We start from the raw sequence: 69,457 nt of genomic DNA on the forward strand, positions 1-69,457 counted from the left end.
CCACAGCAGCATTAAAAAATCTTGAAACGCTTCTGCCCATTCACTTTGAATGGGGTGACGTCACTTTCCCTCACTTTTCGCCGAAATGCTTTGTGGGCAGGCGAGCGGAGATTCTCAGGATTTTCAAGATTCAAAGTTGAACAATGTTCAACTTTTGAAGCTGAGGTGGAAGCGGCAGCCAATCAAATCCCGTGTACGCAAATCTGGCAGTTCAAGCTCTAGCCAATCAAACGGCGTGTATGCTGGGAGAAACATACCGCAGGTCATTTCCTCATATTCCAAAAAATGGAGGAGAAATTAGCGGTAGCGAATCAATCACCCGGTGCTTTATGACCAGACCTACCGGGATATAAACCGGAGGAGCCAGGCATGGAGGGAGGTGGCAGAGACAGTGGTATGTTATCGCCTGTTTTGGGGAGTTTATATCCAGTTTACTTCGGGCTTTTTGGCTTCGTATGTCGCGGGCGGGAGATTCATGTGATTGGTTGATCGCAAAAAAATCCCCAAGCCTCAGATACGCCCACCTCCAAGATTTTTTTAATGCTGCTGTGGAGACGGCCCGTTACGGTACGTCTACACAGCAGCGTTAAAACCTGTTTCACACCTTCCCCCCGGTACCGGGCGGATAAACGCGTCATTTGCAGGAAACAACGTCTAAGGAATCTTAATATTGAATAAAACTATGAATGTGTTATATCCATGTAACGGGAAGAAACTCAGCTAACTGATCTTTTAATTTTTTTTTTTCAAAAAAACCCCACATTGCTAGCACTCAGCCTCTGAATTAGCCTCAAGCGAAAAAAACGTAACATACTAAGGCAACTAAACTCACTCTAACTCCCTTATTACTTATCCTAGATGCACAACCAACCACTCTTTTTTGGTGTCCTGGAGACACTGAATCTACCGGTGCCCTCCTCAACACTCAGTGATAAACATTCGCGATGCTCTAAACGAAAGCGTACATCATCACATGTGGAGCTAAGAAGCTAAACACGTAAATATGGCTTACCTTGGTCAAAAGTGGTCTTCAATGGCATTAAAACGATAAAAAAACGATGCTGCAGTTAATCCATAGGTTCATCCTATGTGTCTGTGCCTTCTTTGAAATTATTTCTGATAATCCATAAGCAATACAACTGCGTTTTAGTTTCCAAACTCCAGAAGGAGACATTCCTCCAGTTTGGTTTCGTTTTCCACACGCGAAGCAACCACATTTTTTCTTTACAACGTGTCTGGGTGGGAGCCTCCCCCTTCGATTCTATTGGCTCTAACGGTCACAAGGGTATGTCAACCAACCAAATCGAGCAAGGGGGGCCAGAGATAGGTCAAATCCACCCAAATGACCCCAGATGGCCCAGTTTTTGGCTAAATCTCTCTAAAAAGGTCAAATTTCACTTGTTTTGCATCAATCTTGATACAGGGTACTTATTATATGTTGTACTTTGGATTCCTAAAGCTTTTAGTCTACTAACCCATCATCCAAGGGTAGTTTTCACTATCTGTAAAAAATAATTTTTGGACGGACACTATAATTTACAGTTTTTTACTATGTAAAATCTGAATTTTCTTTAAAATAAAAAACATTTATATTGATTCTGACACTTCTACATCCAACTCACAGGTTTATCATTACTTTGAGAGCAAAGATTATTAATTTAACCCTTTTAGAAGGGAAGATATGGTCATTTGTTCTGGGAATGTCATTTTCGAGCCTGAGACCTGAAAAACAGGCTCAGAGTGGAACAGGTTAAAACATACCACTGTCTCTGCCACCTCCCTCCATGCCTGGCTTCTCCGGTTTATATCCCGGTAGGTCTGGTCATAAAGCACCGGGTGATTGATTCGCTACCGCTAATTTCTCCTCCATTTTTTGGAATATGAGGAAATGACCTGCGGTATGTCTCTCCCAGCATACACGCCGTTTGATTGGCTAGAGCTTGAACTGTCAGATTTGCGTACACGGGATTTGATTGGCTGACGCTTCCACCTCAGCCTCAAAAGTTGAACATTGTTCAACTTTGAATCCTCAAAATCCTCAAAATCTCCGCTCGCCTGCCCACAATCCATTTCGGCGAAAAGTGAGGGAAAGTGACGTCACCCCATTCAAAGTGAATGGGCAGAAGCGTTTCAAGATTTTTTTAACGCTGCTGTGTAGACGCACCGTTAGTGTCATAGGTCTAACCCTAACCCTAACCCAGGCACATTGGGCGTAGCAAAAATGGCTTGGCAGCTGTTTTTTTTGTACTCCAGCCAACCTGCCATTTGAGCCCTGAGTTTCACTCACATTTTTTAAATTGCGAAGCTTGTGCGCTTTTGTGGAATGCTGTGTGTTTGACCTACGTGCAAAATATTCACACAAAATGTGTAAAACAAGTAGACTTAAAAAAATATCTTGGGACTTTTGTCTTAAAACCCAAAAGAAGTTGGCCATTTTTAATTTAGTGTGTTTTGGCCCTTTTTAGGATTTGAAATCAATCTTAATTGGCTTCAGACAATTTTGGAAATAGGTTTACCAGCTTGCAACATAAGACTACATTTCTGCTCAAAATATGATCTTGTGCTATATTAAGGTGAGGAGTAACATTGTCTATTCTGCCAAGCTCGCCATTGTTTAATTATTTCTAGCCTAGATACCTGTCCTGCCCGGTTTTGACCCCTGCCTGCCTGTTATCGGACTTCGAGTTTCCTGCTTACCCCCTTTTGGATTTGTTTGCCTGTCTGACGGATCACCTGGTTCTGAGCCCTGTTCCGCCAACGCAAGACATCATGTTACAACGCCACGAGCAGCAGCTTACCTTCATGGCTGAAGCTATGCAGGCGATGGCCGCTCGTCACGAACGAACCATTGAGTCTCTCCGCGATCATCTTCAGAACCTTCCCACTGCGGTCCAAAGTCCGGATCCAACTCCAGCTTCCGCTGTTCGAGTCCAGACCCTTCCGGCGTCGGATGCAATATGCAATATGGGAGCCCACTTACCACATATTTGTATTGTTGTATTTATACTTACGGTGAAGGGTGAATGGGGGGTGGGGGTATCATAACTTTTGGGGGTATCATAACTTTTGATAGGAAGGCTCAGTTTTTACACTCCCATTTCCACTAGCCCACATCCAATGGTACAATTATTGTTACCAAATGTTGTGTGACGAAGCCAGCCTGAGCTACAGCCCAAAGTGTAGTGCAATGTTGGGACAGCAAAAGTGTGAACTTGCTCAGCGTGGTATTTTTCAAAGTGTTTTGTGCATTCCTGAGCTCGTACTTTGTAAATTAGTCCTGTTTAAAGGCTTGGTATAGAGAAGAGATCCCAAGCTTTCAGAATATGTGCAGCATGTGCAATTTGAAGCAGGTCAAGGCTTAGAAACCACGTGTTATGTTTGGGCAATAGGCGTTTAAAGCATAATTCACATCTATTTATTGGTCACTGTTTGTCTAAACAAGGTCTGACATTGATGTTCAGGGTGTTTATGGGAAGGTCTCAGTCTGAGCCTTGCAGTGATGTGAGAATCAAGTCTGAGAGACAAAGCCAGCCTGAGCTACACCCCCAAAACGGTGGACATTTCACGAAAAACGTGTTGTGTTGATATACAAACAGTTTACTTTTTGACTCAACAAGGTCTGACAATGACTTGCAGGGTCTCGTTGGATAGGTATTGGTCAAAGCTCTGCAGTGATGTGTGACTCAAGTCTGAGAGTCAAAGCCAGCCTGAGCTATAGCCCAAAGTGTAGTGCAATGTTGGGAAAGCAAAAGTGTGAAGTTGCTCAGAGTGGTATTTTTAGAGTGTTTTGTGCTTTCCTGAGCTCATACTTTGTAAATGAGTCCTGTTTAAAGGCTTCGTATAGAGAGGAGATCCCAAGCTTTCAGAATATGTGCAGCATGTGCAATTTGAAGCAGGTCAAGGCTTAGAAACCACGTGTTATGTTTGGGCAATAGGCGTTTAAAGCATAATTCACATCTCTTTATTGGTCACTGTATGTCTAAACAAGGTCTGAGCAGGTCAAGGCTTAGAAGCCACCTTAGAAGGTTGTAAAAAAAGTACAACCTTCTTACAGTGCAGACGCTTTTCTGCTTGCTCTTGCCTCTGCTTACTTTTTTATGCTGTTTTTCTATTTTTCTTTTCTGAAACTTTCGAGCAGCGGCTCATGGACATTAACTTATCACTGGGACAGTTATTCTTCGTAAATAGACGGAGAGTTTCAGCCATATTTCAATATTTTTACGACAACCTCAGTCTTACAGTAGCTTGGCCTAGCAACAGCTAAAGACTGGTATAGCATGCTATTTAGCTTAAGCTAGTTAGCAGCTAAATGCCTCCGTTCTCTACAGATGACTTCCACAAACTTCTACAGAAGATGTCATGGTTTCGGATTGTTGTTTTCATTTTCCACCTTTTATTTTGAAATGTTTTCCTCCTTGTGTCTGGTCCTACTGCCTGTGTTTGCCTTCCTGTCTTTAGTTTCCCTGGTGTGTCTGATTGTGTTCACCTGTTGCACTTGTTTTTCTGCCTCCCCTGCCCAGCTGTGTCTTGTCCTGTGATTACCCTTCTGTGTATTTAGTATGAGGCTTGTTTGAGACGAGCTGCAGCTCGCCTCGAAAGTAGACGAGAATAGCCGATCGCAGCCGGGGGAGGTCTCAAAAAGCTCGCCTGAAGTCGGCTTCTTCTTCTTCTTCTTCTTCTCTCGGTTTTTTGGCGGATTTCAAACAACTTTAAGGTGCATACCGCCACCTCCGGAGTCGGCTTGACTCGGTTTGCATTTATAAATGCACACGGCATCTATTGCACGTCTGTCCATCCTGGGAGAGGGATCCCTCCTCTGTTGCTCTCCCTGAGGTTTCTCCCATTTCCCCTTTAAACTGTGGGTTTTTCTCTGGAAGTTTTTCCTTGTATGATGTGAAACGTAAGGACAGAGGGTGTCGTATTGTCATACTGATATTCTGTACAAACTGTGAAGTCCACTGAGACAAATGTAACATTTGTGATATTGGGCTATATAAATAAACATTGATTGATTGATAAAGAATGGACAAATATGTTTAATCGTTAATGTCAGATATGTACTAAGTAAATACATTTGTTCCTGCTCAAGATTAGATTCAACTTTATTGTTATTGCACAGATTAGTACTGAGACAACGAAATGCAGTTTAGCTTCTAACTAGGAGTGCATAAAGCAGTAAAGTGAAAAGTAATGTACACAATCTACAGAATAAAATATAGAATGAATTGAATGATGAATAAACAGTGAGGGGTATGAATACACTATATACACAGTAGCCTAGCCTAGTATTAACAGTGTGTTGTATGAATATGCTAAGATATATAAAGTATGACAACGGTAAGCAGTGCAAGTATAGTATACAAACATATAGATATTAATTTAATGATGATAAACATTGTGGAACAATGATGAAAAATGTGAATGGAAGTGGCAACGTAAAAATGACACAAAACATTTTTGCCGAGCCAATGGAGAGTTTCATCACCAGCACGGGGTAAAACCCACCAATGAGCGCTCAGCTCGAGATACCAGCAAGTCGTTTCCCATCAAGCATTTCGCTTCTGCAGCCCGTGGAGAGAAACTGCGCCGCCTCGCCGCGCCTCGCTCTCAAGTCTGCGGGCGTCTTTGTCCCGCGAGATTTCAACGTCTCATGTAGGCGAGCCTCCAGAGCAAGTCAGACAAAATGACTAACCATCATGCAACGCACTAGCAAGACGTTGATCGCAATTGCGCAGGTCTGCGCAGGTCTCGCTTGTCTCAAACAAGCCTATTGTCTTCCTCTGTGCTCCATGTCTGTTCGTCGTCTTTCCATGTCCATGCTATCTTGTCTCTTCATGTCCTTGTTCCCTGCCTCACCTATGCTCGTCTTTGCTTGTCCATGTCTCCTGCCTGTTCCCGCCTGTAAGTTTGTTCCTGTCTGTCGTGCTCCCCAGTTTTGTTAATGTTAATTGGTTTCTTGTTTTCTTTTGTCATCGGCTTTTTTGGAATAAAGCTCGCTTTTTGTTACCTTACCTTTTTTAGTCCTTTTTCTGCATTTGGGTCCTATTTTCCCCAAACCTGACAGTACGAACAGACCAGTATGGACCCAGCAGTTTTTTCCCCTCAAGAGTTGGATCCACTGATGTACATGTCGGAGTGGCAGTGTTCTATTGGCCTGAAATCCCAAAATGTGCATGTTTTAATTATTTATTCAAGTTTGGTTTTAATGTTTTTTTTACTTGTGTTGTGTGGTTTTTAATGGAGTGATTATTGCATGATTTTACCTGTGAATCTTGTTTGTTTATTTCTTGGGATTGACATTTATTGGCATTATTGAAACCGGCTGCGTCTGACTGGACAAACCCCCCATGGCGCATGATTGGCCGATAGTGAACGGTATTTTGCTTTTAAGCAATCAGACACAGCTGAGCAGGAGGAGGAAAAAGACAGGAAGAGGTGCAAGGAGAAGGACGAACGAGAAAAGGGAGCAACGGAGAAACGAAGGAAGAGAAAGGAAAGCGGAAACCAGGAAGCAGAGCAGAGGAAAGACGGCAGAGACGCTGGGAGCAATCGGACCGGGGGAGACCACATACAACGCTTGAAAACAGCTAAGTAAAGGGAAGTCACCCGGCAAACCCAGCTGTTTGTCTGTGTGGTGTTATTGCTGTTGAGTGTCTGTGTCTGCGCCACTGAGGGCTTTTTCTCTCTCTCTCACCCCCGCCGCATCAGTGTTGCAGAGTGGAGGAGTGACGAGAGACGCCGAGGAGGACGAGGCAGCGAGTCCTGACGGATTGACTCGGTGACAAGCCCCTCCCCCCCGTGTGGAATATTATTGGACTCTGCCATTGACAGTATTCTTAAAGACAATAATTCTGCTTGGTCTCGGTTCCAACCAGTTTTACCTGGGAGTGTTATTTTAGCTATTTTAACTAGTATTGTCTACCTTTGTATTATTACCTTGTTGTTTTTAACCATTTTTATAGATAGATCTATTTTAGTATTTAAACTGTAATTTATTGAGTATAATAAATTACCTAAAGTCTGTCCTGTGGTCCTCTATTCTTTGACGGTGGAAATTAGTTGCTGGAATATAAAAAGGAACCTCACACTAGCGTGTGACATTTATTGGCGTTGTCGGCAGGATTCCAGCTCCACTGTTAAAGAATGGAGGAAGCCCAGGATAGACCTAGTGCTAGTCCATCTGTAACTGCTCAATTTGTGATGCCATGGTTTATGGGGGCTGCCTGGATTCCTACATTTGATGGAGAAAAAGCTACATTTGTTGAATGGAGGGCTCAGGTGGACGCCATGCTGAGGGCCCAAGGACTCAGTCAACAGCAACAGGCTGATTTTGTTTTGGGCGCATTGGAGGGAGAAGCCATGTGTGAACTACAGCTTGTTATTCCAAGGGACAAAGACATAGGACAGAAAGTATTGGATATTCTGCAAACACTGTATGCTAAACGACCTACAAAAGCACAGTTGAGATCTCATTTTTTCAATTGTAAACAGCGGACTGATAAAAAGGTCAGTGCTTTTATACTCCGGCTAAGAGAACAATTTTACAAGTGGCAAGAGCGTGATGAAGGTGGGACCGAAGAGGGGGATGACTTGTTGCTCGACCAGCTAATGGTCGTTCTAACACCAGGACCAATAAAACAAGAAATAAGCAGACAGTTCCGGCGGAACGAAAGAATGACCTTCACAGCTACCTGCAAAGAAGCCCGGGCCCTGGAGCAGGAATTGCATGATGGAGAAGACGCCATTTTGTCTCGAAGGGTAACTGCTCCCACCACACCAAACTCAAATCTGCAACAATTAAAGGGCCAGATACAAGCTGAGCTACAACAGGGCTGATGGGGGAAATGAGGAAAGAGATTGCAGAACAAATGAAAGCTCTTTCTGCAAACTTGATGGAGGAGATGAGGATGCAGTTCTCGACGAAGGACGTGCTTCTTACTCCTAAATCCCCAACCAGGAATCGGCATCATCACGCAGCCGAAACACGATTCCCCCAGGCGAGAAGAAGACAAACAGACACAGCAGCACCAGTTTACCAGTGGGATACACAGGGCAGACCCATCGGCAGGAGTTGTGGTGCAGCCGGCCATGTTCAGCGCCAATGCCCCCACGGATCATCAGGGACCCAGGATTTTTAGAAGCCCCTACAGCCGAGGGCCAAGCAGTAGGAGTAATTTCCCAGGAGGAGCCCACATCCCAGCCTAAGTCTGCCCTGATTGGTGAGTGTCCAAATGTTGTTGTAAACATGAATGGCTGTCCAATTCCCTTTGTGCTTGATACAGGATCACAGGTCACATTGCTGAGCCGGAGCCTGTTCAGGAAATGCTTAGAAGGGACCAATGTGACCAGTGCTGCTGAGGTCTCATGGCTGACCCTTCGGCTTGGAGATCCCATATGTTGGTTATGCCTTGGTTGACTGTATGGTAGGAAGCATTAAGGTGTCTGGAAAAGGAGTGATCATTGTTAATGATGATTGTTTGGGACCCGATAAGGGCTTACTGGGCATGAACATTATTCAACCTGTTTGGTCTGCTCTCACTCAGGGGAAGCACCCAGGACTGTCGGCTTTCAAAACCACCATGCCTCATGCCGCCGGACAGCTCTGGGCACAGGCATTTACAGAGTGTCAACGAGTCGCCACCAGAATGCCTCTCCCAGCTTATCAGGGCATAGCAAAATTGCCACGACAACAACCGGTCATCATCCCACCCCAATCAGAGATGATCCTGTGGACACAGGTATCTGAAGGTGCAGCTAACCAGGCATGCAATGTTGTTGTTGAGCCTCTTCCTGACAGTGACACGGAATGGCGTGTGGGACGAACCCTTGCCACATTGAAGGATGGACGGGTGCCTGTCAGGATCTGCAACCCCAACCCTTACTTGTTTTAGAGGCCTTGCGAATAATGGACGTCCACTCTCAGGAGATGTACATTAGTGGTGCGGTTACCCTAAGTGACAGACCTAAAGTATCCGAAAATAGTGCCTCATAATGCAGCTCACAGACCCCCAAAAGACGGCCTAGAGACCTCCAGCACGAGTCCCTGAAATGGGGACATGTCTCCATAACAGTGGCACCTCCATAACCTTGCACACCGTGAGTCCCCGGGCCCCCGCAGTTAAGCACTCCCCCACGGACTAAACCCAGGTATTCACACCCACCAGAACCTCGTGCCCCTGGTGACCCTAAAGGGGGGTGGATTTTGTGGTGCTTTTATGTCCGCCCATCAGCATCCATATTCGTCCTTCTTCACGGCACCACCACCCCTTCTGTGGAGGGTATTCTCATGCCGCTGGTAACCTTAATGCTGCCCGCCCCACAGCATCCAAATTCGGCCTTCTTATTGGCTGGTGATGGCAACATTGGGTCCGATGCATCAATTCATGGTGCCCCGACCATGAGAGGGTTTGGGGTGCCCCGGAACCAGGCACCACCCCAGCAGGAAACGGGTTGTATGGTCAAAGGAGACTGGAGGCGTACCTTCAGACGTACTGGGATCATTGTTTGGGTGGCGCTCCGACAGTAAAACAGAAAGACAATGTTCTGTCGAAGGTCAGCCGGATAAAGAACTTCATAGTATACATGGCCCATGGCGCCTGTCAGACTGGCTGTTCCTAAGAAACATGAAGATGATCCATGGCTGGAGCAAGTATATTGCAAAGTCGGGCCGGGCAGTCACAACATCAGAGTTCTTCCTGAAGAATGTGAACCACTTCATGGGGTACATGTCTGAGTCAGAGCCCCGGGGGTGCAGGCTCACCCAGTCTGATATGACCCACATAATGAGAGAGGTGAAAGCCAACATGAAACACTTGAATAAGGCAGTCACTCTCCACCAGTTTAAGGTGAAGAGGAACAAACTGGATCGTCTGCCGAGCCAGGCGGAGCTTCTCGCCGCCATGGCGGCCGCTGAGCAGCGCATCCCGGAGCTCCTCGACCTGATGGCTGGCAAGCCGACCTCAACCACCCAGAAGCTTCTCTATGGCTATCTCACCCTCCATTGGAGCCTCCTGTATGGCCACCGTCCGGGCGTGTACGCAAACATGAACACTGAGGTCTTAGAGGCGGCCAAAAGGGGAACTGCTGAGGGTTACATCATCCATGTGCAGGATCACAAGACGGCCAAGACATATGGCGAAGCACAGCTGGCGCTTACAGTAGAGGAGTTTAGCTGGGTGGATGGGGATTAAAGAGGCATTGCTGGGTCCTCAGAATGAATTCTTCCTTTTCACAAGGGGGATTTGGGCCTCCAAGAACCTGATCGCTCACTTGAAGAGGGCATGGGCTGATGCTGGGCTAGAAACAGCCGTCACCTTCACAATCCTGCGCACTGCCCTGGCTGACAATATCAAGCATCACCAAGATCCAGAAAGCCGGTCGATTCTCGCCAGGTTTATGTGTCACGACGTAACCACGGCGGACCGGTTCTACGCGAATGCGCCTGGAATAAAGGAGGCATTGAAAATCCGCTCCATGTTCAGGGCGTCATCGGTTGCGGCAGCAGCTGCATCAGCATCAGAAGGATGTCTACCGCTGTCAGATGGGGAGACCTCCGAAGAGGGCTCCGGGGCTGAGAGCAGCAGACAAGACCCCAACGATACCTCTTCTTCAGAGCACGAGCAACCTGATGGGTCATTGGAGCGGCAGCAGCAGCGGAAGCGGAAGCGGGAGGGAAAGAAGCCAATGAAGTCGGCACCAGGGCCGGTTGACACTCCTGATGATGGGGCAGGGGCCGTGGACTCAACCTGTTTGCCCTGGTGCACCGTACGAATTAGACCCCTAATATGGTCCCGGAACCCCGCTAAACATTGTGAATATGTATACCGTGTATATAGTTTTTGTTCAAATAAATTGTTATAATTATTATTATAATCCTGGGTATACATTTTGTAAACAGTACAATACCTCCAGGGCGCATAACTGCACTTTACAAGCCAGGGAAGGTGCCTGAATCCTGGGTATACATTTTGTAAATAGTACAATACCTCCAGGGTGCATAACTGCACTTTACAAGCCAGGGAAGGTGCCTGAATCCTGGGTGTACATTTTGTAAATAGTGCAATACCTCCAGGACGCATAACTGCACTTTACAAGCCAGGGAAGGTGCCTGAATCCTGGGTATACATTTTGTAAATAGTAGAATACCTCCAGGGCGCATAACTACACTTTACAAGCCAGGGAAGGTGCCTGAATCCTGGGTATACATTTTGTAAATAGTAGAATACCTCCAGGGTGCACAACTGCACTTTACAAGCCAGGGAAGGTGCCTGAATCCAGGGTAAACATTGTATTAGTAATAGTAATAGTGTACCGTGTAAATAGTTAATGTTATGTTGCTGTGTGTACTGTTTTTGCTCAACAGTACAACAGTGTTTTTGCCCAGGGGCAGATAAAGTGCCACTTTCCATCAACACCGGGGAGGCACTCTCCTTGGTGCTGAACCCTGTGATGAGCGCTCAAGTGTAGGCGGAGGAGGTGTAAGCCAGAGGAGGGTGAAAAAAAGTTAAAGTGTTTGAACCTCCAGCCCAGAAGGGGGGTGGTGGTGCCAATAAGAAGGCCGAATTTGGATGCTGATGGGCGCACATAAAAGCACCACAAAATCCACCCCCCTTTAGGGTCACCAGGGGCACGAGGTTCTGGTGGGTGTGAATACCTGGGTTTAGTCCGTGGGGGAGTGCTTAACTGCGGGGGCCCGGGGACTCTGTGCAAGGTTATGGAGGTGCCACTGTTATGGGGACATGCTGGGGGTCATTAGTCCGTCCTTTGGGGGTCTGTGAGCGGGCAAAGAGAGGTGATTTTCCCGGTCTCTGTCCTGGAGGTCTGAAATAAACAGAGTGCCACTGTTATGGAGACATGCTGGAGGTCTCTCTAGGCCGTCCTTTGGGGGCCTGTAGGCCGGCAAAGAGATGGGATTTTGCCGGACTCTCTCCTGGAAGTGTGAAATAAACAGAGTTCCCACTTCAGGGAGACCTCTTGGAGGTCTCTGGGCCGTCCTTTGGGGGTCTGTGAGCGGGCAAAGAGAGGTGATTTTCCCGTTGTCTCTCCTTTGAGTTTATCACATTTAGCAGTGATTCCATGTCAGCCACAGCTTGTCACAAAAAATCTTACTGATAGTGTATTTAACAAACTTAAACTAGCTTTATTAAATGTCAGGTCTTTGGCAGGAAAAACATTTTTAATCAATGATTTTATCACTGAGCACAATCTCGATTTTATGTTTTTATCGGAAACTTGGATCGAACAAAATAACAGTGCAGCTGTTCTTATCGAATCAACCCCTCCCAACTTTAGTTTTATGAGTCAGGAAATAATGCATAAGAAAGGAGGTGGAGTTGCTATTTTGTTCAATGATTCCATTCAATGCAGGAAGACATCTTATGGGAACTTTGCTTATTTTGAATATTTGGCCCTTCAGCTGAAATGCTCCTCTCGAGCTCTGTTCCTAAATATCTAGAGACCACCCAAATACTGTGCAAGCTTTTTTGATGACTTTACTGAACTGCTGTCTATAGTGTGTATTGACTTTGACTGTCTAGTCATTGTTGGTGATTTTAACATCCATGTTGACAACCCCCAGGACAGAGGGGCTAAAGAACTGTTTTGTGTTCTTGTTAACTATGGACTGACTCAGCATGTGACGGAGCCCACGCACAATAAGGGGCACACTCTGGACTTAATTATCTCAAAGGGTCTGAATATCTCTGAGGTTGTGGTGACTGATGTTGCACTCTCTGATCATTCCTGTGTTTTCTTTGAGAACTCTATTTCTGTTCACAATTTTTTCAAAAAGAGGTAACCACAAAGCGATATTTAACTGAAAACACTAGGGAAATGTTTACTCAGAATTTTTCTTCCACACTTGCCCCTGCTAACATCTCAGTAAATGAGCTAGTAGATCATTTTAATTAAAATGTTATAGATGCCATTGCTCCAACTAAGGTAAAGGAAGTGACTGGGAAGAAAATATCTCCATGGAGAAAGGCCATGACCGTGAGAACAGAGAAAAAAGAGTGTAGAAAAGCTGAACGTAGGTGGCGAAAAACTAATCTCCAGGTTCATTTTGAAATCTATAAAGAGAGACTTGGCCTTTATAATTTGGAATTGAAAAACGCACGACAGTCTTTCTTCTCTGACATCATTACCAAAACCAAAAACAACGCACGTGCCTTGTTTGCTACCGTTGACAGACTAACTAACCCCCCAGTGTCAGTATCCTCTGAACTTCTATCCACCAGGGCGTGCAATGGCTTTGCCTCCTTCTTCACTGACAAAATTCAGAAAATCAGACAAGCAGTCAGTGCCTCTGCATCAGGTACAGCAAATGTGTTGTCCCTATGTCCACCTAATATCAATTCAAACACCATGACACAATTCCATCAGATTAATGATAAAAAACCTAGAGGACATTATTCAACTTCTGAAATCCTCCTCCTGCTGCCTTGATATTATTCCAAAAGGATTTTTCAAAGATGTTTTTCATTGCATGGCCTCAGATCTACTTCATATAGTAAACAAATCTCTTCACTCAGGTATTTTTCCACAGGCCCTGAAAACTGCAGTCATTAAACCGCTCTTAAAAAATAATAATCTAGATGCTTCAGTAATGAACAATTACAGGCCCATATCAAACCTGCCATTTCGTAAAATCATTGAAAAAGTTGTTTTTCAACAGTTGAGTAATTACTTGCATTTAAATAACTGTTTCGATGTGTTCCAGTCAGGCTTTCGTCCAAACCACAGCACTGAGACTGCTCTTGTAAAGGTCTTCAATGACATCCACTTAAACACAGACAGTGGCAGAACTTCAGTGTTAGTATTATTAGATCTCAGTGCTGCGTTTGACACTGTTGACCACAACATATTGCTAGACCGACTAGAAAACTGGGTGGGACTTTCGGAAACAGTTCTAAATTGGTTTGAATCCTACTTCAGGGTTCTTACACCTTTTCCAAAGTCAAATTCAAGCACTTTTCAAGCATTTTCAAGGTGCATTTTCAAGCTTTTCAAGCATCTTACAGCTGTTGTAAATTACATATTTATATACACATACTTATACTCAAATGATTATTTCCCTACCTCACATTAAATCAGATGTTCTTTATGCTATAAACAACCAAATGTGTGTTTCATAATAGCATTCTACATGAGGATGAAAAATTAAAAATGTTAGAAAAGAAAACTAAGTTTAATATTTCAAAATGAGTGACCCATCTGTACGTAGACCTGGCTGAGCCAATATAAAACAATCAGCCAAATAACTTTTCAATATATTATTGATTACTATTTTTGAGGTACTTTTAGGTTGGCAGTAAACACAAGTCAGAGGTAAATGGTGTACTTTGACTCCACTACATGTATTTAATACCTTTAGTTACTTTACAGATGTGGATGAATGATGTGAAATATAATCAAGTGTTAAATCAGACTTTAGTTCCACCTGGAGTAAATTCACAAGCTACTCTGCAGTATACAAAGTCATTCAAACTAGCTGCAACTTTACCAGCTTTGATAACACTTTCATGATCAATCATTATAAAACATATCATATACAATTATTAGGGATGCTCCGATCGCCAATTTTGGAGCCGATCGCCGGAATCAGTATCGGCCGATACCGCTCTCTTTTCCTCTCTCCCCCTCTCCTGACAGCCCGTCAGTATCTCCTGCAGCTCACTGATCCAGTAATGAGTGACCCGACAGTGAATAATACATATATTTATAACTAGTTTAGCTTGTTCCAGAGGTAGATAAAATAGCTAAGTGTGTTAGGTCTAACTCTTAATGTGTGTTCTGCTCCGCTCACCGGTCCGTCACAGCGGGTGGAGCTGCAGGATTTCTGCTTCACACACACGTTGCATACCGCTATTTTATTGTCATTTTCGGACACTTAAAATACTGCCAGACTAGTGAAGCCATTTTGGCGAGCTTGTTTTGCCGCGCACAGAGAAAAGTGTCATGTATTTTACATGCAACGATCGCCTAATCTAAAATGCTCTACTACCGCATACCTTTCGTGTGGTGTGTGGCTCGTCAGCGCAGACTCTCGCATCGTTATTGTTGCACACTTTGCAGGAGGCTACTCTTGGGCTTCGCTTGACCCTCGTCTTAGCCATGGCTTGTATGTGTCTTCTGCTAGCCAACGCTCGTTGAAACGGCAACCTCCTGGCATACTGTCATCTATCACTCATCAGAATGCCCAGGTCACACACGTAACAAAAACACTTGCCGGTCACGCGCATTGCGCGGGAAGGCTGGGGCGGAGCTGTTTTATGTAAAAGCGAAGCAATTAAGCGCGCTCCGACTTCTTTATTTTCTTTTAATCTAAAAAGCGAAGTTAAGCATTTACAATTTCAAGCACTTTATCCCAAATTCAAGCACCATTCCCAAAATGCAAGCACTTTTCAAACCTTGAAAACACCTCGTACAATTTCAAGCATTTTCAAGGATTTCCAGCACCCGTACGCACCCTGCTACTTAAAGGACAGAAAAAACTTTGTTTCTATAGGTAAATACTAGGGCTGTCAGTCGATTAAAATATTTAATCGCATGATTGTCCATAGTTAATCGCGATTAATCGCACATTTTTTATCTGTTCTAAACGTACCTTAGAGGGATATTTTTCAAGTTTTTAATACTCTTATCAACATATGAGTGGACAAATATGCTTTATATGTTTGTTTATCATTTGAACAATGACAAATATTCTCATGAATATTAAACACAACAACCTCTGAACATTACAAATATTCAACACAGTCTCACGGCATTTCGTGTTATAGTCACGAAATTAATCTATTGATTCGTGTTCACCAACACGATTTCGCCATTTTTCTCGTGTCACACAGAACGATTTTAAAAGCAATGTAAAGAATAACAAATTAGAAGGAAAAACACATATTTAAGTATTCTGACACAGAACGATTTTAGAAGCAATGTATTTATATTGGTAGTATGTTTCGTGCCTGCACCAAATAACAAATTAGAAGGAAAAAAACATGACATAAAATACAGATTTCAGTATTCTGAGGCTCTGAGCCCCATTTCTTTTCCTCACTGACGGCAAAAAAACTCAGACATTATACAATTTAAAATAAAAGGGATAGGGTTAGGCTTAGGGTAAGATATTGAGTAAGAACATGTTTTTATGAACCACACAGCTTCTGGTCTTCCAAGACCCGACCGGACAAAAAGACGTGTTGCAGGCACGAAACATACTACCAATAGAAATACATTACATTTAAAATCGTTCTGTGTGACACGAAAAAAATGTGAAAATCGTGTTAGTGAACACGAATCAATAGATTAAATTAAATTCATGACTATAACACGAAATGCCGTGAGACTAGGTTGAAATATTCGCCTCAATTCAACCTGGAACCTCTCCAATACAAAGTGTGTGTGTGTGTGTGTGTGTGTGAATGTGGAGAGACTGTGATGGATCGTTGGAGCTATGTGCAGCTGAAGGCATATATGCTCGAACGGGAGCTGCCTGGACGCTGCAATCATGTTGCGCGCACTATCCGTGCTGACTTTTTGTACAATGTCCCACTGTCTGGCTACCTGCATTAAGTCAAGTGATCGGCGCAGTTGTCGGCGAAATGTCGCTCCTCTGTTTTCATTGAAACAGCTCCTTATATCCGTTAGCGCAGCTAGCTAGCACCAGATGCTAACAACAACACGTAAGGTGTGCCTCGCTCGCGCGAGTCGCGCCCATAGACTGTGTGATATATATATATATATATATATATATATATATATATATATATATATATATATATATATATATATATAGATATATATAGATATATATATATATAGAGGTCGCGCCACACATACACACACCCTCCCGATGGCCAGTCCGGGCCTGCCGGTGAGCGTGGAAGTGTGGTCTGCCACAAGCGGGCGGCAGGAGCGGGGCTGTCAGCATCAGCTTGTAGATGGTATTTTAAACTCGATCCGCTCTGAAACTACACAGATCACCTTCATATTTGGTCAGCTAAATGTTAACACCTTCACCTTGCCACCCTGCAAAGCTTCTGAGCGTTCATTGAACAGTGTACATCCAACAACGCTTAGGGATTCACACACACATGCTAAAACTAATTAATAATAAAGAAGCCCTCATTGTACATTATACCTAGATGAAAGATACTGTATTTGCACAACACATACTTACTTGTCGTACTCTTGCAGCCAGAGACACTCGCCATGTCACACAAAGTCGTTGTTACTTGAGTGGACAGTCTTAAAAATGCCACAAATGTCATGCTTGATTAGAATCCTGGCAGGAAGTGTCAGGGTGGGGAAAATAGGACCCAAGTGCAGTTAAAAAATACAAAAAGGTTTGTTAACAAAAAGCAAGCTTTATTATAAAAAAGCCAAAGACATGAAAAACAAGAAACTAATTAACAAAAAAAAAAACGGGGAGCACGACAGACAGGAACAAACTTACAGACGGCAACAGGCAGGAGACATGGACCAGCATAGATGAGCATAGGCGAGGCAGGGAGCATGGACACAAAGAGACGACAGGTAGCATGGACATGAAACGACAACGAGCAGACATGGAGCACAGGGGAAGACAAGACTAAATACACAGAAGGGTAATCACAGGACAAGACACAGCTGGGCAGGGGAGGCAGAAACACAAGGGCAACAGGTGAACACAATCAGACAATCAGACACACCAGGGAAACTAACGACAGGAAGGCAAACACAGGAAGTAGGATCAGACAAGACACAAGGAGGAAAACATTTCAAAATAAAAAGGTGGAAAATGAAAACATAAATCCAAAACCATGACTGAACCCCCCCCTCAAGGGACAGATTCCAGACATCCCAACAAAACAAAAAAGTCCAAAACCTCTAGAAGGGTGGGTGGAGGGGGTCTGGAGGACGGGTTTGGGCTCACGGCAGAGGACCAGGAAGGGGTCTCGGGCGGACGGCCTTGGGGCAAGGCAGAGTTCGAGGAGGGGGTCTCGGCAGACGGCCCGGGGGCAAGGCAGAGTTCAAGAAGGGGTGAAGGCCACAGCGGGCAAACTCAGGGGGCCGGGCATGAGGGCGAAGGCAGCGTCTGTTCGTACTGTCAGGGTGGGGAAAATAGGACCCAAGTGCAGTTAAAAAATACAAAAAGGTTTGTTAACAAAAAGCGACCTTTATTATAAAAAAGCCAAAGACATGAAAAAAATGAAACTAATTAACAAAAAGAAAACCGGGGAGCACGACAGACAGGAACAAACTTACAGACGGCAACAGGCAGGAGACATGGACAAGCATAGATGAGCATAGGCGAGGCAGGGAGCATGGACACAAAGAGACGACAGGTAGCATGGACATGAAACGACGACGAAAAGACATGGAGCACAGGGGAAGACAAAACTAAATACACAGAAGGGTAATCACAGGACAAGACACAGCTGGGCAGGGGAGGCAGAAACACAAGGGCAACAGGTGAACACAATCAGACACACCAGGGAAACTAAAGACAGGAGGGCAAACACAGGAAGTAGGATCAGACAAGACACAAGGAGGAAAACATTTCAAAATAAAAGGTGGAAAATGAAAACATAAATCCAAAACCATGACAGGAAGTTAATGTTGCTAGACTTTAGTTTACAGCTCTTGGCAGATAAACCAGATATCCTTCATATTTGGTCAACTCAATGTTAAGAAATACACCTTGGCAGACTGCAAAGCTTGTGCCCTTTTGTGGAACGCTTTGTTTGCCATTAACAGGAAATAGCGTTCACACACATTGGGCGTAGCAAAAATGGCTTGGTAGCTGTTTTTCTTGTACTCCAGCCAACCTGCCATGTGAGCCCTGAGTTTCACTCACATGTTTTAAATTGCGAAGCTTGTGCGCATTTGTGGAACGCTGTGTTTTCCACTAATAGGAAATACTTCTTTAAAGGCTTAAGAATGCTTGGCAAACGCATTAACAGTGTATAAATAAGTTTACTGATATGATCATTTTTGTTTGGTGCAAGATTGTTGTTTTGGGGGAGCCCCTACATAACTTTAAAGAAGCAGCCGTAACTGTACGTTTGACCGATGTGCACGATATTTGCACGGAACGTGCATAAAAAGTAGACTAAAAAAGGCTCTTGTCTGAAAACCAACAAGAACACATTTGGTGTGTTTTTGCCATTTTTAGGATTGGAAAACAATCTTAAGGTACCAGTGGTTGAAGACACTTCAGTGCTGGCTAAGGGAAGGAGGAGGTACATTTTGTATCATAACATTTTTCATGAAAAAGTTCCTTCTAGTCCAGTAACAGTACCTCAACAGTTATTAAACAGGTCAGCAAAAGCAGGGTTATGTGGACAGACTAATAAATGCTCAATGTCAATACCATATGTCAATAGGGTTGGATTGAAACAGTGAGTTGGTTTATGTACATTTTGACTAATTTAATCTAATAAAGAGGATCATCATCAACATGAATATTAAAGTCATCCACAATAATGACTTTATTTGTTTTGAGGACTAAACCTGTGAAAAGTTCAGAAATGTTAGAAAGGAATTATGAATAAGGACTTGGTGCGCGATAGACTGTAACAAACAAGATTGGCTGCAGTGTTTTCCAGGTTGGATGCATTAGTACTAGGCTTTCAAAGGAATTCAAATGTAATTATGGTTTTGTAACGATTAGTATGTTTGAGTTGAAGATGGCTGCGACTCCACCTCCTTGACCAGTGACAGGGGGGATGGCCTCATTAATGCTAACATATTCTTCATGTCTCAGCCAAGTTTCAGTGAGACAACAGAAATCAACCTGTTTTTCTGTTTGTAAATCATTGACGAGTGCGACCTTAGATGATAAATATCGGATGTTTAAAAGTCTGCATTTAATTGTCCTGTTTTGTTGCACTATTGTAGAGGTGTTATTCATTTTTATTAGGTTTTAATGTATTATTCCTCTTCTGTGTACTTGCCTCGAGCAGGATTGATAAAGTCTCTTGCAGCGAAGAAGTCGAGATGCGTTGAGTGACCGTTGTTGTGCCCAGGTCGCTGCAGAAACGTGCACTGAGATAGAGTGTCATTGGCGCGATGTAAACATTCAGTCTAGGCTAACCTTTACTCTGTTTCTTTACTTTACATAAACATGTTTCCCTCAAATATTGTAGCTGCTTGTTTTTAGAAAGGTAAGATCTGAAGTGGTTCTGGTTTATCCTTTTGTCTTTTTCGTAATATTAAGGGTCAACATGATTTTTTTTCTCATTATAAAACAGTTTATTCCAAATTTGAAGGCCTTGACAACTCCATTTAGACCATTTTCATTTTCTCTTATAGGTAATTGTGAAGAAAAATGAATATTCCTCTTATCAAATACAAATGGTTGTTATCATGACTTCTTGTATACTAATACTGGTAACCCTGTAGATGACACAGCGCCAATGCCAGGCACCTCAGAAGGGGACAATTCTTCTGTTTATATAAGTTTATTTTCTGCATTGCCTTTGGCAATGACCTTAAGACAGGAAGACAACACACAATCAATCAATACTTTCTTTGTTTCCCTAGTTCTTATCAATCAAAAATACTCCCATTACTTTTTGAAATAACTATTACTTGTCACAAAAGTTGTTAATCAACTTCTCATGGCCTCAAAAATGAACATTGAGAGATCTCGTCTAAAGACAAATAAACTCTGACTGCTTTCAGCAAGTCTGATGATTTTATATTTCTTAACTCAACCTTTACAATGCAAAACACATGTTTTAAATATTATTTATCCTTGTCAATTACTTTAGTAACAACAAATATATGTATTTATAATTTTTAAAGAATCAGAACAAACATCGCCATTCTCTAAATTGTCAATAACTAAAAATCACTTTGTTTGCTCACTGATATGGAAAATAAAAACTTTGTTAAGTGAAACTTAAAATAATAGGAAACTTAAAAATGACATTAGTAAAAGACTTGCAAAAAGATGGATGATTTAGGGTTGAGAGGAGCTAAAGAATAACAAATATAGCTGATGAGACTGAAAGAGAACAACACATATCCAACACAATCATTTTATTGTCACAACTCAATTACATAATATTAAAATAATTAAGTACGGTTTCCAGTAATACCAAACATATTGGTATTTTATTCGAAATTTTCAATGTAATTATTATCTTGTCCTTTTTGTAATTAAAACAGAAGAAAAAGGAATCAAAAAAAAACGAATACAGAATGCATCATGGATTAAGATTGCAGTTTGCTCAACATAACTATAGGGATAGTGGTGGTCTAATGGATAGTGAGGTGGGCTGAAGATCGGAAGGTTGTGAGTTCAAATCCCGCCAGAAACACCACCACTAGTGTTGCTTTGGATAAAAACGTCAGCTAAATTAAATGTAATGTAATAACTATCAAACACGACATGCAACAGAAGGAAGGTCCATGTTATTAAAAACTGAATCAAATGAAACAAGAAAACATTAATATATACAGAGCCATAGTCAGCTGGTATTCATTGCCATTCCATCGCATTCGGGAAAATTACCAAGTACATTTCAAAAGTTTGCAAAAAAAAATCTCCCTACCATAACGTATAATTAAACTTTGTCTTTGGGTATGTACAACTATGTTTGGCTTAATGATGGTTAAAATAGGATGATGGTTTTTTCGTTTTCACTTCATATTAAATTGGAAATTGCATGAAATTAAGAGCTGTTTGTTTGACTGTGTGTCTTTGGACCCCAGGAAGAATAGCCAATGATCATGCTAGTGCTATGGGATCCTATAAAGTATACAAATTGAATTAGGTGAAATAAACTGTTATTTTGTTATTGCATGTTTTTCAAGACAAAATAAACATAACTGCCAAGCCAAAAACCATTTCTATAAACGTCAATCTTAAGTATGTAATAAAGTATTAATACAAAACAGTGGTCAGTGATGTTTTTGGCCAATTAAAAAAAGTTTAATTAATTAATACATTTGGTGCTAATACTAAATGAAATAATTTAGCGACAGCTGGTCAAATTTTCTGGAAGTGTAAAAAATCTTGTTAATGCCAAAAAGTAAGATATCATTTTTTAATGATAACATGTAATGCTATCTTTAGCATGACAATTAGCAAAAATGTTAGCATGTTAGCGTCATAACAATACAATATGTGCACACTAAATGTAATGTACTAATTGTCATACTGCTCAACTGTACATATAAATTGTTATTGTCACTTTGGCCTTCAATCAGCATGTCAATGTAATCTGGAGTGGTCAGAGGGTTAGGCCTCAGGGCGATCTCTTGCAGACGAGTTAAAGAGTGAGTTGACTGATCCACGAGGGACACTATCATCTCTTGGAGGTAATAGTTCTCCTGCTCTCGACTCTCAATCAACTCCTGAACAGTCATCTTTTCTTTTGCAGCTTTATTGTTCTTGACTTTAAGCTCTTCCAGTGTATGCTTCTCTTTTTATACTTTTACATAGTCCCCTGTTGGATGTTTGGTTGGTATTGTATTAGTTTTCATCTTCATGCTCTTTCATCTTTTCTTTCGGTGGATTTGATGATCCAGCAACTTGCGGTTGCAAACCTTCGAAGGCCGGTTCAATATGCCTTCAGTCTTTTAGAACCTCTTGGGTCTTGGTTGTCAGTTTAGTCAAAGCAGTGAAGAACTTCTCCATATTTTTGATGCCCATGTTCCAAAACATTTCGTCAAATTTAACATCATCCTCATCAGAATTCTCATCACTGACCCGTTCCCTGCTGCTTCTGTTATCTGCAAACAATGCTGAGTTGTTGAATTTGAAGTGAACTGGAAGCCCTAGGTGTTTTGGACATGGAACCCCAGACTTCTTTATTGCCTCAAGAACAGGTGGCTGCTTGCCATCTGCAAAGGTGACCAGCATCTGAATATTCTCTGCCACATCTTTGCCAAAGATGGAGAGCACAGACTCAAACACATATCGTTGTGTGGCTGTTAGTCGGGCAAGAGAGGCCTGGGTGACAAAACACACAGCATCAATCTCACCGACTCCATTCGCAGAAGTTAAAAGCCCCCTGATTTTCTCTGTGATGTCCTCGTCTCTTTTTATGCCTCTTGTATCTCCAAAGCCTGGGGTGTCCACAACGGTCAGAGAGAAAGGGATTTTAAAGCCCTCTTGGTGGTTGATTTTGTACACAGTGACTTCAGGGGTCTGGCTTTCAGTTTGTGATCTCGACTGATCTTCAACAACTAATTTGAATCTGAAATCGTCCTTCCACTCAACACCAACTATGTAGTTGATGAGTCCATTGATCAGAGTGGACTTTCCAGATCCGGTTGCTCCGAGAAGCATTATTTTGCAATTTTGCTTCATGCTTTCTCTGCCAAAGTTATACATCTGGCATCCTTTGACGTGCATGTCTTCTTCTGTCAGAGGCAGTTTGTAAACTGAGAGAGATTTCGATTTGATACTTTTGCTTTTACTTTTGAGGGATTCTGCAAGACGTGCAAATTCACGTTTAGTTGTGCCGACATTAACAGTGATGCTTTCTTTGCTTGTTCCAGCTGCACCACAATCACACCTGACCCTGACAGCGTATTCTGTCTCTGGCTGAATTTCTGAAATGCTCGCCTTCTCAGCTCCCGCCATCATTTGCTCCCAGTGGAGATCTTCCTCTTTCACCTGTTGGTCTTGTTTGGCGTACTCCACGATGTAGCTCAAAACGTGGACATCTTGTCCGAGCTCAGCAGGTTTCTCCCAGCTGACTAATATCTCACGTGAGGTAGATTCAACGTTGGGTTTTCCAGGAGGGCTGCAGGGTAAGGTTTTAATGGGTCCACTGACTTCATTGGCTGGCCCGGCACCTACTGGTGTCTCTGCCCTGCATCTGAACATGTACTCTGTGTTAGGACTCAGGTCGCTCACTGTGACTTCTTCAGCTTTGGATGCTGTCTTTTGTTTCCAGCCGTCCTCTCCACTGACACAGTACTCAACAGAGTAGGAGGTGATGTCCTCTGCTCCACATTTGGGTGGAGAAATCTTCAGTGTCACACTGTTGTGGTTTATATCACTTCCTGTTACTATTGCAGGCTTTGAAGGCGGCTCAAAGTTCTCATTGACAGAAATGCCGTCTGTATAAAGGTAGATGCTGGCACCTTTCTGTGTCTCATTTGTTAAACCCACTGTCAGAAATGTGATGTTCTTGTTATCCTTGTTGGCCTCTGCAAAATCACTGAATAGCTTTGTTTTGTTTCTCAATGTTTCTGCTACTTTGTTTGTGAGGTACCACTGTCCCTTCTCTACATCTGGAGTGTGTGGATCTTGAGCATCGTCTGTTTTGGGTGTTTGTTGAAGGTAGTTTGATAAAGTTGAGAGGTATGGTTCATCACTTCCCAGCGAGGTGAAGACAAAACACACAGCCTGCTTTGCATTTAGAATTTCTTCATGAAGATCATTTTCGCGTGCAACGATCTTGGTGTTTTTCATCATGTTGGTGTATGACTTTAACGTGGAGATTTCTCTCTCCTTGCAGTCCATCCACTCGTTCAGGTCCTTGCTGTTGAAAGGAGAAGAACATGTCTTCCTCCGGATCTCTGCGAGCACAGCTTCTTCTTCTCCTCCTCCTTGGATTGATGGCAGTTTATTTGCCAGGTTTTGTTGGAATTCTTGTTTGAACTCAAAGCACTTCTGTTTGAAGGTTTCAAGTTTTTTTCCAATCTGCTGGAACTGCTGTGCAGTTTGGGTTCTCAGTGCATCGTTGCACCTCATTTCCAGGTCACTGAAGCCCTCCAGGACACTCTGACATTTTTTATCTAATCCTTTACTTATCTGGCGGACAAGTTTAGAGCCAGTAGAATCTAAACATGTCAGTGGCAACAGCCAGACCTTCACTGGTACTGCGTTTTCCCCACCCTCCAGCAGCTTTGGCAGACTTTGGTACACTTTTACTGCATCCTGAAAGGACAGAGGATTTGTTTCAAGAGCAAAGTCTCGATGGAATTTGCAGGAACATTTATCAACATTTGCTCTCTCCTTGTCTTCCATTTTCAGCAAGCCTTTGCCCTCTTTTGCTAGGGAGGGGATTTTGTTGATCATCACCTTCAAGTTGCTCTCAATATCTTCATAGTTCTCGTTGACAGACACATCACGGTCAAAGACAAAGAAGGCTTGAGCGCCATAAAGGATACGTGTGACTACATGTGTTGCTATTGCTTTCTTAAAGTCATATGGATGCTTAACATTGCCTCTCCCAAGATGATCCATGGACAGTTCGTGGACGTTTGTGGTAGCTTGGTACGTCAGTGTTACTCTAGCATGATTTTTGGAAGTCTTACTATCGTTCAGGTATTTGGCTGATCCTTCAACCTCTACCAGTCCACTCAAGAAACTTGCTTTCAGCGAGGCTTCAACATTTAGTGCTGAAGATTTATCCTCAATTGATTCAGATGCCACCATCTCTCTTTCTGGTACTTCTCTTGTATATTTTTCCAGGTCATCACAGTCCCACAGTTTCACATCTGTAAAAAAGAAAGGAAGAAATCCAACTACATTTTATTGCATGATAGTAAGGCTTCATTTTTTTTAACACAAAATAAAGTTTATATTAAGTTTCATTTTAAAAGGTTAGTAATTCAAAATGATAGTTATTCACATGTCATGAGGTGTCTATCTGATAGTGCTGTAGCAAAATTGTGCTTGATTCATTTCATAGGCATTTAATTCAATGCCATGTCTTTATTTTGAGTCCCTACTAAATGTATAAATGTGTTGATACTGTTGCAGGCTTACTCTAATTTTCATTTGACTCTATTTCCTCTCTAAAAATCAGACAATAACACAAAGGCGAGGCTCTCTGTATTGCCAGAGCAGCGTTTAACTCATATTTTCTCAAAAAAATAGGAACACCTAGGATTGTTTTTAGAACTCGAGAGTCACAGCTTTATTGAGCCATATATACCTATCTAGTCTAGTTGCCAACATAGTGAACCCAGAAATGTTGAGTACACCAAAGTTTTATGTTAGAAATGTATAAAACAGGTCCCCAGCACATTAACTGCACAATTGGCATACATTCTGTTCATTAAAATGAATGGCATTATAGCCTATGTTTATTTATTTTATTTATTTAATCGTTTATTTGGTAGGGACATTGCACATTAATGAACACTTGAAACAATAAATGTACCAAGCATAAATATGCCGGATTTAGCTTTGAGCTACTTTCCATCCGCAGTCCCTCTTATAAAACATTAAGAAAATGACATTTACAGACATAGCAAAAACAAAAACATGAAATGCAAAAAGTGCAAAAGAGCAAGAGCAGCATACACAAGTATTTATGATATGGCAATACAATATAGCAGCATCGATACACAAAGTGTCAGAGAAGATACAAGAGCTACCTAAAGTGATTTGGAGAATTTTGGAGTGGTTTAGGAGGTTATGAGGATGATGAATCCATTTCTGACTTTTTCAGAATAAAAAAGGGCCGACAATTTTACCAGAAAGTGGCCAAATTTGCACTCTCTTTGGACTGATTTTGACTACCATGAATAGTGTTGCGACTATATATAGAAAACACAAGATAAATATTATTATCCCTACAAATTCTTTTCAAATAAATAGGCAATCTTTCCAATCCAAATGATCAAGAATCCCCTAAATCTTTCAAACCAACCCACAATTAATGGTAAAAACTGAAAATGACAGTTTCTATGTACATTTCTGAAATTTCCGGGTTCATAATAGGAACCTATGAGTTGGCAACTAGACTAAGCCCTAATCTTCTTATTTCTAAATAAACTACTTTACTTTATCAGGAATGTAACTAGTCTCTGTACTTGACTTGTGAGATCTTAGTCCTGCATTCAAAACCATTTGCCGCGTTCATACCAAGTACTTTCCTGTACTTAGTGCCGGCACTAAGAGCCCCGGCGCTTTTAACCCCACGGGAATATTTCTCACTCAACCAGACTACACCCTCAGGATACAAATACATGGAAAAACCTTGCCACCATGGCCGTGGCGATGGAATTGCCATTTTTACTCGTAATCACATAAAAACTAATGCAATGCATTTGAACACCTTGCTTTTAATCGGTCTGGTCCAAAACCCCTGGTTACAGCGGTTATTTATGACCCTCCAAACCATCACTGCTTTTCCTCTCACCTGTCTGAATTCCTCGCTCAACTCTGTTCCATCTCTTCACATGTTCTGGTACTCGGTGACCTCAATATTCATGTTGACACACCTGACTCCAAAGCCTCTACAGAATTTAAGGACATTGTCAACTACTTGAATATCACACAGCATGCAGACTTTCCCACCCATAAAAAAGGAAACACACTGGACCTGGTCTGCATCTCTGCCATCTCCATCCACAATCTAAACACATCTGACCTCACAATCTCCGACCATCTGGCAATTTTCCATGGCCATCCTCACCCCAACCCCTCTCATCAAGCAGACGCGCAGCATAACTTTCCAGAATTTCAAATTCATAAACCCCTCCTCCTTCTCCTCCCTACTGGCTGCCACCGTCCCTGACTCCACCCTCACCCAAAATGCTTCTCCTGATGACCTGGTCTACACCTACAACAATGCTCTTTCCTCCAGTCTCAATTAACTTTCTCCTATAAAAAACAATCAGTTTCCTTCACTCACTCCGCCCCCTGGAACACTGATCATCTCCGGCGCCTCAATACGGCAGCAATAACCCTAAGACACTTTTTTCAACCAAAAGAAAACTCCTCAAACCCATGGACACCATCTCTGACTCCTTTACCCCACTTAACATGTGACTAATTTCTCTAATTTCTCCAGGACAAAATGACTTCCAACTCCTCCACTCATCCTTATCAGGAACTGGCTTCTACTTGCTACTTTAACAATGTTACAGACAATTATACATACTTAGTATCTAATTTTGGACACATTAACCTGTTACGCACGGCCCGCCCGGTACCGGGCAGAAAAACACGTTATTTGCAGGAAACAACGTCTAAGGAATGTTAATATTTAATAAACTATGAATGTTTTATATCCATGTAACGGGAAGAAACTCAGCTAACTGATCTTTTTAATTTTTTTTTCCAAAAAAAACCCACAATGCTAGCACTGAATTAGCCACGAGCGGAAAAAAATTAACCTAAAACGGCACTTAAACTCACTCATAACTCCCTTATTACTTATCCTAGATGCAAAGCCAACCACTCGGTTTTGGTGTCCTGGAGACACTGAATCTAATGGTGCCCTCCTCAACACTCAGTGATAAACATTCGCGACGCTATAAACGAAAGCGTACATCATAACATGTGGAGCTAAGTAGCTAGAAACGCTAACATAGCTTACCTTGGTCAAAACTGGTCTTCAATGGCATTAAAACGATAAAAAAACGATACTGCAGTTAATCCATAGGTTCATCCTATGTATCTGTGCCTTCTTTGAAATTATTTCTGATAATCCATAAGCAATAAAACTGCTTATTAATTTCCAAACTCCAGAAGGACAAAATCTGCAAAACTAGTTTCATTTCTAGACGCGTTGCCCTCACCTTTTCTCTTTACAATGAGTGTGTGTGTGGGCCTCCCCCTTCGATTCTATTGGCTCTAACGGTCAGAAAGGTGTGTCAACGATCCCAATCGAGTAAGGGGGGCCAGAGATAGGTCAAATACACCCAAATGACCCCAGAAGTGGAGGTTTTTGGCAAAATCTCTCTAAAAAGGTCAAATTTCACTTGTTTTGCATCAATCATGATACAGGGTACTTATTATATGTTGTACTTTGGATTCCTAAAGCTTTTAGTCTACTAACCCATCATCCAAGGGTAGTTTTCACTATCTGTAAAAAATAATTTTTGGACGGACACTATAATTTACAGTTTTTTACTATGTAAAATCTGAATTTTCTTTAAAATAAAAAACATTTATATTGATTCTGACACTTCTACATCCAACTCACAGATGTAACCTTGCTTTGATAAAAGAAATTATTCATATAACCCTTTTAGAAGTTAAGTTGTAGTCATTTGTTTTGGGCATGTCATTTTCGAGCCTGAAACATGAAAAACAGGCTCGGTGCTTAACAGGTTAACTTTAATAGGTTTCTGTTATCTTTTTCCTCAAGCTAACAATTCCAACATGGCAAATCCCTCTATTCAACATATAATGGTGGAGATAGCCTGGCTGTGTATTTATGGATGCATGCAAGTCCTTATTTGAGGGCACTCCAGGTTAAAGGACACTGTGCGGCGAGACGCTCTCCTTATCATCACACAGGTCCCCCCTCCTTCCAATCACCCTTTTACATAATTCACTCAAATCACCACTTCTGACCTAGCTTCCCTAGTCACTGGCATGAACACATCAACCATCATACTGGACCCAATGCCCTCCGCCCTAGTCAAGGCCTGTCTCCCCCAACTTGCTGCCCTCATAACCACAGTCATTAACCTGTACTCTGTCCACTGGCCTTGTAGTACCTGATTTGAAACCCGCTGCTGTCACCCCTGTACTGAAAAAACCCGGACTCAACCCTGACACCCTCAATAACTGCCGGCCAATCTCCAAGCTTTCATTCCTCTCAAAGATCTTGGAGCGAACTGTAGCCCTGCCAACTTAAATCTCCCCTAGACTGCAATAACCTTCATGAACTATTTCAATCCAGTTTCCGCACTTGTCATAGCACCAAATCTGTTGAAAACGGAACCAGAGTCAGAGTCATTGACAAGGTCACCAATGACATTCTCCTCTCTGCTGGTTCCCTTTTCAACCCTAATCCTCCTTGACCTAACCGCCGCCTTTGACACCATCAATCACTCCATGAATTTCTATCAACAACTGCAAATCCCCCACTGCTTCAGTCACCCACAGCATCCCCCAGGGTTATGTACCTGGTCCCCCGCTCTACATCCTCCAACTTGGACAAATCCTCCGTCAACACCAACTCCGGTTCCAGTGTTATGCTGATGACAACCAGCTCTACCTCTCCACCAAAACTATTTCTGCAGCCACCCACTGCCAACTCACCAACTGCCTCACTGATATTAAAACATGGATGCAAAAAAACATTTTCTGAAAGTGAACTGTGACAAATCTGAAATAATCATCATCGGCCCAAACTCACTAACCGGCTTCACCCAGGATTTCTCTCTCTATCAACAGCACTATCGTCAACCCCTCTACTCATGTCCGTAACCTTGGAATCATCCTAGACCCCACCCTCACTTTCCTCCCTCATGTAAACCAGGTAAAAAAAATCCCTCTACACCTCAAGAACATTGCCCGTATCCAATCTTCCCTTTTCCTCCACTGAAAATCTCTTCCATGCTTTCATTACATCCCGACTGGATTACGCAAACAGCATCCTTCATGGTTCACCTGCATACATCCTCAATAAACTACAATATGTCCAAAACTCCGCTGCCCGCATGCCCCCCTCCACTCGTCGCTCCGACCAAATCAGCCCTATCCTCCACGACCTCCAATGGCTACCCATCAAATACCGCTTCAATCTCTAATCATCACCACTTTAAGGTCTCCAAAAGTCTATCAAACTTCACCCAATATTTGAACTATAACAAAAGAAAACATTTGATAATAGACTTGCTGCATGCCAATGTCCACCCCTGGGTGGATCAGACCACAACCTGATAAGGCTTGTACCCATGTAAAAACCTAGTATTTTGTATTTTTAAACAAGGACCATGCATACAATATATTAATCTGAAAAGGAGAAGATATGATTTATGACAGATATTTAGATTACGTTTTGTACAATTGTTGTTGTTGAAATGCATTTAATAACTATACATATGGATTCTTACCAGGGACCAGGACATCCTTGCGGCAGTCGTACAGCATCCCTAGGCTGAATCGCCGGCCGTGTGCCGCCACTTCTATTTTTTTGTTGACTGCAGAATCCATCTCTTAGTCTAGTCTAGAGAAAACAGAACATATGTTTAGTAAACTTACCTCAGTTTTTTTTTATGTTTGCTCCTCTGAAGGCGAAAATTAAATACAATATCTTGTTTTTGGTTGAAACCTTAGAATGCAAATTTAATTAGTTTAATGTTTTCCATTTTAAAGACTGTTTGATAGCCTTTTGTTTAAAAATATCCTGAAACAAACCAATTACTACATGCAACACATTACACATTTGTTATCAATTGTATTTACATCAGAGTGGTTTTAATGGATCTGAATAGATTGGTCTGGTTAACTGGCAATGTATGCATCCCATCATTTTTTTAAATAAAGCACTTATATTGTAAAAAGTTTAAATTAATGTTAAAAAATTATAGTTTTTCATCAGAACAAGCTGTTTGCAAAGCATTGATATATTATCAACTTACAGTTGTTTTGGCAAAAAGTGAGCAAAAGGCGCGTTCACACCAAGTACTTTGCTGTATTTAGTGCCGGCACTTAGTGCCCCGGCACTTATTACCCCAGGGCACTTAGTACCCCAGGGCACTTAGTACCCCAGGGCACTTAGTACAGATCGCGTTCACACCGGAATAAATTCCCTGCAAATGAGCCGCTGACGTCACTTCGTCTTCTTCTGCTTTGGGTTTACTGGCAGGCCGCAAACAACTTCATGGCGTATACTAGGGATGCTCCGATCGCCAATTTTGGGGCCGATCGCCGATCGCCGGAATCAGTATCTGCCGATACCGATCGCCGATCCGATCGAGTGGGCGGGGCCTAAATGGAAGATTTAAACATCACTTTAAATCTTCCATTTAAAGTGATGTTTAAAACTCAGTTAATGGGGCTCATTCACTGGAGCTTCCACAAACTACAATCAACTTAATTATTACATTCAAATTATGTATATTATTCAAGTTTACATTCACTTTGGATAATACCACGGGAGAAATTAGCAAGCGCTCTCTTTTCCTCTCTCTCCCTCTCTCTCTCCCCCTCTCTCTCCCCCTCTCTCTCTCTCCCTCTCTCTCTCCCTCTCCCTCTCCTGACAGCCCGTCAGTATCGTCTCATGCAGCTCGCTGATCCAGTAATGTGTGAGGCCGACAGTGAAGAATAAACATATTTATAACTAGTTTAGCTTGTTCCAGAGGTAGATAAAATAGCTAAGTGTGTTAGGTCTAACTCTTAATGTGTGTTTCGCTCCGCTCACCGGTCCGTCACAGCGGGTGGAGCAGCAGGATTTCTGCTTCACACACACGTTGCATACCGCTGTTTTACTGTCTTTTTCGGACACCTTAAAATAATGCCAGACCGGTGAAGCCATTTTGGCGAGCTTGTTTTGCCGCGTACAGAGAAAAGTGTCATGTATTTTACGTCATGCGATCGGCCCTCGCGATCGGCATGTTTAGAGAGCACCGATCGATCGGTAGAGAGTGAGTATCGGCAGATCTCGATCGGTGACCGATCGATCGGAGCATCCCTAGCGTATACTGCCACCCGGATTCCCCGGCCTGAAGTCCCCGGAGTTGGGGACTGGCTTCAGTAGAAGCTGCTGGGACTCCGAAGGGACTCTGAAGCCTTCCGAGTAAATCGCCAGAACGCCGACACCTCCTCATCTCCACCGCTCCGATGTTTTATTTTGTGTTGCCATAAGTTAGTCTCTCTGCGTTTGTGCGCTGGGCGAATGTTAATGCTAATAATGCTAATGCGAGGATAATAAAATGTACCATCTCTCAGCAGGCACTAAAAATGGGGGTAAAAGTTCCCGGGAGTGCTCTTTTTGGTGTGAACGCGACATAAGGGGTACTAACGGAACTAAACGCGAAAAGTACGGTGAAAAGTACTCCGGTGTGAACGCGGCTAAAGTGTTTATTAATCCAGGAGACACAGAGCAATGAGTTTTAAAACCAAAACACTGCGAGAGTTAGTGATACATCTCTTTTTGTTTGTCCATGTGAGCGAGCTCTCTCACATTACATAGACAGCTAATCAATTTTGTTTAAACAAATATTGAAAGTAAGTAAAGCTTTAAAGGTCCCCTATTATGCAAAGTGCACTTTTTGATGTGTTTTATACATAAATGTGTCCCCGGTGTGTAAGGAGACTCACAAAGTGTCAGAAAATAAAACCCTCTCTCTTTTCCCCTTACCCAAATCCCTACAAACAGGGGTACAACGGAGCTGATCCAGATTTGCTGCGTCATGACGACATTACTCAAATGTGGGCTGCATTTACATTGAACTCCTGGCAACATTCCACTCACGGCCCTATCTTCCCCTATATACAGTCGTCTAGCTGAATCCCCTCCTGCAGCTGTGTGTCTGTGTATTCAGCAGGATGTCTACGAGAGTGACTTAAGAGTAAAGTTGTTATATATATAAAATACATACAATGGCACTGTTAGCGGTAAACACTGAATAAAGAACATGTCAAGCTATGTACTGTATCAGAAGCAATGCGCAACGTGTTTTGGAAGTATCAGAAACAATGCGCGACGTGTTTTGGAAGGTCTGTGTTTACATTAGCAAGCATCGCTAACACTCAGAGCTAACCTTTACTGGAGAGAATATGTGTAATGTAATTTCCTTGTGTTAAACCTGCAAGAGAGAAAGCGTTTGAGCTCCATACTGTTTCAGAAATAATGCTTGATGTGGTTTGGAACATAATATGGCATTTAATCGCGGCAGCGTTTAGCTGAGTTTCTGCTGGTAGACAGCCTTCTCTTCACAGAGCTCACCGCTTGCATGAGGATGCTCCAAAGGGGCGTGGCCAGCAGCAGCTCATTTACATTTAAAGGGCCAGACCTAGAATCTGGCCTTTAGTAACAGGGCTGAAATAGAGGGGTATGAGGCTACAATCGGCGTCTGTTTGGTAGTTTGAAGAAAACACTTCAGAGACATGTTTTATATAGATTTGACCCTATAATATATTGTTCAAATATAGCATAATAGGTGACCTTTAAGTAAGTAATACATTTCTGAGGATCCAAGATGGTGGCGTAGAGAAGCAGGCTAACCACACAGAAAGCCTCGAGTTTTAAATACAGTTATATCATTCCCCTATATGACCCAGGGAATTTGTGTTCACAACAGAGTTTATTTACTTCAGTTTCCGGAACTCTGTCTCAGTTTAGGTAGCTTGATTTCACAAACTAGGGTAGTGCAGTGAAACTACACGGTTATAGAAGGAAGTATAGGCCAGTTTCCCCTTTCAAGGGGTAGGTGGGTTTTTGTGAGGCCCAGACAGGGCAATTATTTTATTTCTCCATGAAGCGTGTTATTTCTTGTCTTTTTGCACATTTTTACAAACAAGCTATTATGTCAACTCAGGAAGTGTATTTTTTCAGCTACTACACCCATAGATACACCTATTTTATATCAATCACATGTGTGCAGCCATAACATATACATTCCTAAGCTGGAACATTAATGGAATCAACAAGCCAACCAAGCGCCGTAAAGTTCTCTCCTTCCTTAGAAGGCACACAATTGATGTGGCTTTTTTACAAGAGTCTTACTTAACAGATACAGAGCACTGTAAACTGGGGAAACAATGGCAGGGTCAAATATTTTTTGCCTCATTTACCTCGCCTGCAAGAGGGGTGGTTATCTTGATAAGGAAAGGGATCTCCTTCCAAGTAGAACAAGTTGAAAAGGATAAAGGGGGTAGATACATCCTAATAACAGTATATGTTGGAGCCCAATTGATCACTATGCTTAACATCTATGGACCAAACCAAGATGACCCTGACTTTTAAGCTAAACTTTTTCTTAAAATAACGCGTGATCCATCTGAGTTTATAATAGGAGGGGATTTTAATCTGGTGCTCGACCCCACAAACGACCGATCCTCCGGCACCTCTAAAAAATTAACATCAGCAGCCAAGACGCTACAGATCTAAATGTGCTTGATGTGTGGCGGGAGGGACACAAATCTCAACGTGAATATAGCTTCTACTCACATATGCACAAAAGTTACTCTAGGATAGACACTTTTTTTCTTCACACAGCAAAAACACACCTTGTGTCTTCCTGTGAATATTTAGCCAAGACACTCTCAGACCATGCTCCCCTTATGCTTCAAATAATATTAAAGGACCCCCACACAAACCCTAAACACTGGAGGTTTCTTAACCACCTTCTTAACCAGCAAAAACGGACATCAAAACAGGTGACGCTAGATAGCTAAAAATGCTAAAATGTTTACCATGGCTCTGTAGTCTCTCCAAAGTGGTCTTCAATGGCATTAAAACGATAAAAACGCTGCTGAAGTTAATCCATAGGTTAATCTAATGTGTCTGTGTCCCTTTGAAATGATTTCTGATAATCCATAAACATTAACCTGTTAAGCACCAAGCCTGTTTTTCATGTTTCAGGCTCGAAAATGACATGCCCAAAACAAATGACTACAACTTAACTTCTAAAAGGGTTATATGAATAATTTATTTTATCAAAGCAAGGTTACATCTGGGAGTTGGATGTAGAAGTGTCAGAATCAATATAGGTGTTTTTTATTTTAAAGAAAATTCAGATTTTACATAGTAAAAAACTGTAAATTATAGTGTCCGTCCAAAAATTCGTTTTTTACAGATAGTGAAAACTACCCTTGGATGATGGGTTAGTAGACTAAAAGCTTTAGGAATCCAAAGTACAACATATAATAAGTACCCTGTATCAAGATTGATGCAAAACAAGTGACATTTTACCTTTTTAGAGAGGTTAAGCAAAACCACCCCACCTCTGAGGTGATTTGGGTGAAAATGTTTTTTTTTCCATATCTCTGGCCCCCCTTGGTCGATTTTGATGGTTGACACCTCTTTCTGACCGTTAGAGCCAATAGAATCGAAGGGAGAGGCCCCCACACACACACGTTGTGAAGAGAAAAGGTGGGGGCTGCGCGCATGTAAATTTGCAGCAGAGTGGACCTATCTCTAGCTCTGGCATTTGGAAACGAAAAAGCAGTTTTATTGCTTATGGATTATCAGAAATCATTTCAAAGAGGACACAGACACATTGGATTAACCTATGGATTAACTTCAGCAGCGTTTTTATCGTTTTAATGCCATTGAAGACCAGTTTTGACCAAGGTAAGCCATGTTAGCGTTTCTAGCTACCTAGCTCCACATGTTATGATGTACGCTTTCGTTTATAGCGTCGCAAATGTTTATCACTGAGTGTTGAGGTGGGCACCCCCAGATTCTGTGTCTCCAGGTGATGCAAAACGAGTGGTTGGCTGTGCATCTAGGATAAGTAATAAGGGAGTTATTGTGAGTTTAGGTGCCGTTTTAGGTTAAATTTTTTCGCTCGTGGCTAATTCAGAGGTGTTAGCATTGTGTTTTTTTTTTGGAAAAATGTTTTAAAAATATCAGTTAGCTGAGTTTCTTCCCATTACATGGATATAAAACATTCATAGTTTATTAAATATTAAGATTCCTTAGACGTTGTTTCCTGCAAATGACGCGTTTATCCGCCCGGTACCGGGGGGGCCGTGCGTAACAGGTTAAAACTGCTTTTCCGTTTCCAGATGTCAAAGCTAGAGATAGGTTCATGCGAAAATTACATGCGCGAAACCCCCACCTTTTCTCTTCACAACGTGTGTGTGTGGGGTACTCCCCCTTTGATTCTATTGGCTCTAACGGTCAGAAAGAGGTGTCAACCATCAAAATCGAGCAAGGGGGGCCATAGATATGGGAAAAAAAACATTTTCACCCAAATCTCACCTCAGAGGTGGGGTGGTTTTGGCTAAACCTCTCTAAAAAGGTCAAATGTCACTTGTTTTGCATCAATCTTGATACAGGGTACTTATTATATGTTGTACTTTGGATTCCTAAAGCTTTTAGTCTACTAACCCATCATCCATTCACTATAAGTAAAAAATTATTTTTGGACGGACACTATCATTTACAGTTTTTTACTATGTAAAATCTGAATTTTCTTTAAAATAAAAAACTTCTATATTGATTCTGACTTTTCTACATCCAACTCACAGGTTTATCATTACTTTGAGAGAAAACATTATTAATTTAACCCTTTTAGAAGGGAAGATATGGTCATTTGTTCTGGGAATGTCATTTTCGAGCCTGAGATCTGAAAAACAGTTTCAGGGCTTAACAGGTTAAAGCTCAATAAATAACAGAGAAGACCTTTGACCGGCACTTTTCTAATTTTGTCCGGAAGATTTAAACTTTAACGGACATCTTGACCGGCGAAAGAAACTGAAACTGAAACTCTGCCGCACGGTCCCCTCGTTCCTTGGAAGAGGCGGAGAGGTGGGTGTTTGTCATCTGCTGGTGGACTAACCGGAGAGAATTACAGTGCTTGCCTCGACGGGGAGGGATTGCATTGAATTAAAGCAGCGGGAGCAAACGCTTGCTTCGGGGAGGGAGAAAAAAAGCCACAGCGGAGAATAAACAGAAGGGTAACCATGGTTACCATATGCACGGGAAGTCTTCTTCGCTGCTTTTGTGGCAGACTACAGCGCCACTTACAGGCCTGGCATATGTACTACAGCGTCTCCAGCGCTTTCGAGCATCAATGGCCGGCCGTGGCCCAACCCCACATTCCCCTGATAGGTGGAGAGTTGGCCCAATAGCCGTAGCGCCACCGTCCTGATGTCAGGACAGTGTTCAAATCTGGATCAGTTTTTATCAGATCCGTTGCAGCCCCTTTTTTTTAGAGATTTGGGTATGGAGGAAAATAGAGAGGGTTGTGTTTTCTGACACTACAAACGTGCATTTTGCAAGATAGGTCCCCTTTAAACTGCACTGTAACTTTTTATTCATGTATTTTTTTCTTTTAATGTTTATTTTAATATCTTTGCTTTTTAATGACTGTTTTTAAATGCCTTTTTCTGAATGTCTTTCATTTTTGTAAAGCACCTTGAATTGCCTTATGTTGGAAGGTGCTATACAGATGAAGCGTCTTATTTTGGACAGTTTAAAGTGCGAGGGTCGTGATCGGTTCATGCACGTTCCGTGATGGCCGGCCGGCCCCCAGTCAGACTTGATACCGCCCCCATGATAAATACATTTAATTATTGTGAAGCCAGCTGCAATGGATCATTGATCCACCAGGGGGTGCAGTGGGCTTCCACACTGGAGTCATGTGAAATCAACTTCTAAATAATAGATGTTGTTTAGTCGGAAAAAACGAACGAGCCGGCTCTCCCGATTTTTAATCCTAATTTAATCATCATCATTGATGTTTATGTTCGCCTAATTGACATGAAATCACTGACAAATATGAATATTCTGTATTCAACTTCATTGAAACGATCAGGATGGGTGTTATTTTTCCCCACAATGACCAAGTCGCTGCAAATGATCCCATGTATTACATGTACATGGCCACATTCTCAACAAAGTTACGTAACGAAACATTCTGTATTCCTTGCTTACTTTTTATTTAATGCTTTATAACAGCTGGAATAGTTCGTTTAGAACAGGCACCTCACTCGCAATCTGCTCCTCCGCAACGCCTACCACCTACCTCCGGCTGAAATTATGAATGTACAGTAAGGCATAGTAATCATAGATAACACGGCAGGGTCCGTTACAGTTTGTTTTCATCTGATTTCAAATATTTCAAATGTCTGAAGTTAATAAATACATTCTCAGTGTTCAAGTCAATAATAGTCATATAAGAAAAGTACTGATCTAATAACAGAGATTTTATAAGGACTTTTCAATGTTCGACATCGCTCATGTGAAATACAGTAAACTGGATGTTGTGGTGCCGAGAGGCGGGGTATCAAAAGTACAAGCTAAACTTTTATTTAGCATCTGAACACACTTGTAAACAACGTGATGCCCGGGAAGCGAAGACCCGGCGGAAACAGCTGGTCTGGTTCACTAAAATGTCCGTGTACAGTATATCTGGTACTAATGTATAGCGGATCTTTGTTAAGATCCATATGTCACGGATAGAACTATATATTGAGCTTTAAAACAAATGATATATATTATAATAAAATAAACACCGGCTGTTGTTATGCCTGCTGTAACGTTTACTTTCTCCGTTCTCCGCTTAAGTAATTATTACTTCCTGGTTAGCTTTCCGCTCGAAATTTAAATCTGAAAATGGCAAAATAACGGAGAAAAAAACGTTCACAGAGAAGACGACAACAATTGTCACTTGCACTTGTCATTTAGCATCTGAACACACTTGTAAACAACGTGATGCCCGGGAAGCGAAGACCCGGCGGAAACAGCTGGTCTGGTTCACTAAAATGTCCGTGTACAGTATATCTGGTACTAATGTATAGCGGATCTTTGTTAAGATCCATATGTCAGTAGAGATGGGATGGCAGAAGGTGCTATATATATATATATATATATAATTCCAAAGCTGGTAAAGACCTTTCAAATTTAGCAATAATAGTCATATAAGAAAAGTACTGATTTGTTCTTGAATCAACTTTTTTATGGAAAATGTTTTATGTAATTTTATTTCATTTTAAATAAAATGAAAGACATTCACAGTTAATGTAATTAGATATACATTATTAATGCCATACATTTTTAAATGTAATTAGATATACATTATTAATGCCATACATTTTTGCATAAATATTTATTCAGTATGATAGCTGTCTAACAGAAGTTAAATCCATTTCTCACTTATTCTGACAATGTACTTAACCCCAAATAAAAGAACCCAATAAAAATAGTTGTTAAATAATAGTGAAGTCACGTTGTAATAACAATAACTCATCTCTCTCGGTTTTTTTTGTTTTCTTTGTGTGCTTTGCCAAAAGCCACTGTGTCAAGTGTCCTAGTTGGGTTACCGTAACGAACAGCAGCCGGCTCTCGATTTTTAATCCTAATTTAATCGTTTATGTTCGCCGAATTGACATGAAATCACTGACAAATATGAATATACTGTATTCAACTTCATTAAAATGTTATTAACGTGCCTAAACTCAGTAATTCACTAAAAATTACTGATCCCTCCGCGTTGCGGAGCCTGGGTGTTATTTTCCCCCATAATGACCAAGTCGCTGCAAATTATCCCGCTTATTACATGGCCACATTCTCAACAAAGTAACGACATGACTCCCAATATTAATTAAAATGCTTTTATGGATTTAGAAAATATTTTTATTGATTTAAAACATAGTTCTATGTATTGATTTAAATTTACATGCATCCGCTAAGAAAAATAGTCCGTTGTTACCGTTTTTTAAACAGTCAGAATGAAACGGCAGCTCTCAGCTGTGTGTTCACACTCCTAACTCTGATCTTTCTTTTCCAACAGTTAAGTTAACTGTAGGTTACTCTGAGTGACAAGCTTACAGTTAGTGAAGTAACACTTTTTTTTTGTGAGTCACGACCTCGCTGTTTCATTCTAACATAACGCTCCAAATATGACTGTTTCCACTCGGACTTCAATACAGCAACACCATTGTTTGGTTTCCATGGTAGCGTGTCTCTTTAGTAGCGTGCACTCCTTTCCTGTAAATTACAGGTCCAGCCAGGCAAAACAGTAATATGAAATATGAGCGTTAGTTTTTAACTGAAATGATCAAATAAAGTCAAAATGTCACAGTGTTTACAAACATTGACCATACCGTTCACCAGCCCCCACCCCACTCTTTGTTTAAAACGAATTGGCCATCGGAATGTGTGTGTCCCAACCCCCCCCTGTGATATCTCTTCACAAGGGGGAGAGAGTTAGACGCTCGTGAATTGTCAACGGGGGGGGGGCCTCTCTGCACGGAGGAGCCGCGGAGAAGTGAATCACAGTGATCTGCTATTTTAAAGTAAATTCAACACATATCGACCCTAAATATAGCATATATTAAGAACGAGAAAGTGTTAACATCGTTTTTTGTAAACATATGACCAATGTGCGAGGGTGATGACATCAGAGCATCGTCCTATGGGCTTAGCCCCGGACAGGTACAACAGGTATTCACTCAGAGGGGGGTAGTTACTCATTTACATGTCAAAAAGCAACATACAGTAGGCGGGTGGGGGATGGTGAACGTTTACATTTCTCTACAGCAGTGGTTCCCAAACTTTTTGTGCCCAAGGCACACCAAAGGACAAGTAAAAATCTCAAGGCACACCTATTGTGCGAAATAGCCCTTATAACACGTGTTATCACTCATATCATGTAAAATATCTGTAAATGTGCATAATTATTTACTAATGCCAAATAAAATGTATAGATAGAACAATCAGTGGTTCAAGTTAGTATATTCCTCAGTGTAACATATCCACTAGTTGCAAAGCTTAAACATTTTTATATATTTTTTTATTTTAAGGGAAAGGATGTTTTCACTACTCAGTTTGTCAACTATGTTACGGACAAACTTGATGTCATTACAATCATTTGATTAAGTCCTGCACTTCAAGTAAAATCAAATTTGAAAGGCTCTTGAGTCTATTCTACCATATATCCAAAGATTTTTTAAAGTTTAAAAAATAATTGTATTAAAGTTTTGTTTTTTCATGTGATATGTTCAGCACTGTCATTAAGTTTAGGGATATTTTGTATTATAAAACTACCATACAGGTCATTTTGATAGTTTTAAGAGATGTCATGTAAAACTCCAACCTGTGTAGATATACATTATACTATAAAGGATATCAGAAGCACTATTTTAGATATTTTAAATTTGAAAAAATGAGGTGCAACATAGTTGACAATGAAAGTCAAACATTTGACGCAAATAACATAGTTGACTGGACACATTATTAACCATCAGCACTATGTTCATTTCAAGGCAGAAGTGCAAAATTCCATTGATAATGATGTGTAATGACGTCTACATGTCGTACAAATTGTCAACTAGGTTACCTGTCAACTAAGTTACTACAGTTATTACAGTACTGGGTAACTCAGTTGACAGGTAACCTAGTTGACAATTTCCCTATTTTGACCCATCATTTCAATGGTAGGCCTTGCCTGGATGACCACATGTCATTTTCTTGAACAGGTTAACATCACATTTGCACATATAATTGAATTAAAATCATTAAACAATTGTAAACCATAACAATGTACGTAACATTGTTGATTGTCAATGAGTATATTAATTGACCATGTGCTATTATACATAAAATATTGTAAAAATGTAGAGGACAATCACCACAGTGTGTTCAAAATGTCTGCCAAAGAGGAACATGGCATCATGTGATGCTGGTGACATGGTATTGGGACAAACAATTTTTGAGTTAAAGGGGGAAGTTCTGTTAGAAACATAGTTGACAGAACTTTTGCGGACATTCATATATTAAGATATTTAAATTATTTAAAGGGGGAAATCAATTAAAAATATGTTATTATTCTTTAGTATTTAGACTTTTGAAATAAATGAATCATTTTTTAAATTTACTTTAATGGTTTTTATTCATTATTTTGAATCCAAGACACCCTCAACTGAAAAACGGACATAGCAAAAACTGACAATTTAAGAACATCATGACACATTTCAAGCTAAATAAAGCATAGGATGCACATAATGTTTGTGTGATATTATAACATGCTTTCCAATAATAGGCAAAATATGATATTTTTGAAGAAAATAGTTAGAATAATTATAATTATCATCAATGGACATCAATGGACATGGAATGTACCCTAAATTGTAGAATCACTCAGCAGTTACATACACCAAACCTTCCAGTTATATTCCTATCAATATTATGAAGGCTTTTACAGAAGGGTTTGGTCATATATAATTCATAGCCTGAATTATATAACATTTTATACCTAAAAACATGGTGAAAATTGATATTTTAGGGCTGTTGACAGTATTTTCTGATTTATGGAGTGATACAAAGAGATATCCAAAATCCCTTCTGTAAAAGCCTTAGATACTAATATGACTACAAAATGAAACAATAATTTTGATCCTGGCTTTATCCAAAGTTCAGATTTCGGTTCCTGAAATGTGTTAAAATATGCGCATATTTCATGAGATAATGGTTCATTTGGATATTTAAACATGCTATTTCAGAAAACTTGTAATACAAAAAACAATTGCCTTATTGTAAGTAATTAACTGGAGAAATATTTAGCTGATATCTTTAAGTTAAAAATACCCTATTCACCTGGGGTGTCTCGCCTTAATTAGATGTTTGATAAGTGCAGATCACATAGTAAAACACGTACACAGATACATTATTTTGTATTTTTATTAAATTCGACAATGTCAATTTCACTTTCCACTATGTCCACCGTTGTTTTTCACAACGAATGGCAGAACTTTATTGAGGCCTGTAATTAGTCAACTACAGGTCTCTTGAGTCAGTCTTTTTCTTCCAAAAAGCTTGTGACAAGATGTTATTGCTCTTGGGGCATTAAAAACAAGATTTTAACTTTAGTTTTTTATATAATATCTGCATTTTCTATTGTGAAAAACTAAGTCTTAGTTATTTAATATATAGCGCCATCTCCTGGTTAAACCCTGAAATTGGAGAATAGTGGGAGGGCCCTAACATTCCTGAATACTGGTCTTTGGCAGGCAACTGGCTGGCAACTGGCTGGCAGTCGGCAGGAAGCTGTATGCTGGAGTCCAAAATAAGAGGCTCCATCTGTATAAATAAACTTGCCTTGCCTTGCCTTGCCTTACAACAGCCGACATACACTTTTGCAGTTTAACATTATTCACAGAACCTACTTTACACCAAAAAGACTTCATAGGATAAATCAATCAATTTCAGATATTTGCCCTAGATGTACTACAGAGACAGGTAGCCTAATTCACATGTTCTGGGACTGTAATAAATTAAAGCACAAATGGGGGTCAATATGGAAGATTCTTAAAGAGATTTCTGAGATTCCTTGTACACCCAAATTAGCCCTGATAGGCGACATTTCTGACATCCCTTCACACAAAAGGAATAAGGTGCGCCTAATCAAACTGGCCATGATTGCTGGCAACAAATGTATTGCTCTATTATGGAAGAGTGCAGAACCCCCCATAAGTAAGTAAGTAATTAAGTAAAGTTTATTTATAAAGCGCTTTTCACAGACAAAGTCACAAAGTGCTTGACAAAACAATAAGACATCCACATAGGAGGCGTACAATGCTCAATGAACCCACATGTTAAGAAGTCATAAAAGCACCAGAGCATAATTAAGACACAATAAAAACACAATAAAACAAAACTTACAAATGAAATTTAAAACAAACAAAATAAAAACATAGTATTAAATGGAATAAGATCAAGCACACCGGTTACCCAAATGCCTGACCAAACAGGAATGTCTTTAAAATAGTTTTAAAAGAGTGAACAGACATAGCCATGTGGCTCGAAGAAATATCCTTCTACATGATGTCAGAAAAAATTATGTTCAATCTTAACAGAAAGCCACATCTCTTTGATAAGTGCTGGTCTGGCTTTAGGAATTATATAGAAAACATCCAACAACCTATTGCAGATTGAAGAAATGCTATGACGCATTGCATCGGCTGAGGCAAGTAGTTGAATCTTTCTTTCTCCTTTTTTGACGATTACTGCACAGTGTGGCCCTGTCTGGAGGTAGGGGTGGGAGGGACTGGTCTTAGGGGTTTTCTGTTTTGTCATATCATTGTGTATTTTGGTTTATTTTTGTCAATGCTATTACTGTAATGGTCTTTTTATGTTATGATCATTATTGTTTTGTCATTGTTTTGTCGTCTTTTTGTATTTCTTTTTTATATAGCACCTGCAATTGTACTCTGTATTCTCTCCTGTTATTGTGTTATGTGTGGAAAAAACAAATAAATAAAGTGTTAAAAAAATAAAATAATACATTTCTAACTGAAATAAATGTATTTCCAGAAATATCTAAGAACTAAGGGTTTATCTTCTTTTATAACATCTGCCAAGACAATATAATGAATTCCTCATTAGCCTAACTTTGTTTAGGTCCTTAAAAGCAAAGACAATTTATGTACATGGAAAACAAAAAACGGAAACAAACTTCTGAGTCTAAGGTTATCCCAGTTGGGGGGACACGGATGTCTGAATTAGAAGGAGCACCTCTATACACGTCACATGTAGGTGCAAGGATAATTTAAAAAAGCTTTGACTACACAAACTCCAGGCATTGGTTTGTGTAGTCTAACCATGTGGTTAGACTACACAAAAAAAGCTAACGCTTTTTATTACATACGCTACCTACAGTACAGAGTAATTTGGGGTGAGGGATCTAGCCCAAGGATACTACGACATGTTGACTACAGTGAGTGTCATAGCGGGATTGAACCAGCAATAACCTGATTTCTAGATCAGCAAAATAAACCACTTAACTAAAGCTTCTAAAACCACAAATAGTATTTAAATCAACAATGTGTTGGTCCCCATCTAAGAAAAAAAAAGTGAATTCTCAAGTTATAGTGCAACTGTTCTCTTTAAACATAAAGGTCCGATGCCTCAATTAATGCATCACATTTGTTGAGATATTTTTAGCACGTAATACAGTACAGTACAGTTAAATGCTTCATAAATAATAATCAAAATGCAAAAGAAGCCATTTAAAAAAAAATGTAAATGTTGTTTAATAAATGATATTATTGTAATTTATGTACATACCCTGCTGAAATTGAGTTCTTGAAGGATGTGCAGTTGCACACAGCATTACCTCAGTTTAAATCATAGTTACAGTCTTTGGATAAAAAGTTATTTGTTATAAACAAGAAGCTGCAGGACTCATGATTTCATGGTAAAGATACACAGCAAACTGCATGCATCAGCTCATTAACAAACAACATTAAGTGTACTTACTGTAGAGATGTGTGTGATCCTCTGAGGCAGTGCTGTAGTTTCACAGGTTATATTGTCTCTGAGAGAGAAACGCCCCCAAATCTTTATTCATTAACAGGAGGCGGAACTGAGGAGAACCGGGATGATTTCCAAGAAATTACCTGCAGAATAGTGCAACACGTCTACACCATCCGTATGCGTTTGTGATAGGATAAATGTCACAAACGAAGGATAAATGTTACAGGATTTTAAAAAGTAAAATGTTTTTAAGGCAGTTCAAATAAAACGTTCTCAATATTTTTTTTAAGATTGTACATTTTAGAAACCTTGTATCCAAAAACTCTAGGTCGCAAAGTCGGAGCAGATGACCTATTGATATCGCCAACATTTTTATTATTAATAATTTGTTATGCAAACTCTCAAACAAGGAGCATTTTTAACTGAAAATGTTGTGATTTTAAAGAACTTCATCTGCTGGTAGAAGTTATTCATAAAACATATGAAAAAGAACGCTGGGTGTCCGTGACAACCTTGGGTTCTCGTGACCTGAAGAGCTGAATTCTTACCCTTCTGGTTTTCCAGGCCTTTTGTTTTTCTTGTACTCAAGCCAACCTGCCATTTGAGCCCTGAGTTTCACTCACATTTTTTAAATTGCAAAGCTTGTGCGCTTCTGTGGAACGCTGTGTTCTCCACTAACAGGAAATAATTATTTAAAGGCTTAAGAATGCTTGGCAAACGCATTAACAGTGATAAACGTAGTTTACTGATATGATCATTTTAGTTTGGTGCAAGATCTTTTTCTTTTGTGGCCCTCACATAACTTTAAAGAAGCAGCCGTAACTGTACATTTGACCTACGTGCACGATATTCACACAAAATGTGTATAACAAATAGACTTAAAAAAGTATCTTGGGGCTTTTGTCTTAAAACCCACAAGAAATTGGCAATTTTTCATTTAGTGTGTTTCTTTTGTGTTTTTTTTGGCCCTTTTTAGGATTTGAAATCAATCTTAACTGGCTTCAGACAATTTTGGACATAGGTTTACCAGCTTTCAACATAAGACTACATTTCTGCTCAAAATATGATCTTGTGCTATATTAAGTTGAGGAGTAACATTTGTTATGCAAACTCTCAAACAAGGACAGTTTTCAACTGAAAATGTTGTGATTTTAAAGAACTTCATCTGCTGGTAGACATTATTGATACAACATATGTAAAAGAACCTTGGGTTTGCGTGACCTGAAGAAGTGAATTCTTACACTTTCGGTTTTCCAGGCCTTTTGTTTTTCTTGTACTCCAGCCAACCTGCCATCTGAGCCCTGAGTTTCACTCACATTTTTTAAATAGCAAAGCTTGTGTGCTTCTGTGGAACACTGAGTTCTCTACTAACAGGAAATACTTCTTTAACACTAGAACCGCCAGAGATTTTTTATACCTAAAACCGCCACCTGGGTCAAATTGACCCGCTATTAGAATGCATTGATTTTCAAGGTAAAATGTTCTTTTATTGAACAGAGAGTTTTGATCGCACAGGGATGAAAACGTATACCAATATAATCTGTGGACTCTCAGGGCTCGACATTATAAATGGCCCGCTGGGCAGGAAGCATTATTTAGACACCGCGGCCAGCATAACGTACTTTCAACTCGCCCCACAGCTGTTTGCTGCGGAGCGCAGTGCGAGCAGTCTCCCGTGAGCGGGAGCACACTCCTTCACTACAGACTGTCTCTATCTCTCTCTCTCTCTCTCTCTCTCTCTCTCTCTCTCTCTCTCTCTCTCTCTATAACTATCTATCAATATATCTATCCATCTATCTCTCTCTCTCTCAATCTATCTCTCAATCTATGAGGAGGAACCGCAGTAGACAAAAGGCGTTGCTATAGCAACACGCAGTGGCGTTTTTATATGTACAAAAGTGGTGGGGCACAAAAAAATGTGATGTCTATATATAAGCTTCTGCAGTGACGTGCAGTGACGTGCAGTGAGGTTCATGGCTGGTGAGGCACTGGCACTGACTCTTCAGGTTTACAAATATTATATTTTGACCTAAACCAAAATATAATATTATTTTCAAAAGCTTTTTTTGTCTGATGCTTCGATTAATTTTAAACAGACAGTTCAACAAAAGGATACCCAAAAAATGTAATTTTATCATTTAAATATTGAATTGTTCTCTCTTAGTAAGATCCCATTTTCAATAAAATGGCGGTCTTTTTTGTAAAAGTCCTCCTTATCTTCTTGTAGTTTCAAAAGTCTATCATAAATCTAATCGATAGATTTATGATAAAAAAATTATAAAAGTAGGGTAGACATGTGGATGTTATCCGGCTAATCAAAACGTGCATTTATCTAACAGGTACGTTTCCCACAGATCTTATTTCGAGCTATTTTCTAAAATCCTCTGGAGAAATCTCATTGCTTTTTTGTGCTTACTTCCTGGTTTTAGGACGCGCCACTGCAGCTCTCTCGTCTCCTCTTCAAGCACCACACTTTTCGCGGCACACGTACTTACAGCCAATCAGCTCTGAATGATTTGAGATGACGTATGGTAGGGATGGTAGCTCCGTGCCCCTCTGGTCATTATTTTTTTGCCACACACATTACTTGGAAAAATACTCTGAGCATGCGCAGTGTAGTTTTTACAGTCACCGTTCACTTCACAGCGAGAGGAAGGGGCATAATCAGGTTTTGTCCCACATGGCTCTAAACAGCTCAATAGGCACACACTGTGACTGTAGACACACTAATTAGAAGAACACAGACTAAAACAGCAATGTACAGACGAATCAGATGATTAAACATGATCTTAAAATATATTTTATATATTTTTTTATTTATTTTTTTGCATTTTTGTAATCATTATTTGTAATACTTTCTGCTGACACTAGGTGGGGCTGTGCCCCACCTGCCCCTAATGACCAGTCGCCACTGGCAACACGTCATGTTTATATGAAAAGGGGTGGGGTCAATATGACCCGCTTGGCGGAAATAGGTATAAATGGCAATTTTTTGGGTGATTTCTTCAATCTGACTTCATATTGACAATTTTTAACAACAGAGGGTGGTACATAACACACTTTCAGGAAAAGTCACGGACTGGGAGACTTTAATATTTTATTGAAAAAAAGTTACATCAAATATAAAACAGCTCGGGGTCAAATTGACCCCGTTGGCGGTTCTAGTGTTAAAGGCTTAAGAATGCTTGGCGTACGCATTAACAGTGATACATGTAGTTTACTGATATGATCATTTGAGTGCTGTGAAAGATCCTTTTTTTTGAGGGGCCCCTAAATAACTTTAAAGAAGCAGCCGTAACTGTACGTTTGACCTAATTGCACGATATTCACCCAAAATGTGCATAACAAGTAGCCTTTTTTCCCCCGTACTGCTTCCAACCTGCCATGTGAGCCCCTAGTTTAACTTACTTTTTTTTTTAATTGTTTATTTTTAAAGCATTTTCTTTATTTGATCCTAGAATTGTTTCTCTTATTGAATTATTTATGAATATGCATTAATTTGCCCAACTCCTGCAATGTTTTAAAAAACGGTAATTGAAAGCTATGACATTTGGTAGGCATAGGTAGCATGGTCAAACGCACAGAAAAAGCATCTTGGTGTCATATGGACAAATGAAGTCTAGACTGGCCAGCCGGCCGAATAGCACGGGAGGCTAGGGCCCATTCAACGCTGCATGCAGCTTTAATATTTTTTCAAATTATTGTTATAATTATGTTCACCAGAATTCTAGGAGAAACGGGAAGTAAGATTAAATAATAAACTTCACACTTTTGGCAAGGGTCCCGCCCTGAAGACATCAACCGGCTGATTTTGAATCATAGTCTTAGCCCCATCTAGTGGCCACATGAAGCTACTCCTGCTATACTTTTACTTACAGCTCTCAGCAGGTTACACAGATCACCTTCATATTTGGTCAGCTAAATGTTAACACCTTCACCTTGCCACCCTGCATAGCTTTCGAGCGTCCGCGGAACGGTGTTCATCCAGCAACGCATGATTGGCCATGAAACAGGAAGTTATGTTTTAGGGCTTAGGGATTCACACACATTCTAAAACTAATTTATAATAAAGAAGCCCTCACTGTACATTATACCAAGATAAAATATACTGTATTTGCACAACACATACTTACTTGCCGTACTCTTGCAGCCAGAGACACTCGCCATGTCACACAAAGTCGTTGTTACTTGAGTGTACAGTCTCAAAAATGCCTCACATGTCATGCTTGATTAGAATCCTGGCAGGAAGTTAATGTTGCTAGACTTTAGTTTACAGCTCTTGGCAGATAAACCAGATATGCTTCATATTTGGTTAACTCAATGTTAAGATAGAGACCTTGGCAGACCGCAAAGCTTGTGCTCTTTTGTGGAACGCTTTGTTTGCCTTTAACAGGAAATAGCGTTCAGGCACATTGGGCGAAGCAAAAATGGCTTGGCAGCTGTTTTTCTTGTACTCCAGCCAACCTGCCATTTGAGCCCTGAGTTTCACTCACATTTTTTAAATTGTGAAGCTTGTACGATTGTGGAACGCTGTGTTCGCCACTTCTTTAAAGGCTTAAGAATGCTTGGCGTACACATTAACAGTGATAAACGTAGTTTACTGATATGATCATTTTAGTGCTGTGAAAGATCTTTTTTTTGAGGGGCCCCTAAATAACTTTAAAGAAGCAGCCGTAACTGTACGTTTGACCTACGTGCACGATATTCACACAAAATGTGTATAACAAATCGACTTAAAAAAGTATCTTGGGGCTTTTGTCTTAAAACCCACGAGAAGTTGGCCATTTTTCATTTAGTGTGTTTCTTTTGTGTTTTTGTGCCCTTTTTAGGATTTGAAATCAATCTTAACTGGCTTCAGACAATTTTGGACATTGGTCTACCAGCTTGCAACATAAGACTACATTTCTGCTCAAAATATGATCTTGTGCTATATTAAGGTAAGGAGTAACATTTGTTATGCAAACTCTCAAACAAGGACAATTTTCAACTGAAAATGTTGTGATTTGAAAGAACTTCATCTGCTGGTAGACATTATTGATAAAACATACGTAAAAGAACCTTGGGTGTGCGTGACCTGAAGAAGTGAATTCTTACACTTTCGGTTTTCCAGGCCTTTTGTTTTTCTTGTACTCTAGCCAACCTGCCATCTGAGCCCTGAGTTTCACTCACATTTTTTAAATTGCGAAGCTTGTGTGCTTCTGTGGAACACTGTGTTCGCCGCTAACAGGAAATACTTCTTTAAAGGCTTAAGAATGCTTGGCAAACGCATTAACAGTGATCAAAAGGTTTACTGATATGATCATTTTAGGTAGGTGCAAGAATATTTTCTTTTGTGGCCCTCACATAACTTTAAAGAAGCAGACGTAACTGTACGTTTGACCTACGTGCACGATATTTGCACGGAACGTGTATAATAAGTAGACTTAAAACAAGAGCCCCATGTGTTTCTTTCGTGTGTTTTTTTGTGCCCTTTTTAGGATTTGAAATCAATCTTAAGTGGCTTCAGACAACTTTGGACATTGGTCTACAAGTTTGCAACATAAGAAAACATTTCTGCTCAAAATATGAACTTTCAAACTAGGAAGAATTTGAACTGAACATTTTTTACTTAAAAGAACTTCATCTGCTGGTAGACATTATTGATAAAAACATATGTAAAACAATCTTTCGATAATATCTTATCGAGATGAGTGCAAAAAACCCCCAGCAGATTAACTTTCATGTTCATGGTGTGGCATTTCTGGGAAATAGGTGTGTGTGTGTGTGTGTGTGTGTGTGTGTGTGTGTGTGTGTGTGTGTGTGTGTGTGTGTGTGTGTGTGTGTGTGTGTGTGTGTGTGTGTGTGTGTGTGTGTGTGTGTGTGTGTGTGTGTGTGTGTGTGTGTGTGTGTGTGTGTGTGTGTGTGTGTGTGTGCATGCATGTGTGCATGTGTGTGTGGTGTATAAGTAGCAGCTAAAGAACTCGCAATGTCATGACGATCAGAGAAGACCTGAGTGGTAAGTTGCTTAAAAAACTCTTTCACACTTTTTAAATTCCATTGTTAAGGTGACAGTGAATTTTTGTAAAAGCAAAATGGCATGATTAAGTTTTAGTTTTAATATTGTTTAAATATGAGTTTATTAGGGCTTGGGCACCAACAAAGTAGGAGCATAGGATTATTAAAATCTTAAAAAACTACCCTCTGCTTTAGTTATTGGTTCTTTAACAACATCAAAAAGATCTTACTTTAACATTTTATTTCAGTCAGTGAGATTTTATGGTGATATATATATTTTTCGATAGTCACATAATAGGAATCATGGATGTATAAAGGGGTCTGTGGGGGGGAAGGTTGGGGTAATGTTTGATTGAAATGGTTATTTAGGTAGTCAACTAAGATACCTAAAGCACCAAAGACATACATTTTGGCAAAAATGTGGAATATGATCATTGTCTTGAGTTTTAAACTACTGGGGTCAAATTGACCCCAGAGGATAAAGGGTGTAAAGTCAATCTGAGGATAACAGGAGGATTAAGTTATTATTATTAGCATAAGAAATTGCATTTTTAGTGTCCTTAAAAGCTGGATTTTATTGGCACACTTGTCAGGACTGTGATATTTAAGGGGTCTTGATCTCACGCGTGGGCTCTATAGAGGCCCCTAAAATGTTGCTAAAAATCAGCCCCTCATTCTTCTTTGACCTACAGATATGAAATTTGGTAGGAATATGTAGCATGGGGAAAGGTACAAAAAAGCCCCATGGTGTCATATCATTAACCCAACAGGAAGTCAGTCGTTTTGAATTTCATGCGCAATTTCTGACCATATTTTTCACTTTTGCGTGCTATATTTGAACAAATGTCATCCAATCAACTATCGTTACATTTTGGTAGGTACCATCTTAAGACCTAGTGGAGCAAAACATATCAAAAGCTTTACTCTACATCGAACGCCCTCCCCACGGTGTGGCGGTTAAAAGCGCAGGAAGTTGCGGTTAGTAGAGCAAACATTCTTTAATATGCTCCAGATTTCTCATGGATGATAAGAGTCCAGGCATGAAGACATCTACACGTTAATATTGATCTATATACATAGTGCTATCATAGTTGATTATTTAGACCTCTCAAAAATGTTGTCTTAACCTGTTAAGCCCTGAGCCTGTTTTTTAGGTCTCAGGCTCGAAAATGATATTCCCAGAACAAATGACCATATCTTCCCTTCTAAAAGGGTTAAATTAATAATCTTTTTTCTCAAAGTAATGATAAACCTGTGAGTTGGATGTAGAAAAGTCAGAATCAATATAGATGTTTTTTATTTTAAAGAAAATTTAGATTTTACATTGTAAAAATCTGTAAATTATAGTGTCCGTCCAAAAATGTTTTTTTACTTATAGTGAAAACTACCCTTGGATGATGGTAAGGTAGACTAAAAGCTTTAGGGATCCAAAGTACAACATATAATAAGTACCCTGTATCAAGATTGATGCAAAACAAGTGACATTTGACCTTTTTAGAGAGATTTAGCAAAAAGAAACCACTTCTGGGGTCATTTGGCCTTGCACCTCTTTCTGACCGTTACAGCCAATAGAATCGAAGGGGGAGTCCCCCACACACACTCATTGTGAAACAAAAAGGTGGGGGCTTCGCGCATGTAATGTAAGTTACTGTTGTTAGACTTTGGCTTACAGCTCTTGGCAGGTAAACTAGATCACCTTCATATGTGGTCAGCTCAATGTTAAGATATTCCCCTTGGCAGACTGCAAGCTTGTGCGCTTTTTTGGAACGCCATTAAAATGAATTACTTCTTCACCGTGATAAACTTCTTAACAGTGATAAACTTAGTTAACTGATATTATTATTGTAGTTTGGTGCAAGTTTTTTTTGGAGGGGGCCCGTACATAACTTTAACAAAGCAGCTATCACTGTACCTTTAACCTACATGCATGATATTTGCACATACGATAACAAATCTTTCTGCAACATGGAGCGCCCTTGGCGGGGCATCACCGTCATTTTGAGACACTTACCATGTAACACAAAGTTGTTTTAACTCCAAACTGCCCTTCATTTATTGTGTTTGATGAGAGTCCCAGCCTGATGACTTTTAAAGGTCGACATCAGGTCATAGTAATAGTGCCACTGACTGGCATCACTAAGTCAGCATAAAGAACATCATCTGATTTACTTGATAATTTCAATTTGTGTTCCACACGATATAGAGCAAGATGCTCTTTGTTAAAAGTGTATTATCTAGCACCACATAGTGGACAGCGGAGGTGGAAGACTTACAATATCTCATTTTCATTGCATTAAACTCAATGCAATAGGTAGGGTGGGGTTATACGAAAGTATTTTATTTAGTCAATGTAGTGTGATGTGCAGACTATGATTTACAAATAATATAATAAAAAACTGTTTTTAATTAACTAATCATATTAAATAAATACTTAGTTATTACAATCTATTGACATGTGAGAAACACAGCCACAGGAGAATGGATGACTAAATGTGACTGATGACTGACTGTTGAACTTTAAAATAGAAATACATAGAAGTACAACTTTGTATTTGCTTTATTTTAGGAATTTGGGGTCCAAAGCAGCATGTTGAAATATCAGAAGCTGGGTTTAACTGAGTGACGGGACTGAGAACGGCCAACAGCCAACAGAGGTTTGTTGTAATTCATTGTCAGTAACAGTTTCTTTGTATTTAATACTAGTTTTTTCAGGGGATTGAAATAAATGTTTTCACAACTTCCCATGAAAATAATGACCTTTTCATGTTGTAGATAGTAAATGTACTCATTAAATACGTTAAAACAGCAACTATTGATTGGCCAAATAATTCAAGTAATATTAAAATGGTAAGGATTTATTAAAGTTTGAGATTAATTTAATTCTTTCTATAAAACTGTCCACACACAACTTTTATCCTACAGAACACCGTAACTGTTGGACCATATGATGTGGCTGTATTAAATATACTGGTGAAATGTCATTTATTATTCTGACAAAACTGCATCCACTCTGCTCCTGGCACTCCTGCAAGCCAGCTGATAATGACCAAGTTGCTTGCTTACAAATGGCAACTTTTTTTTTTGATTCCTGGAGATTTAGGTTATTAACAGTGTTCTTTTGGGTTCCTATCTTTAATGATACCCTTTCATAGCTAAACGCGTCAATCAGACAACAACAAAAAGGGATTTTGCACTCATTATAAACATAATAAATCAATTCAATAAATAAGATCAAACATCTACAGTTTATTCAGAAACCATTGAAAAAAACAAAACCTTTAATTGGAGTTTCAGATACATTTGAGTCTTACTAAACCACTGTCCACATGCATGACTTCTGTCTTACACACAACACGGTTACTTCTGTAACACAATATGTAGCTGAACTGTAATAAACACCCTGCTGAAATATTAATGTATTTTTTTTTACAAAATTGCATTCACTCTGCTACCCTTCCATGGGTAAAGTTGTCGACCAGAAAACAAATGAAAAAAGGATCTCAGACTCATGATTTCCAAAGAGCCGTACAAAGACAGGAATGGCATTATATAAAGTGCTTAGAAATTAAAAAACGAAAGAGCTATGCACTGCAAAAAATACACATAACATCGCTATCATAACAGAGGCAAAAGGAAACAATTTGCTAACTTGGAGACAAATTCAACGCTTGATAACTTCAAAGTACTTCAAGAAATTAGGTGAGTTAAGGAACCAGCCTTAATCGAGCAACTATCGCAAATAACAAGAAAGACAATTTATAATTGGCATTTTGACAACCAATTAAAAAGGTGTTGTCCCCATCAGTCACTTGGACGTAATAAACAAAGACTGAGGCTTTAAAATAGTGTAGTTTGAAAATGTCACATAAAGAAAAGGAAGTCAGCTTTATTGTTTGCCTTACATGCAAATATAAAATATAAAATATAATAAAGAATATGAAAGAAGCCAACATAAAAAGTATAATAATATTAATACTAAAACTCCTTTCTGTTCTTTGGTTTAGCGCCTGGCTGACGCGCTCACACGTCCCTCAGAGATATATTGTTTGTTTTTAGTACATTTATTTCCATGTTACCATTTCTTCACTATTCGTTCTCTTCTTTAAACACAAATGAAAGGACTATTTAAATGCATATTAAATGCCCAGCATTCGGCGCCACTCGATGACGTAGTATACTTGAAATAGTGGCTATGCAGCAGGTATACTCGACATTGAGAAACGGCCAGAGTATAATCAGCAGGACTCTTTTAACCAGCTGAGGCATTGCAGCGCCAATCAGCCGCTCCGCCCAACCGCGTGTGCGGATCACGATCAACTGACACCAATTAATGACCTACTCCATTAAACGATTAAATAATCAAAAATAATAAATCATGGCTCCTACAAATACTAACAAAAATAAGGATTCACAAGAAACACGCAGTTATACGTAAACATTTAAGTTCAAAGTATGATATTTACTTTATTTGAAAAGGCACAACATTCAAAAACCTTTGAATTTTTTAAATAAATGTGTGTGTATACATGTCAGGACCATAAGGAGACTAATACAGAATCTTTAACATATTATCTAAGACATCTTTGCCAGGTTTTAAAGTTAACATTTGGTAATGAAAATGTTGAAATGTAATTATCAGAGAGGTCTTAAAGGTCCCCTATTATGCAAAAGTCACTTTGTGATGTATTTTCTACATCAACATGTGTCCCCGGTGTGTCAGGAGACTCTCAAAGTGTTAGAAAACAAAACCCTCTCTCTTACCCACATCTCTAAAAAACAGGGGAACAACGGAGCTGATCCAGATTTGCTGCTGTCATGACATAATATCGTAAATGTTGACGGGCTTTACATCTACTTGCACTTCAAGAAACGTCACTGTATCTGAACCAATGCGCGACTTGTTTTGGAAGTAATATGGTGTGTTTTTACATTAGCAAGCATCGCTAACACTCAGAGCTAATGCTGTACTAGAGAGAGTATTTGTAAAAAAGCAGGATATAAAAATATACTCACCTTGTTGTAAACCTGAGAGAGAAAAAGCATTTGAGCTCCATACTGTTTCAGAAATAATCCTTGATGTGGTTTGGAACATGATATGGAGTTTAATCACCGCAGCATTTAGCTGGGAATCTGCTTCTCTCTCTCTCTGCAGCTCTGCTGCATGTTCAAGGTTCAAGGTTCAAGGCTTTTATTAGTCATAAGTATATAGCTACAGTGTAGTTATGTAGATTAAAATATTAGGTCACAGCCTCCTCCAACAGAGAAAAACAATAAAACAGAAAAACAGAAAAAATAGTGCAAGTAAATAAAAAAATAAAAATTGTAAAAAAGTGAAATGGTGAAATAGTGCAATATGAGTCTATATACAAGTGATTGGAATATTATATATTAGATAAATAATTTCTGATGTGAGTTCCAATGGGGGCGTGGCCGCGTAGCTACTGACCCAGAATCAGCACTTTTGTAACAGCTGAAATAAAGGGTTATGAGGCTACAATGGGTGATCTGTTTGGTATTTTGAGCAAAACCCTTCAGAGACACGTTTTGTATAGATATGGCCCTATAATATATTGTTCAAATATAGCATAATAGGTGAGCTTTAATGGCTTATTTGTAAGCAGGTTTAACATGTATATTATGCTTTATACATAAATTGGTTTGCCATTTTTGTAAAGACAGATTTAAAAGACAGTTATTTGGGATGAGTTTTAACTACTCTTACTATTGAATTTATAATCAAGAGAAACTGTTCAAAAATTCAGAATCGTTTTTGCTTCTTGACATCATATAAGTGCCCTACATAAATGTCATATTATTCATAGCAACCTTTTCCTGTACTTGTTTTCATGATGCACAAGTAGCAAAAGAGAACACATAATAGTGCTTCAGCTGAGTGCTACATCCTACACATTTTCATTTTGTACATGTCGTCTTTTACAGATGTGGATCTGAGAGCACTCCATTCACTTGAAGAGCAGAAGACACACTTTTATTGCACAGACCACAAGTCTAAAAGGTTTTCTGATTAGAATGAACTAATATCTCTTTAGAGGCCTGGTCCATGTATCACCTGATTTTAAATTCACTACTTCAAAAACAAAATAATGTCTCAGTCGTTGTCCAAACAGCTTGCTCTTTCACTGAAAGACAAAAGCACATTGATAAAACCAGAGACAGGGCATCTACCTGTTTATATAATTCCACAGCAAGAACAAAAAATCGATGAAAAAGGGTGCAAGAAATTCAGTTTTGGGAAAGAGTCCCAACCTGGTATCCGTAATCGCACCATAATGGTTCTTGGAGCAACTGGGGCTGGGAAGACAACTCTCATCAATGGGATGATCAACTACATTCTAGCTGTTGAATGGGATGATCCATATCGGTTTAAGTTAGTTGACGAGGATCAGTCGAGATCGCAAGCTGAAAGCCAGACCTCTGAAGTCACTGTGTACGAAATCAACCACCAAGAGGGCTTTAAAATCCCCTGCTCTCTAACTATTGTTGATACCCCAGGCTTTGGAGATACAGGAGGCATAAAAAGAGACAAGGAGATCACAGAACAGCTACGTAGTCTCTTCTCTGCCGAGCATGGCGTCAGTGACATTGACGCTGTGTGTTTTGTAGCCCAGGCTGCTTTAGCTCGGCTCACTGCATCACAGAAGTATGTGTTTGATTCTGTGCTCTCAATCTTTGGCAAAGATGTGGAAGAAAACATCCAGGTTCTGGTGACATTCTCAGACGGCCAACCCCCACCAGTTCTAGAGGCGATCAAAGCTTCAGGTCTCCCATGTCCTAAAACAAAAAACGGGCTGCCAGTTCACTTCAAATTCAATAATTCTGCATTGTTTGCACAGAATCAATCATCTGCTGCTGCTGCTGACTCGAGCGCTGCTGCTGACTCGAGCGCTGCTTCTGACTCGAGTGGAGAGGAGGAAGATGAAGAATTTGACGAGCTGTTCTGGGAAATGGGGGCAAAAAGCATGAAGAAGTTCTTTGTTGGTTTGGATAAGATGAAAACCAAAAGCTTGACAATGACAAAGGAAGTCCTCGGAGAAAGAAAGCAGCTTGAGATCTCAATTGAAAATGTGCAAAAGCAGGTTAAAGTAGGGTTAGCTCAGCTCGAGGAGATTAAAAAGACAACTGAAACACTTAAACTGCATGAAGCAGAGATCAGCAGAAATGAGAAATTTGAGTTTGAAGTAGTCGTCATAAAGCCTTTTCAAGAAAATATTTCTGGCACTGGAGGCTTCCTCACCAACTGTCAGGTGTGTAATTTCACCTGTCACAGGGCATGTGCCTACGCCAATGATGCAGATAAAATAAAGTGTTCTGCAATGGGACCAGATGGAAACTGTACCCAGTGTCCAGGCAAATGTGATTGGAGACAACATTTTAACCAGAAGTACAGATGGGAGTATAGGGAGGTTAAAGAAAAGCAAACCGTGCAGGACCAGAAAGAAAAGTACCTGAAGGCCTCAGAGGCTAAAGGAACTGTTCAGGAACTAATCCACAACATGAATGTTGAATATCAGCGTGTTCGGACTGAAGTGGGGGAGATGATGAAGAGGTCTGCCGAGTGTCTAAACAGACTAGGAGAGATCGCACTGAAGTCAAATCCTCTCTCCACTCCAGAGTACATTGACCTGCTTATTGAGGGAGAGAAATCTGAGGCCAAATTAGGCTGGATGGAACGAGTCCAGCACCTGATGGAGGTGAGAAAACAAGCAGAGCTCATGGCTAAAGTAGGCAAAGGGGAAACCCTACTTTAAAGTCAGGAAGCTCTAACCTAGGGAGAATCAAGACCAGTGCCAACTTAGACCAAGACAAGAGTTGAAAATAATATCAAGTTTAAGAAGAGATTTAAGCCGATGATACTGATCCGGACTTGTTAGTGACTTAATAACCAAGGGATGATACCAATCATGGTCCTTTTCTTTCTTTTCTTACAAGTTGTTTTTTAACTTTCTTTTTTCTTAATCATGAGGGTTTCAATTTTTTAAAACAACTTCTGCAGCAAAGATGTTTTATGAATGTTGATGAATTTAAAAAGTAATCCTTGAAATAAATGCTGAATAAGAGACTGACCTGAGTTATAGAAGCCAGGGGAACAGAGGAATTAAGTCAGGATATTTTGTGTCTACGAACGGCATGTGTGATTTTGTTGTTGATTTGTTATGCTGTGTTGTAACGCCAAAGTAATGTTGTTTAAGCAATGTCAATAAAACGGAAAGAGTTTGAAGCCAAATATTTCCTCCAATCCAGAGTACATTGACATGCTTGCTGAATGAGAGTAAGCTGAGGCCAAGCCAAGTTGGGCTCAAAGAGTTCAGTGCCTGCTAATCATGAGAAAAAAACTATGAGTCTCGACACTTGAGAGACTTAAAATTCAATAACTTTGCCAACTTTTTTTCTATGTTTAAACAATTGTATTTTCAGGTTAACCAAACAGGAGATAACAGATTAACCATCTTTGTGTGAACGCATGTTTTGCATGTACTGTTCAGTTTGCAGTTATTTCCCCCTGTTATGATCATTTACATATTTCATGTATGCAGTTTACATTGCTCAATACATTACATTTAGCTGATGATTCTATCCAGAGCGCTTTACCATACAATGTTTTAAAAACATTTGTTGCTTAGTGTTTTTTATCTTCTCTTCAGGTATATATATATATTTTAAATATACTTAATGTGAACACTTTTAAACAATTATATTGATGTTTATTGAATTGCATGTTATTGTCCTGTAGTAATTAAGGGAGAGATGAAGAAATTATGAAATGATTAAAAAAGATATGGTATCTTCCTTAAGAGTTGTGTGTTTTTGTATCATTAGTCTTCTACAGCTAACTTTCACTGCTGGCATCAACTTCCACACAATCTTTATTTTCTGAAATAGTCCCTCTTTCGACTAGACTAGACTTTATGTATCACGATTTCAAAAAACTAATTTAATGAGCATTAACCCAATATATATATAGCTAGTGGGGCTGGTTAACCTGGTTGACATATGTAATGTATATTTAATATTATATTCAATATAACAAATGCATAAGAATAATGGTACAAACAACTGAAAAACTACAATTTACCCGAATAGTTACAAAATATAACTGCAGAAAGAAAAAGGAAAATATATACAAATATAACGAGAACGAAAACATAATATAATGGAACGTAAAATCTAAATATATGTTGCCCGACGTGAGTACATACACAGGACATTTCAATACACACAAATTCCCATTTTGTTTCCAACATGAATTCTTTATTTTGTTAGCAACATATATTCTGGGATTTACCAATGTCTTCTTATTTTGGCTTACCTCTCTTACCTAGGTCAGATCACTTTTTATGAGTGGTAGAACACACTTACTAGGATAAGACAACATTTCTTGTTTTTAAAGTCCAAAAGTTCTTGTTTAACAGAGAAACCCTTAAATAACATAACAAAACATTGAATATCATATATTCACATTTATATTATTAAATGTTTAAAGAGTATGCACATTAATTTCATTTAGGCCATAAGAAAACCTGAATGGCCTACACATAGCTCCAAGATGCTTTTTTTATTTTCCTGTAACATCAATACTGACGCTTTGGAAAATCACATGCTCACTTTGTGTAAGTTTATTAAATATTACCTCTATTTCACTATTGCTGAACTTCTTGATACTGACTTGCAGGTGGCCTTTACTAATAATTAACAATTGATGATAAAGTGGATTTATCATTCAGGACAGTTGGCTACAGGCAGATGTAGATGGTTAGGAATGTTTGGTGCACGATTATCCATTTACTTTGAAAACATCCATTTATTGAAAACAATTTTTTTAACAGTATGTTTTTAACAGTTGATTACCCTGAACTTTAAGTAAAATTCAACTGTTAAATAAATGTAAAAAAATAAAATAAAATAGTTTTATTTCGATTATGTTGTTTTCAAATCAAATCAAATCAAAGTTTATTTATAAAGCACATTTAAAAGCGATTTTTGGTCGGGCCAAAGTGCTGTACATGTAATAAATACTACAATCACATAAAAGCACAATCACAATAAAAGACAATAAATTACAACAGATATATAAAAAACACAGGGAAAAGTCAGGAGTCGTGCTCCGCTCTGACTAAAAGGCCAGGGAGAAGAAGTGTGTTTTAAGAGTAGATTTAAAAACCCCTAGGGTCTGGGCCGACCTCACATGGAGGGGCAGAGTGTTCCAGAGCCTAGGGCCAGCTGCTGCGAAGGCTCGGTGCCCTCGGGTTTTGAGCCTGGTCTTGGGCACTATCAGCAACAGCTGGTCAGCAGACCTTAAAGCTCTGGCTGGGGTGTAGCGCTGGAGAAGTTCAGCTATATAGGCCGGAGCCAGCCCATTTAGGGCTTTGAAAACAAATAAAAGGAGTTTAAAATCAATTTGGAACCGAATTGGAAGCCAGTGCAGTGAGGCCAGAATTGGGGTGATGTGGTCACGCTTTTTGTGGCCAGTGAGTAGACGTGCAGCTGCGTTCTGCACTAGCTGCAGGCGTTTAATTGGCGCCTGGTCCATACCCACGTACAGAGCGTTGCAGTAGTCCAACCTCGAGGTAACAAAGGCGTTAATAACCCTTTCCAGGTCTTTAAAAGATAAAAACGACTTGGTCTTGGCCAATAGTCGTATTTAAAAAAAGCAGGTTTTGACTACGCTGCTGACCTGCTTATCAAATTTAAAAGCGCTATTGAAGGTCACGCCAAGGTTCGTGACAGAGGGGAGGATATTATTTTTGAGGGAGCCCAGAATTTCAACCGGAGAGGCTGGAGGTTGGGGTCCAAAAAAGATAACCTCAGTCTTGCTCTCGTTGAGGTTGAGGACATTTTGGCTCAACCAGGATTTGATCTCTGCTAAGCAGTCCATCAATAGCTGTAATGAGTTGACATTTGAATTGAGTGGCAGATAGATCTGTACATCGTCGGCGTAGCAGTGGAAGGGGATGTTGTGTTTTGTGAGAATTGAACCTACAGTACAGTAGAAAAAGGATGGGGCCCAGAATCGAGCCTTGGGGAACCCCACAGGTAAGAGGGGCTTTGGCAGAGGAGAAGGCACCTAGCTGCACTGAGAAGCTACGGTCTGTCAGGTAGGACCTGAGCCATGCAAGGGCAGAGCCTGTGATGCCAGGGGACTGTTCAAGCCGTGACAACAGGATGCTATGGTCCACAGTGTCGAAGGCAGCTGTCAGGTCTAACAGCACCAGGACAGCTTGGCTACCTGAGTCGGCGGCTAGGAGCAAATCATTAAAAACTCTTAAAAGGGCTGTTTCAGTGCTGTGCATGGGTTTGAAGCCAGACTGAAACTTTTCATGGATTCCATGGATGGTTAAAAAAGACTGCAGCTGGGCGTAGACTACTCGCTCCAGGGCTTTAGATAAAAAAGCTAGCTGGGAGATGGGCCTAAGATTTGCGAGAATGGAAGGGTCGAGATTTTTCTTTTTAAGTAGTGGCTTGACCACGGCAGCTGGGACACATCCTGAGCTAAGAGAGGTATTTATAAGTAATAAAATACTTGCTCCAACTGATTCGAAAACAGCTCTGAGAAGGCGAGAGGGAATGATGTCTGAGGTGCAGTTTGTCGGCCGCAGGTGCATGACTACATCCGAGAGAGAAGAGAGGGATCCAGGCTCAAAGTGGTCGAGGACAGCAGGGCACAGAAAAGGAGCAGAATCTGGGGTAGTACTAGTGTGGGCTAGCCTAAGAGCAGATACTTTTTCAATAAAAAATGTAAGAAACTTATCACAGAGAGTAGTCGATGGCACAATTGGAGAAACATCACAGGGATTAATGATCGAGTTGAGGACTTTAAAAAGAACCTGAGGTTTATGGCTGTTTTTGGAGATTAACAGAGAAATGTGCTCTGTTTTGGCTGCTTTGACTGCCGTCTGGTAGTCGGAAAGGCAAGCACGAAGGATTTCTAAGGAGACATGGAGTTTATCCTTTTTCCATTTTCTCTCTGCACGCCTGCAAGCGCGTCTGAGAGCACGAGTACAGTCATTGAGCCACGGCTCTGAGAGAACTTTGGTGCGTCTAAGCGTAAAAGGAGCAACAGAATCCAGTATTAGTGTACATGTCGAGTCAAACATGGAGATAAGCTCATCAGCATTAAAAGCACAGTTCACATCTAATTTACAGATCGGAGAAGCATTAAAAACATCAGAGAACTGTGAGGCAGTCAAGGGGTTAATCGAACGCAGACGACGCGCAGGGGCACGTGATTCGACTCCTGCGGAAGGGATCGAGGTTGTAAACAGAACCGGTAAATGGTCTGAGATACGCGTTGCTGCACATATTTCATCCACAGATACAGACAGTCCAAACGATAATACTAAGTCCAAAGTGTGTCCTTTTTTGTGTGTTGGGCCAGCCACGGACTGAACGAGACCAAAAGAATCAAGGAGATTTAAATAGTCCCTAACCAGAGGTTTGGACTCGCAACACACATGGACATTGAAGTCTCCGGAGATCAAAACACGATCATATTTCACCATGATCCCGGACAGAAAGTCAGAAAAGTCATTTATGAAATCCTTATTGCACTTTGGCGGACGATACACGACAGCGCAGAGTATAGGCGAGGCCGGGTTCAGTTCAAAAAGCTGCAACTCAAAGCTAGCATAGCTAGTTACAGGGTGAAGCAATCGGCATTGGAGCCTAGCTCTAAACACTGATGCTATGCCCCCACCATGGCCGGTGGCAATTGAAGAATGTACAGTCAGGAGGAAGAAGTTCAGAGAACGGTGTATACTCGCCAGCGTGGACCCAGGTCTCCGTCAGAAACATCAAATCCAGTTCACGAGAGGTGAAGAAGTCATTTAGCAGGAACGTTTTGTTTGCTATCGACCTAGCGAAGGTGTAGTGCGTCTCAGCTGACGAAGATGTGCGTGTTGAACGCCGCGCAGCCCGGGAGCAGTCAGTCGGGCGGGAGGAGCTGTCTGCGGGCCCAGCAGAGGCCGCTGCTCTAGAAAAACAGGGCGAATCCATCTATCCCTCACATGGCGTGCAGCGGGAGGGCCATGACATCCGAGGCGTGGATAAGTCCCAGAAGAAGCCATCAGGTATAATTTTTGATGGACCAGTGTACCACCACGCTTTCCCCGTCGTCTAAAGCGCTTTCGGCGAGGCGGGATGCAGGGCAACCGGCGCAGGTAGGTGGGAATATCCGACAGTAGAGGGGCGGGGGACGATTTATGTTTGCCAGATGTAGGTTTGGGCAGCAATATAAACTCCAGTGAGGGTCTGAGGTGGAGGAGAGCTTGTCGATCGTAGACGAGCAGAGCAGAGACATTCTGACAAACATAAAACAAAAACAGGATAGCTAAAGGTAGAGAGCTGAGGGAGCGGCGAGCCGACACAGGCGCCATCTTCCCACACACTGGTCACAGCTGTTTTCATAATCGTTGCATACCAAAATCATAATTGCGATTAAAATTTGATTAATTAAGCAGCCTTATGTGACAGTGTTGGCTTAGATCGCAAGATTTCACCATTTACGATAAATCGTCACGATACGGGCAACCGTAAACAACACTTAAAGCTAAACCAATATACATAATGACACAAACACTGAAAAGGGTTGTATAAGAGCCATCTTTCCACCTTTAAGCTCTTTTCTGCTCTTTGGTTTTAGCACCTGGCCGACGCGCTCACACATCACTCAGAGATATATTGTTCGTTTTTGGTACATTTATTTCCATGTTCGTTCTCTTCTTCAAACACAAATGAAGGTATCTTACCAGACGTTATTGAAACAGTTTTCTTCACTTAAATAAACAAATCATATCTTCTCTGCAGTGCAATGCAGTGGTCAAAAAACCGTGTGGCTTCACAACCAAAATAGCACCCAGAGTGTCATCAGCAGGACTCTTTTAACCAGCTGAGGCAATCGCAGCACCAATCAGCCGCTCCGCCCAACCATGGCTGCGGATCCCGATCAAATGACACCAAACAATTATACTCCATTACATACATTAAATGATTAAATAAAAATAATAAATCAACGTTTTGGCTCCTACAGGTTGATATAAATCCCTTCACTGCACTTTTTCTCTCCATTAATAATAACTATCTGTGTATTTCCACACATACAGTATGTTCACTAGAGGTACGTTTTATCAATCATTTACAGTGCCTTGCGAAAGTATTCACCCCCCTTGCCATTTTTCCTATTTTCTTGCATTAACGTGTTAAGCCCCAAAGACCCCGTCGGCGGGTCCTTTTTTTTTCTCACAAATTAAATTTAAAAAAAATTATTATATATATCTTTTCTTTTAATTTTAATTGTTTTTCTTTGGATGGAATGAATACCTATGGTGATAATTCAATGTAATACACCATTTTTATAGTCTGGTACCTGAAAAAGGTCAAATGGCACTGATGGAACCAGATGTACCCAAATGTGCCCAAAGCTTATTCCGCCTGGACCTTTTTTGGCTAAACCTCTCTAAAAAGGTCAAATTTCACTTGTTTGCCTCAATCTTGATACAGGGTACTGTGGTGATTGACATTATTCACCCACGGATCTATGGGTGGGGTTATTGTTTCCGCACGGCCCATTTAAGGGACCGGACTGCCGGTTTCCGGGCTCTTCACTTCCCGTCTGGAAGTTGTTTACATTCCTGTACAGATGATAAATAAAAGCCTAGCATGTAGCTTTGATACACCACCTCTGTCTCCTTTCTCTCTGCACTACAGTACTTATGTTATACTTTGGATTCCTAAAGCTTTTAGTCTACCATCCCATCATTCAAGGGTGGTTTTCACTATAAGTACACTGTAAGAAACGTACCGTGAAATTCACAGTATTTAGCTGGCAGCAATTGACAAGTTACTTACTGTAGAATTACAGTAAGTAACTTGTCAATTGTTGTCAGTTAAATACTGTAAAATGAATTACAGTAAGTAACTTGTCAATTGTTGCCATTAACTTACTGTAAAATTAATTACAGTAAATAACTTGTCAATTGTTGCCAGTTAAATACTGTAAAATGAATTACAGTAAGTAGCTTGTCAATTGTTGCCAGTTAAATACTGTAAAAATGAATTAAAGTAGGTAACTTGTCAATTGCTGCCAGTTAAATACTGTAAAGGTAATCACAGTATTTACAAGTTTTTATTTACAGTAACAGTGTAAAATGAAACACAGTAACTTCTAAGTACTGTATTTGTGTTTACGGTAATAGTGTTTTAACTGTAAAATGAAACACAGTAACTTCCAAGTACTGTATTTATGTTTACGGTAATAGTGTTTTAACCGTAAAATGAAACACAGTAATATTTAATTACTTTTTGTAACAGCAGTAGTGTTACGGGCCGTCTCCACAGCAGCGTTAAAAAAATCTTGGAGGTGGGCATATCTGAAGCTTGAGGATTTTTTGCGAGCAACCAATCACATGAATCTCCCGCCCGCGACATACGAAGCAAAAAAGCCCGAAGTAAACTGGATATAAACTCCCCAAAACAGGCGAAAACCTACCACTGTCTCTGCCACCTCCCCTCCATGCCTGGCTCCTCCGGTTTATATCCCGGTAGGTCTGGTCATAAAGCACCGGGTGATTGATTCGCTACCGCTAATTTCTCCTCCATTTTTTGGAATATGAGGAAATGACCTGCGGTATTTCTCTCCCAGCATACACGCCGTTTGATTGGCTAGAGCTTGAACTGTCAGATTTGCGTACACGGGATTTGATTGGATGACGCTTCCACCTCAGCCTCAAAAGTTGAACATTGTTCAACTTTGAATCCTCAAAATCCTGAAAATCTCCGCTCGCCTGCCCACAAAGCATTTCGGCGAAAAGTGAGGGAAAGTGACGTCACCCCATTCAAAGTGAATGGGCAGAAGCGTTTCAAGATTTTTTAACGCTGCTGTGGAGACGGCCCGTTATAGCTGTAAAATAAAACAGTAATTTTCAGCATTGTATTTTTGTTTAAGGTAATAGTATTTTAACTATAGAACAAAACACTGCCATTTAAAAAGTACTGTATTTTTGTTTACGGTAATAGTGTTTCAACTGTAAAATAGACATTTTAATGCTATAATTTTAAGTTACAGTATCAGTATTGTAACTGTAAAACAAGTTATTATAGTATACTTCATGTCATGCTGGTAATTTACAGATTACCAGAAATTCTTGACACAATTTTAAAGCTCACCAATAACTGTGGGGAGACAGCAAACAATACAGACCATGTATTTTCTTGTGCTAAATGATAAATATTTTCATCCATAAAACTATCGATATTAATATCCAAAAACATGGAGATTGCATTTTTAAAACAGTGGCGATAACAAATCAACACAAAAAATATGAAGCCATTTCTTCTGCCAAGCCATTTCAGAGACGTGCTGTAGTTGAAAAGGTGTCACGACCTTGACACAAACTGGAGAACCCAAATGCACGACCCAGAGACACAGTCTTGAATGTAACAAAAATTGTCTTTTTAATGTCATTGAACAGAAAATCTCTCTTAACAGAGTAAGTACTGGAATAACAAAAAAAACGCTCACAAGGAGGAAAAAACTAAGCAAAAAGAGAACTTAAGATAAACTTAAACTAACAAAACAACAAAACCTAACACAGGGTTCCTGCAGGTTTCACCTACTCAAATTTAAGACTTTTTAAGACCTTTTTAAGACCACTTTGAATAGAATTTAAGACCTATTTCACGGCAAGAAAGTATGAAGGAAAATTGCTATGAAAGAAGAAATACGTCCCATAATTACTTACAAAGTAAATGTAAAGGCATAACAGAACTGTGTTAGCGTGTTAGACAAAAAGTGTATGTGTCTGTGTGTGCTTGTGTGTGTGTGTTAGGGGTGTGCAATTAATCGTATTTTAAATCGCAATTACGATTTTGGCCTGCCACAATTACGAAATTATTTAGCTTTGCTCGGTTGTGACAGTGCACTACAACATATTTGATCTAATTAATTTTAGTCTAATTTATTTGTATTTATCATATTTATATATGTTAGTAGCTTGTGGAAGTGCGCTCCAAAATATTTGTTGATCTTGTTTATTGGTATTTATTATTTTTGATATTATTTATTTAAATGTATAATTTATTTAATTTATTTTTGTATTGGTTTTGCAGTTGAATTATACGTTCAGGGTAATCAACAGTTAAAAAGATACTGTTCAAATTATTATTTGTTTTAAAGTTCAATAAATGGATGTTTTCAAACTCAATGAATAATCGTATTTAATAATCTTGATATCAATTATTGACCAAAATAATCGTGATTATGATTTTTGCCATAATCGAGCAGCCCTAGTGTGTGTGTGTGAGAGAGAGAGAGAGAGAGAGAGAGAGAGAGAGAGAGAGAGAGAGAGAGAGAGAGAGAGAGAGAGAGAGACAAGAGCTATATTCAGAGCTCTGCTGCCTTGGCTACAATCTTTCATCGTTGCTGTTGTATGATTGGCAGGGTTCCTGCAGGTTTCACCTACTCAAATTTAAGACTTTTTAAGACCTTTTTAAGACCACTTTGAATAGAATTTAAGACCTATTTCACGGCAAGAAAGTATGAAGGAAAATTGCTATGAAAGAAGAAATACGTCCCATAATTACTTACAAAGTAAATGTAAAGGCATAACAGAACTGTGTTAGCGTGTTAGACAAAAAGTGTATGTGTCTGTGTGTGCTTGTGTGTGTGTGTTAGGGGTGTGCAATTAATCGTATTTTAAATCGCAATTACGATTTTGGCCTGCCACAATTACGAAATTATTTAGCTTTGCTCGGTTGTGACAGTGCACTACAACATATTTGATCTAATTAATTTTAGTCTAATTTATTTGTATTTATCATATTTATATATGTTTAGTAGCTTGTGGAACGTGCGCTCCAAATATTTGTTGATCTTGTTTATT

At 40.1% G+C, this 69,457-nt stretch overlaps 2 protein-coding genes across 4 annotated transcripts; one reads left to right on the forward strand and one right to left on the reverse strand.

Annotated features, from left to right (window-relative positions):
- Positions 1-21,009: 21,009 nt before the first annotated feature.
- Positions 21,010-45,602, reverse strand: LOC117479761 (verrucotoxin subunit beta-like). 2 transcript variants are annotated; one of them, XM_034126839.1, is made up of 3 exons: positions 45,573-45,602; positions 30,754-30,866; positions 21,010-25,446 (listed from the first exon to the last, which is right to left on the reverse strand). In XM_034126839.1, the coding sequence occupies exons 2-3, from the start codon at positions 30,851-30,853 to the stop codon at positions 22,562-22,564; spliced, it is 2,985 nt and encodes a 994-aa protein (XP_033982730.1). In that variant the 5' UTR covers positions 30,854-30,866; positions 45,573-45,602; the 3' UTR covers positions 21,010-22,561. The 2 variants fall into 2 exon arrangements, with proteins under 2 accessions (XP_033982730.1, XP_033982729.1); XM_034126838.1 differs by lacking the exon at positions 45,573-45,602 and adding an exon at positions 45,381-45,397.
- Positions 45,603-51,522: 5,920 nt separating this feature from the next.
- LOC117479760 lies at positions 51,523-60,333 on the forward strand. Of its 2 annotated transcripts, none has more exons than XM_034126837.1 (3): positions 51,523-51,564; positions 54,130-54,234; positions 57,504-60,333. In XM_034126837.1, exon 3 carries the CDS (start codon positions 57,668-57,670, stop codon positions 59,330-59,332), a length of 1,665 nt encoding a protein of 554 aa, XP_033982728.1. In that variant the 5' UTR covers positions 51,523-51,564; positions 54,130-54,234; positions 57,504-57,667; the 3' UTR covers positions 59,333-60,333. The 2 variants fall into 2 exon arrangements, with proteins under 2 accessions (XP_033982728.1, XP_033982727.1); XM_034126836.1 differs by having other exon boundaries at positions 54,130-54,217.
- The last annotated feature ends 9,124 nt before the right edge of the window (positions 60,334-69,457 follow it).

Source organism: Trematomus bernacchii, unplaced genomic scaffold (genome assembly GCF_902827165.1).
Source record: "Trematomus bernacchii unplaced genomic scaffold, fTreBer1.1, whole genome shotgun sequence".
NCBI classification, from domain to species: Eukaryota; Metazoa; Chordata; class Actinopteri; order Perciformes; family Nototheniidae; genus Trematomus; species Trematomus bernacchii.

Excerpts from the sequence above, each read along its gene's own strand:
- LOC117479761 (XM_034126839.1), bottom strand. The coding sequence starts at position 30,853 with ATGGATTCTGCAGTCAACAAAAAAATAGAAGTGGCGGCACACGGCCGG. Across the intron at positions 25,447-30,753 it reads CAAGGATGTCCTGGTCCCTG|ATGTGAAACTGTGGGACTGT; the intron begins GTAAGAATCCAT and ends TCTTTTTTACAG.
- LOC117479760 (XM_034126837.1), top strand. The coding sequence starts at position 57,668 with ATGTCTCAGTCGTTGTCCAAACAGCTTGCTCTTTCACTGAAAGACAAA.